The following is a 67,467-nucleotide window of genomic DNA, read 5'->3' as shown; positions in this document are numbered from 1 at the left end:
CCGCCGCCGTCGGTACCCCCACCACCCCCTCCAGCGCCCGTGTCACCCCCTCTGGCCTCGCCGGTCCCCCCGCCCCCCGAAATGCTGCCACCACCGCCGCCACTGCCGCCCGAGATGGTGCCACCGCCTCCCGCCATGGCGGCGCCGCCGCCTCCCGCCTCTGGCCTGTCCTCCCCCAGCACTCCGGCTCCTCCAGACTTCATCCCGCCAGCCCCGCCGGGCGCCCGGGACCCCTCCGGGCCCGGCATGTCCAAGTGGAAATCCGAGACGGTGCTGAACACGAGGCAGGCGGATGCCGAGGGGCCGCTCTCTGCCGCCGAGCCCGGGGCGCCCGCGGCCCCCGGCCCCAAGGAGAGCCTGCAGCCCAAGGCCGAGCCCCACCTCACCTTCCCCAGGTCGTTCAAGGTGCCGCCGCCGGCCCCGGCGCGCTCCTCGTCCATCCCGGTGCAGGAGGGCCGGCAGGAGCCCGTGCCCCGGCAGCCTCACGCCCGGCCGCCCCTGCCACCCTGCTTCACCATCAGACCTGCGGGCAAGGCGCGGCCGGGAGAGGCCGAGCAGAGGAGCTCCGGGCTCAGACAGGGCCTTGGGAAGCCGGCTGTGCCCCCTCCACTGAGCCCCAAGCCGGGCACGGGGCTCAGCCAAGGGGCAAATCCCGCCGGCCGCAGGTCACCTCTGCCGGGCTCCGAGGGGGAGAGGATTCCCCAGCTGAAAACGGCCGGGAGAGACTCCCCTCCAAAATCTGAACCTCTCACTGCGAACGACCTGGATCTCCCCCCTCCGGACTACCCGAGCTGTGAGGATGACTGGAAGGATGCCAACAACCTGAACAAGCTGCGGGACGAGCTCTCGGCCCTGCTGCGCTCCCCACGCCGCGAGGAGAGGCCGCTGGAGAAGCCAGGTGCTCCCCAGCCTGTGGACAGCGGCCCCAGCCGTGCTGGCAGCCGTGAGCCGGGACTCAGCGAGCCCCAGCTCGCCAGGAAGGACGCGGGGTTACCCAAGGGAGGGGAGACTGAGAAGAAAGAGGCGCCCAGCAGTCCCCCCAGCACCAGTGGGGGCTCTCCCAGCACTGCAGTCACCGCCCCGGACAGCAACCCTGACACACAGCCCCACAGTGTGATGACGATCAGGAACGAGCTGGAAGCTGTGCTGTCCCTGAAGAAAGAGGGGAAACCTGCCTCAGGGCTCAGCAGCCAGAAGCAGGGTGTGGAGAATGGTATCAGCACCCCACAGGTGAGGAGGAGCCCCCCTGACCTGATGAAGAGCCCTCCTGACACGAGTGACTCAGTGGTGCCAAAGCCGGTCCCCAGCCCGCTCCCAGCCCCGGTGGCTGCTGTGGAGAAGGATGAGACAGACCACGAGGACCATCCTGCTCCTGCTGCTGGCAAGGTCACAGAGGACGTGAGCCCTGCTCCTGAGTCCCTCAGCAGCAGCGTGAGTCCCCCAGACCCACCCCAGGGACCGGCAGAGGAGCCCCCAGCTCCCAGCCCCCCCTCAGCCCCCGTGTCCCCTGCACAGAGCCCGGCACCACAGCCCAGCTCAGCCATCTTCCAGTACAAAGTGCACCGGGCTGGGGCCAGCTCGGCTGAGCCGCCCTGTGCCCCCGGCTCCGCTGAGCCCCCCGGGAGCTCGGGCAGGAGCCCCCCCAGCACCTCGGGAGCGGGGCAGGTGGAGGTGCTGATCCACCCGGTGACGGGGGAGCGCGTGGAGCCGGGCTCGCCCATGGCCCTGCTGCTGGCGGCCCGGCAGCGTGCCCAGCGGGGCCGCCAGGCCGGGGACGGGGCGGCCGCGCTCAGGGCGAAGCCGGCCCTGAGACCCAGCAGCGCCTCGTCGGACACCACCTCCACCAGCTTCTTCCGCCACGAGTCCAAGCCCTACTCCTTCACCGTGGTGCCTCGGCCGTCTGCGGCCAGTCCAGCGGGGCCGGGCTGGAGCAAGCCCCCCTCCTTCTCCAGCTCCTCGGAGCAGGGCCGGGACGTGCGGGCGGCGGGCGAGGCGCAGCCCCCCGGGCCCCGGCGAGCCGCTGCCTCCAGCCTGCTCCGGGGCCTGCTGGATGCGGGCCAGCCCAGCCAGCCCGGCCCGGCCCGGCCCGGAGCGCCCCGGGAGGAGGAGAACGGGGACACGGCCCTGGACTTTGGCATTATCCCCCCGCCCCCCGAATTCAGCAACGAGGTGGACGAGGGTCCCTTCCCGAGCCGGGAGGAGAACCGCAAGTGCCCCAGCGTCCCTGACAGCGGCCGGGGCGCGGGAGAGCCGCGCTATTTCAGGTGGGCCGGCTACAGCCGCAGCTACGGGGGCAACCAGGAGCCAGCGGCTCCGCCAGCCTTGGAGAAGAGCCGGAGGAACGGCGACTTCACCCCGCAGTACCCAGATTACAGCAGCTCCACGAGCTTCCCCAGCCACGGCCCCAACCCGCGCCCGCTGATCAAGAAGCGCCTGTACATGTCGGAGCCCGACAGCTCCTACCCCCGGGCGGCCGCAGCCCCCCGGGCCTCGGGCACCCTCTCCTCCACCCTCTCCTCCTACGGCCCCGGGGGGTTCAGCTCCACGCCCGGGGAGGGGTCTCGCCGCCCGGGCCCCGGCCACAGGAACGGCCCCTCGAGCGCCCAGGGCAGGCGGGCGTCGGCGGACGCTGCGGGGAAAGCCACGGCCTACGGCGGCCCCGGGGCTGAGGCCAAGTACAAGGGGCAGAACGGGGACTTCTCGCCCGCCAGCGTGCTGACAGCCAGCAGGTACGTGCCCCCCGAGCCCACGTGCCCCCTGAGCCCACCCTCCCTGTCCTCGTGTCCCTTGGAATGGCCCCAGAGCAGCGCTGGGGCTCCGGGGGAGTCGCTGCCCCTTGGCTCATGCTGCTGCCCCATTCTGAGGGCAGTGACCGTCCATGGCTCCTCCCTGGTGCCCGCTGTGACACCGTGCCCATGTCCCTCCCCATCCCACCTCGCTGAGGGGAGACACGAAGCAGTGAAATGCATCCCTGCGGTGCTGCCCCAACACCCAGGTTTGCCTGGGCTTGCTTTGGGTGACCGTGCCTCTGTTCTCCCCGCAGGCCTGCCCACGGCACCCCGCACTACGGGGGACCCTCCAACACCTTCACGGTGCGGCCCGGCACGCGCCAGCCCATCTCCTACGCCTACCAGAGCCACCGGTAGGCCGAGCTCGGGGCCGCCCCGCCGGCGCCGCCTGCGAGGGCCGAGAAGGTGCCTGGGTCGGTCCTTTCCTTCTCTACGGGCACCGGGGACGGTCCCAACCCAGCCTGGACGTGCACTTGCTTGGAGCTGCTGATGGGGAGCGAGCCCGAGAGCGGACTTTTCTCAAAGACTGCCATGGAGAGTAGTTACTGTGCAGGGCAGGCCGCTGCCGTGTTACGTGAGCGAACGTGGTTTCCCTCCTTCCCGTTTTCCCTCCTGGGTTATTTTCAGAATTGCAGCCTGAGAGGCTGTCTAGGAAAGCCAAAGAGCATCCTCAGCTCTCTTTCAAGAGCATCACCACTGGAAAGATTGATTTCAGTTTGTTTTTTAATTGGTTTAGCTTCAGCGTGTTTGGGAGCAGGGAGAAACCAAATGAGAAGTGCACAGTGGAAGTAAAGCAGTGTATAGCTAAATGTCAGGGATTGAAAGAAGAATGTGAGGCCAGTGGGATAGGAGGAGAGTTTAGGATGCCTTGATCCTGACCCTTTCTGTCCTTGAGAGTTTGGAGCAAATCAGTTCTGCCTTAAACCCAGCCCTGAGCAGTCAGTGCCTGTCCTGCCGGGCTGGGCTCTGACCCCTTCTCCAGGAGCAGCTTTGGGAGCAGGGGCCCTGCTTTGCTGCACCTTTTGTCACTGTAAATGTTTCTGTTGGTAATTATTCCTCATGGAAGGAGGCTGTGAGGCTGAAAGGCTGTGAAGCACTTTGGAGATGTAGGACACGGAGCAATCCTTTTCCTTGGGCTGGTGGGTGCCCAGACTTGCTGCTGGTGCTCTCCCCGAGGGCTCTCTTGCCACCTCACACCCGTGCCCTCCAAAGTGTCCTTATGACCTGTTCCACTGATCTGGGCTTCCACGTGCCTGATCTGGGGCTGAGAAGCTCCCTCTCAGTGTGACTCTCCGTGCCAGTGGGGTGTCTGCAGGGACACCTGAGGGGAGCTGCCTCTCTCTGCTTCCCTCAGTGCAGCCCTGCCCCTGCTTCCCTCCGCTGCCTCCGAGCAGCTCCTGGTGCCTGCGCAGGGGTGGGAGCTGTGAGAAGCCTTCAAGAGGGTTCCAGAGTGAGCAGTGGGGTCTCACCACAGCTGACCTGAGTTGTGAATAGCCAACGTCCTGAAACTAGAGACAGAGACTCTTCCTCCTAGGTAAACCTGCTGAAAATCACTGTAAGATAACTGTAAAAACTTGTAGAGAATTTTTTCTTGTCACTGATAAACTGAAAGCACTTTGAGACATGAGTCTGTTTTTATGGAAAGCACTTTCTATTTTCAAAGCTATAAATGCCACTGGTTCCACTCCAGCTTACCCTGCCTGGCACACACCTGGATGTGGCCTGCAAGCAGATCTTGCTTTACAATTCAGCTCAAAATCAGGGATAAATTTTCCTTCACTGTGGAATTCTCAAAAGTTATCTTGATATTCGAGTCATGCCATTGACAATCTGTGTTTTGTGTTATTTCCAGCTTTACCTGATAATTTAACAGCCCTTTCAGATATTGCAGCAGCTTTAAAGTACTCTGAGCTTCACTTTGCTGTGAATAAAATGAAAATGCAAATACAATAATCAGTCTAATAGCTAATGCAAAGGGCATTTTTATGCCAGCAAGTCATAGTGACTTAGAAGATTTCCATTGCTCACCCCAGCCAATATTGAAATAGGCTTTTAATATCTGGGTGTTGGTTTTAAAAAAATATTTATGGAGAAAAGTGACTATGGAGTAACTATAAGGACATTTAAGTGTGCCAAGTGTCGTGTGGAATACCACCTGCCCCAAAACATGGAATTTTCTCCATGCAAGGAGCATCTTGAGCATTCTTATTCATCTGCAGAAGTAAATCCATGCTCCTCCTTGAGGGGCTTCAGGGTCATGTTTTGGTATTGGATGAAGTTTCACCAGTTTAACTTGAAAGCAAACAAAGAAACCTCTTTGATAATGTTGCGATTTAATGGTTTTTTCTTCCTGATACTTTTTTTTCAAAATAATAAGCTATATTTGCAAATGAGCTCTCAGAAACAATTTTAAGGCTGGGTGGGCAATTTCAGCTTTTGATACTGACTTTGCCCAGAAGTGGGGAGGGCAGGGGGAGTATGTGTACAGTGTTCCACCTCAAGAATTCTTCCAAATTGCAATCTCCCCAACACAAGTTTGGTTTTTTTTTATTTTTAGAGAAAAATGTGACACTCCAATGTTGATACCTGCTTTAAATATCACATTTACTACTTCACCCAGACACACAATTCAGTGTAGGTGAAATATGGTCATAGACACCGTGGAGTGTCTCATTTCTAGCAGACATAATTGCTTTAATTTAGTATTAGAAGCGTGATAATAGAAGTCAGCTTTATAAAACAGCCACTCTTCATTCAAGAGCACCATTCAGGGACTGCCCGGGGGCTGAGCTGCCACTGAATCAGGTTGGACTCTGCTCCCAGTTGTAGAACTGGTTAGCATGCAGGTTTTCAGCAGTGGGACTCTTCTATTCTTCACTTTGGACTATCCCTGCTTCTTTTGAATGCATTCAGCAAATTCTGGTATTTCAGGAGCAGCTCACCATTGATTCTGGGGCCGTTGTGACAAAGGCAGCTCTGTCAGAGCTGTTGGCAGCCAAAGCACTTGGGGACAGAGTTAGATCTCTCAGGAGTGAGGGCTCTGCAGGGGTGGGGACGAGCCCCCTTCCTGGGGCAGGTAACCCTGGATAAATAAACTGTCCTTGCATTCCTGGTCCTGCTCCTCCCAGCTCTTTCACTACAGAAATTTAGCAATAGAGTCAGAGGAAACAAAACTAGGGGGTAATAATGGAGCAAAGCACCCTGCCTCAGCCAGTGCTGAGAGCTACCCTGAAGCCAGAGTGTGGAATTATTCTCACTTCACCCTCTCTGATGCAGTGTGGTAATTCAAGTCTGATACAACTGAAATTATCCCCTGCAGCTGCCTCTTCCTCACAAGGTCCTGCTAGGGGAGTGTAACAGAGCTTTAGCTGTAAAGTATTGAACAAAGTCTCTTATTTATGAGTGCCATTGAACACCAACCTTCTTGCATTAAACATTTCTGGATGTTTTATTGCATGTGTGGTCTGACTTTTTTTAGCGTTGCTTGCGTGGTCTGTCTGCTGGAGGATTGGGAAGTGTGCCCATCCCTGAAAGGATGAGGAAAGGTTTGAATTTCAGCTTACCCAGGGCTCGGTCCAGTTTCTCTGAGGGGTGGATCCAAAGCCTGTGGCCATGTCAGTGCTCTCAGGAGCCCAGGCAGGGCAGGAAGGGGCAGCTGAGCCCAGGAGCTCTGTCTGTCACTCACACCCAGCTGGTTGGGCAGGCTGGCAGAGGAGCAGCTTCTATAAATAGTGCTTGGGCTGGAGCTGCTCAGCCGGGATGAAACTCTCCTACCTGCTGCAAGTCCCAACTGGAATGCTGTGCCCAAAACTGCAAGCACAGTGTCAGCAATGCAGGCAGCATAAAAGGCCTGTCTGCAGCGTGGCTGCTCCTCTGCACTCAGAATTTGCATTCTCATCTCCTTCGGCCAACCCTGGCTACAGAAGCAGGCTCTGGGAGGGAGGGGAAGAGGGGAACGTGTGCCTTGAAGCTTTCACTGGAGCCACAGTGGATGTCCCCCTGTGTCCCCAAGCCTGAACGCTGTGGGTGGTGCAGGGACAGCTGAGCCGGCCACAAACCCCACAGCACTGCCTCCATTCCTTCGGGAGCTGCAGAGGCAGCCAGGACTGATGTGGGATTGCTGCTGTTCCTGCGCCTTCACTGCAGCCCAGCAGGGACTCCTGAACTGCTGCTCCTCTGTGCCTGTGAGCGAACAGCCCGAGTGCAAGTGCCAGCCACCCCAAAAGCAGCCACTCCTCCAGGACACAGCAGAGCCGGGCCGTGCCTTGCCCCTGCCAAGGGCACTGCTGCCATCCTGTGGCACCACTAACACCTGCCAGATGCTGAAGCACCGAGGCTTGTTTGCTCTTTAATTGTAAAAAAGAGTTAATACATCACCAACGACCTGCTCTCCCTACAGGCTTCAGCACCCACCACGAGTCTTTTGCCATGGACTGCCGTGTTTTGCTCAGGTGTGGCAGTATGAGGAACCTAATGTGGTTTAATGCCTGACATTTGAACTTTTTATTTTTAGCTGTGCATGATGGAACCCCAAATTCAGAGTTCTGGCACGAACAACTTCCTGGAAAGCAGCAGGAGCCAGAGCCTGCCTTGCACCAGTGCTGAAGAATTGTAGAACCCTGGCATTGAACAGGAATACGGTGAACGTTTATTTAAGAACAGTTTTAATATCAGGGACCGAAATCACAACTTGAACTGTGTGGATGATCTCAGCTGGCTCTTCAGTGCTACAGAAGTGGCCCAGTGAAATTTAAACCCAGTTACAAACAAAAACCATCTTCCAAGACAACTTTTTCAGAACCAGCACAAGACCTGTTCCAGTACAGCATCACAGGTCCCCAAAAGGGGACTTTGTGGTTCAAGGGGTAGTTCTGAGGAAATGTGTCAGTTTTTATCACCATTGACTGTTTCCTGTCATACACTGCTCTAGAACAGGCAGTTGCTGTGAACACCTGTATGGCATGGGACTTTAAAAAGCAGCAAGTGAGGTTTACAAAGAGTAGGAGAGAAGTACAGAGCCTGGAAAAGCTTAGTCTGCCTAAAAATTAATTGTGGGCTTTGCACAACTAAACCTATGTGGATGCAGAGGTAAAAACTGGAAGCAGTGTACATTCAAGTGCTGCTATCATGCTAAAGAACCAGGGGTAACATTCATTTCAATGGTAGTTTTGTTTCATCAGTCAGGACTTGCTTAATTCTGTCTAGGAAATACTAGGCCCAACCAAGCCATACCTAGAGCAGCAGCAATGCATGCAGAGCAGTGACTTTCTCCAGGTGAACAGCTGAGTTAGAAATGTATGTTTTGACAAAAACACCTCTGTGGGTTCTGTGTGGGCTGGCCTGGGGGGAGGGCAGTGTCCTGTCCCCTCAGTGCCAGCACAAGAAGTCACTTGTCACAAGTGCATGGATCTGGGCTATCACTAAGCACAGTCTGGTACAGGAGCAAGCAAATGACAGCTGAAGTCCTCAGTCCAGTTTTTCCCCACATAAACCTTCTGTTGACAGCTCTTATCCTTGAGTGAGTTGCCTTCAGCACAGAGGAGATGAACCATGGTGTCCAAGAGCACAGCACCCACTCCCTCCTGCTGCCAGTGCCCCCTGGCATGCCAGGATTCCAGCACCATCCCAGGCTGTTGAATTCAGGGCTCCAGCTGGGATCCTCACTTTACATCCTGACACCAAACTCTGCACTCTACACCAGTGCACAAGCAGGGCTGGCCAGAGGCTCCCCACTGGTACTGAGGCTGAACCCCCCTCACCAACCACGAGCTGCAGTAAGGACAACCTGGAACCCCTCTAGCCCCTGGATCCCAACGGGTCTTTTCGTTCCACCTGATTCACAAAGCAAAGGGCTTGGCTCAAGGGTGAGGCTCTCACATCTACCCAACAAGAGGCACACTGCTAACCTCCCCCAGAAGCTTCTATGAATTCTATAGCAGTCTGGAGAACTGAGGAAAGAATCAAGACTTTTTGACTTTATTTCTTTTTTCATTACACCTAATTCCCTGTCTCTCCAAGTCTCCTCTGTGCCTGAAGTCAATTTTTTTCTGAGTAAAACCAAAGTCTTTTATTACAGGAGAAGCCACTCCTGAGGAGAGGATAAAGCTTGGTTTGTAGCTAACTTATGCCTAATTCAAAATTACTACAGGAGCCTTCTTAGCCACAAGCTTGGAGGCAGACACCAGACCCCACTCCAGCTCACACACCTGCGACTTCAGCAGAATCAAAGTGATGCCAGCAAGGAACTTGGACCACGAGTTTATAAAACTATTCTTTTACACAGTTGATTCCAGAAGCTTCACCAGCTGGTAGGGGGACAATGTGATGCAAAACCTGATGATCCCATCCAACTGTAGTGAGCAAGGCATCATCTGAAGGAGACCAGGACAAGCCTTTTACAAAGTCTCGATGAGAATGGTTTCTGAACCTGGAAAACACCAACACTCCATTAGCCATCATTAGAGACTGTGTGGGCTTGTGCAATCCCTAACTGCTGGCTCATTAGGATGATGCTCCTCTATTTAGGAACATTTTCACCTCCTGGTTGCCCAGAGCACCTGTGGCTGCCTCGGCCCTGGAAGTGCCCAGGGCCAGGCTGGACAGGGCTTGGAGCACCCTGGGATAGTGGAGCACCCTGGGCAGGAGGTGGAACTGGATGGGCTTTAAGGTCCCTTCCCACCAAACTGTCCTGTGTATTAATAATTAACTTGAGAAGACAAGAAGACAACAGCAGTGAGTATTCTGTCTGTACTTACACCTCTGAGAGGTCTGAGTCAAGAACAGCAACTGAACAGTCTTCACTGATGGAAGCCAGTAAGGGTGAACTAGAGAGAGATAAGAGCATAGTTAGAACAAGTAAATACGAGAATTGTTAGGGATAAACCTGTGAACAGCAGCATTCTTAGTGATCCAGACCCAGGTTCAGCAACTGAACTCACAAAAATATTACAAAAATGTTTTCATCAGCATTTGGCAGGGTGCCAGTACACTGAGTGGGAATACTCAATCAGAGTCTGAAAACAAGTGATCCTTCTTTAATCAGAGGTGACTGTAATTAGAGAAGTCCCCACGGTGTGTGGGTCAGTAATTCTGGAGTTGCAGAATTCTTGTTGTGGACATGTCAGAAGTGAGACAATGCTCAGTTTACTCTATTCTCTGCTACAATCTCCTGCATGAGAAGCAAAACTGGCACTCTCATAGGTTTTCCTCAAGAAGAACTAAGGCTTTTGAGGGCAGGCAGTGCCACGTTGTGTGCCAGAATCATCAGTACCTGTGTGCAGAGAAAGCAAAGCCTGTGATGCCTCGGGTGTGCACGGCAGCGCTGAGGGCAGAGTCGGGATTCTTTGTGTCCACCAGTGCAACTGTTCCACTTTCATCACCTGGGAGAGAGGGGCACTGAGGTTACAGCACAAACCGTCCTGTGAAAACAGCCGCCTTGGTCTGCCCCGTGAGAGTGCAGGTTCTTACCCAAGACAAAGATGTCACTCTTCTGTGGATGCCACATGACTGAGGTAGGGAGGTAATTACAGGCACTGCAAACTGCAAGGGAACAACCTGGGGTGAGAGTGGAAGGAGGCAGCACAAAGACATTCCTCATCCATCTCCTTCAGCCCTGCTCCTGCAGCAGGACAAGTGTTTTAAACTTATTGTACTTCTGTGACAGTGTCAGACCTCCTTAGGTGTTAACAGGCACCTCAATCACTAGATTTAGAGTTAAAAGGCATACAATAATTTATTTCTTGCAACACACTCATGCACAAGCAGTGACTGCACAGAGACATACCAATTCGGGTAGCTGGTTTGGGGCATCTGGTGTCCCAGAGTAAAGTTCTGTTGTCCTAGAAATCCAAAAGGAATGAGAGGAATTTTACAATTTCTTTGTGGCATAAATTCAGATTCACTGCTGACTCACAGGCAGAATGACCCTGTGTTTTCCTCTGGGTTAAAATGTCACCAACTGCAGCCTTCAGACATCCCCAGGACAGACTTAGGAGCTCCCAAAATTTGATACAAACCTGTAGGAATCAGTTTGGCAAACCGATTATAAATTCATCAGACTGGAACACTGCAATAACACAGGGAGGCAGGTTGCAACACAAGAAGTGGTTTCTAAGTGCATTAAACTGTAAATGCCTAAAGTTAAATCTCGCTTAAATGGGGTAGATTTAGAGAATAGAGTGAGCTTTACCTCAGCACAGGACAGGAACACAGTGTCCTTACCAGGGCAGGCAGCCACACATGTCACTGCATCGGAGTGAGCTAGCAAAAGCACAAAAGGATAAAGAGCCTCAAAGATTGTATCCAACCTTCCCACATATTCCCAAGGCCCTGCAGAGGCACAGCAGTTTAACAGTTCTGCTCAGACACGGGATAACTTCTGCTCAGCAGCAGCAACTGCCTCCTACCAAAGTGATGAGCTGCCCAATCCAAGCATGGATCCATGGATCCATGAGCTGCCCAATCCAACCATGGCCACAGTCCTTGGGACAGCCCTGAGCTTGAGGGAGCCAGAGCTCAGGGAGAAAGGGTCAAAGTGGCACGGCAAGGGGGTTATCAAAGGGAGACACGGGTGTGCTGGCACTCACCTCTGTAGGAGTGCAGCACCGTTTGCTCCGGGATGTCCCAGACCTTCACGCTGTGGATGAGAGTGAGCAGTGAGCGCCCAACACAGCCGGGCACAGGGCTGCCAGGATGGGCACACGGCTGCCGGGATGGGTACAGGGCTGCCGGGATGGGCATACGGCTGCTGGGCTGGGCACAGGGATGGGCACAGGGCTGCCAGGATGGGCATACGGCTGCCAGGCTGGGCACAGGGCTGCCGGGACGGGCACAGGGCGGCCGGGACGGGCACAGGGCGGCCGGGACGGGCACAGGGATGGGCACAGGGCTGCCGGGATGGGCACAGGGCTGCCGGGATGGGCACACTCACCAGCAGTCCCTGCCCCCGCTGACAGCCTGGCTGCTGCCGGCCAGCACCGACACCGAGGTCACGATGTCATCGTGCTCGTATTTACAGAACTTGTTCACGATGAGGCTCTCGTTCTCCTCCAGCTCCCACAGCTCCACTGCACCTGAGGGACACAGGGGAACACCCACCTGAGTGACAGGGACACCCACTGAATGACTGACAGGGACACCCAGCTCAGGGACAGGGACACCCAGCCCAGGGACAGGGACACCCACTGAGTGACTGACAGGGACACCCAGCTCAGGTACAGGGACACCCAGCTCAGTGTACAGGGACACCTACTGAGTGACTGACAGGGACACCCAGCTCAGGGACAGGGACACCCACCTTTGAGCAGGGGAGGGGGCCGCACACCTCGGGGGAGGGACGGGGGGGACGCCCAGCTCAGCAGAGGGGACAGGCGCACCCCAGGAAGGATGGATGGGGCATGCCCACGGCTTACCGGAGTCGGAGGCCACCAGGATGCCCCTGTCGGCCAGCCAGCACAGGTCGGCCACCCCCGCCTCGGTCTGCACGCCGGCGGTGCAGAAGCCCTCGCTGGGGGCGCGCCGGGGCTCGGCGAACACCCACAGCGAGCCGGTCCAGCAGCGCCCGTTCAGCCCGGAGGCGCCCAGCAGCAGGGCCCCGTCTGCGGGAGAGACACGAGGGGAGGCGCGGGGAGAGGCGCGGGCAGCGCCCCGGGAGCGGCCCCCGGCGCCGGGCTCACCGGGCCCGCCGCGCCCCCCGCCCCGCTACCTGCGCGGTAGTGCGCGCGCTCCAGGTGCCGCTCCATGCAGGCGGGCGCGTTGGGCGGGATGTTCCACTCGGCGGCGGCCTCGGCCGCGGGATCCCCATCCAGCGGGGCGGCGGGGCCCGCGCTGTCGGGCGGGGCGGGCGGCGGGGCCGCCTGGGGCAGCGGCAGCGGCGGCGGCGGCAGCGGCTCCTCCATGGCGGCGGCGGCGGGGCCGGCCGTGCCCCCACGTGTCTCCCGCCGCCGCCTCCTCTCGCGAGAGCGCCCGCCCCGCGCCCGCCCTCCCCGCGCTCTCGCGAGAGCCGCGCCGCCATCTCAGCGCCCGGCGGCGGCGGTCACCGACCGGGACGAGCTCGGCCCCGCCGCTCCTCACGGCCCCGCCGCTCCTCACGGCCGCTCCCCGCCCTGCCATGCTGTCCCGCCTCGTCCTGCGCGCCGGTGAGCCGGGCAGTGCCGCCGCTCGGGGGGAGCGGGTGGCGGGCGGGGGGTGCCGGCCGAGCCCTGTCCTGACGCTCTCTCTGCCCTCTTGTCCCCTCAGCCCCCGCCGCGCTCAGGGCGCTGCCGCCGCCCGTCGCCGTGGGGTGAGTACCGGGGAGCCCCTGCGACACCGGCCGCGATTGGCGCTTCAACAGCGTCATTCTGGGGGTTTGTCTGGCGTTTTTCTCGTTGATGGGGTGTGGAGCAGGGACGGTGGAAGGAGCTTGTGGAGGTTATCTAGTCCCACCCCCCTCTCAGAGGAGGTGTGTCCAGTCAGTGCCACCTTCTTCGAATCACGGACGGGTTTGGGGCGGAAAGGTCCTTAAAGCTCATCCAGTTCCACCGCCTGCCGTGGACAGGGACACCTTCCACTAGAGCAGGGCCAGCCTGGCCTTGGACGCTGCCATGGATGGGGCACCCTGTGCCTGGGCCTCACCAGTTACTGCTTATTTATTGGAAATGTGCTTGAGCCTTGGAGGACTGTTTCTGTCTGTTTTTTAATTAAGAATTATAATTGAGATGTTCTCCTTGTTCACAGGGTGTTGCACACCACAAGACCACTGCACACAACTCAGCAGAGTTTGGCTCCTGTGCCACCTCTGCCTGAGAAGGGAGGAGAAGTTCGTCATGGTTTGATCCCTGAGGAGTTTTTTCAGTTTCTCTACCCTAAAACAGGAGTGACAGGTTAATATAGACTTTTACCATTTTTAGCTATGCTTATGTGGTTCTGTTCACCAGTTCTGGCTGCTAAAAAGGTAAAATCTTACTGAAAATGAGTATTTTGCATGTGCAGGTTGTGAAGAACAAGCCACTGTAGCACTCCTGGCTCTAAAGTTAGACACCTAATGGTTGAAAAAATTCTGTGAGCTTGATATTATGATTTAGTTGCCTGATGGTCCTTAAAAATTTAAATTCTGCATGTTTCTGAATGAGCAGAAGCAGCAGGTCCCACAGCAGATGCAGGCTGCTTCCATTTGTAGTGAGGTTCCTTGTGGTACCTTTCCCAGGTGGAATTGTGGCTCTGCTTTTGTCCTGGTAAAATGGAACACTTCTTCCTGACCTTGTGAGCCTTTAAAGCTCCCTCTTAGCTACTTGAGGTTTTCGGTGCTCGTTGTGCTTTATACAAGTCGTGCTGCTTCATTTCTCCTGTAGGGCCCTACATGTTGGGCACTGGCCTCCTGCTCTACCTTCTTTCCAAGGAGATCTACGTGGTGAACCACGAGACAGCAGCAGCTGCCTGCATACTGACAGTCATCATTTATGCCATCAAAAAGTTTGGGCCTGATGTGGCAGCTTTTGCTGACAAACTTAACGAGGTAATGAAGAAGCTGTGAGTAAGTAGGGGTTTTGTTCAAGCACAGAGGGCATCAAACTGCCAGAGGGCAGGGCTGGATGGGATCTTGGGCAGGAATTGTTCCCTGTGAGAGGGGCAGGCCCTGGCACAGGGTGCCCAGAGCAGCTGGGGCTGCCCTGGATCCCTGGCAGTGCCCAAGGTTGGACACTGGGGCTGGAGCAGCCTGGAACAGGGGAAGGTGTCCCTGCCATGGCAGGGGTGGGATTGGATGGGGTTTAAGTTCCTTCCAACCCAAACCAGTCTGGGATTCCATGTCTGCTTGTGAGCCCTCGTTGTCCTCTGTTGGCATAACCTCAGCCCTGGCCCCGGGCAGTTGGCACAGACGTTTCTCACAGCTCAGTGCAGCTACTGCAGACCTCTTGTTTTCCTTGCCTCTGACTGAAGCGTGGAGTCCTTTCTTTCTTCCAGGAGAAGATGGCCTCAGCCCTGGCCATGAAGAACGACACCATCCAGACGCTGCAGACGGCCATCGAGGAGGAGAAGAAGGAGCAGTGGAGGGCGGAGGGCCGCAGTTACCTCTTCGATGCCAAGCGGGTGAGCATTGCTGCTGCTGCTGCTGCTGCTGCTGCTGCTGCTGCTGCTGCTGCTGCTGCTGCTGCTGCTGCTGCTGCTGCTGCTGCTGCTCAGCACCAGGGCAGCCTGCCCTGCCCACACCATGCTCTGCTGCCAGCCTTGAGCCTCTTGTCTGCTGCTCTGTTGCAGAACAACATCGCGATGCTGCTGGAAGCCAACTACCGGGAGCGCCTGCTGACGGTGTACAACGAGGTGAAGAAGAGGCTGGACTACCAGGTGGCCCTGCAGAGCCTGAAGCGGCAGAAGGAGCAGGACCACATGATCCAGTGGGTGGAGAAGAAAGTGATTCAGAGCATCACACCTCAGCAGGTGCTTGCTGGGTTTTACCCACCTTACGTTTTAGCCTGCACAAAGATTTGCTGTTCAGGGATCCTGCTCGTGGTGATGGGTAGCCTTGGCCGTTGGTGAGACTTGATCAGCTTTGATGTCCCTTCCACCTCAAACCTTCTGGGATTCCAGGAATCTGGGCTTTAGTGGATGTGAATCTCTGACTTCATGAGCTATAATTGCATCCCTCTTAATCAGAAACTTTCAGGTCTAAAAAGGTTCATCTAAAATGCACTTAAATGTTTATTTTCTTGTTGAAATGTCTCCTGAAGGCTGTTTCCTGTCTCTTGCAGCAGAAGGAAAGCATTGCCAAGTGTATCCTGGACCTGAAGGCGCTGTCCAAGAGGGCCCACGCAGCTGTGTGAGCAGTCTGAGCCCAGACATGTCTCAATACCTCCTCTTGGAAACTGTATGACTCTAAAATATCATTAAACAGACAAAAAACCCCTCTGCTGTCTTTCACTAGCAGCACTACCTGCCTGTCTGTGTTTGAAGTCACTGGATGGTTACAGCAAGCACTACAGCTGGTTTATGGTGGGGGATGAGTTGGAACCACAGTGTGTGAGATCCTGTTGGATTCCCTGTTTGGTCAGGAGCACTTCCAAAGATACAGAACTTCACAGAGAAAAATCCTGCTGCTGAAGCTGATCCCTGTGTTAGAATTCTGAGTGACAGCAGCCCCAGATACCGCTGTCCTTGTACACATGTTCTAAAATCAGGATGATTTGTGCTCCCATTCACTTTGCCCTGGGCTGGGAGGGCTCTGGGTGAATGTTCTTGTTCTCTAAAGGAGCTGGAAACCCCCTTTCAGCAGAAAGCCTCGTGAAGTGTTGAAAGAGTTTGGGTTCTGGGAAAAGAGACGGGGCAGGAAATGTGTCAAAGCTCCTGCAAAGCTCGCCCTCAGCTGGCTGTGTCTGTACCAGCCTAAAACGGGACATGGGCACGTTTGTTCCAGAGGAGGTTTTCGGGGCTTCTGTCACTTTTCATTTTCTTTTTATGGGAAGCTTTTCCCTAAAGGAATTTGTTAAAACTCAGAAATCCCAGCAAAGCACACACACAAATGGACTCCTGTGTGTGCTGTGATTTATGTAGTCCATAAACCCAAGTGGGCAGACTGGGGGTGCCTGCAATCCTATTTCTCTGTGGTGTTAAGAAACATGGTTTTCTGACACTTCCAGTACGTCAGTTCACCAAAATGGTGTTCTTTAGAGGCAGGATCCTTACTTCAGCCAACCTAGGCTGAAGCTGCCTTACTTTTTTTAAACTAACAGTTCCAGAGAATGCAGGTGTCTTTCACGGTTTCCTGTTTTTGGTCAATTTAAATAAAAAAGTGAAGTTGCTTAACTTCCACCATTTTGTAAGGCCACGTTTGATTGACATTTGAGCTTTTGGCTGGTGTGACAGATTGTTCTCGCAAAGCCAGTGGTTCAAGTGGTGTGCTGACACTTGGGGAGTTTTCCAGCAGCACTTCCATGGTGGGAGGTAAGATGGAGCTGTATCATTTCTTGTTTCTTTTATTACTGCACACACAGCAGCCTGTGAGGTTTGGTGTGGGAAACTGGGAGGTTTCATGGTTTGACTCCTCTGGAATGTGGCAACAATGGGATGCAGGAGGAAAAGTGGCAGCAGCAGAGAACAGGCTGTTTGTTTTCATATTGTGATATTTTCACATTGTTCACAATCCACAGTTTGCAAAGCATGTGGTGAGAAATGCCAGTGCAGGGATTTTGTAGTGGAATATTTTTTAGAATCCTTATCTCTAAGATTCCACACACAAATTGGAGAAAGTTACTGTTTCTGTTCTGGTGGGAAAAGTCAAGTTAAACAGAAACATCAAGGGAGGAACTTTTTTGAAGCTGCTTCTGTTTATGAAAATGTTCGTAGGGTTTTAGCTGCTGCAAAAAGAATCCAGTAGGTGCTTTTCAGTTATTAAATATCCTCCATTCTCTGGGGGGAGAAGGCGCCGTGCCCGTCACGGAGCAGTGAACTCAGGAACAAGACACTGGGCAGGGGTTGGTGCTGAGGAGCTGCCAGGTTTGAGTGGCTTTGTGCCCCTTCTACAAGATTTCCAAGAAATGGAGAAAAATGAAATCAATTCTTTTGAGTTAGAAGAGGATGACAAGTCTGTTTTGCCTGTGTGTAGGTGTTTATAAATACAACTCTTTCCCTTTCTTTCAGCTTCTCTTCCTGTCAGTTAATGCTCTGAGAGTATGGGAGGCTTTTCCTCAAAAGCAGCTCCAGGTATTTTATTTTTAAGGCATTTCCTTAGCTGCAGTGTTGCTGACTGAGGTGATGTCCTGCCCAGGGGCTGCTCTGGGGAGGCTCAGCCCTGGGGGTGGTTGGGAAAGAGCTGCATGGCTGCCAGAGGCTGCCTGACACAGTCACATCTGAGCAGCAGAATTCTCCTGGCTGCTGGTTCTGCTTTCAGACAGACTGCACAGACACAGCCCCCCGTGTGCTTCTGGCTGCTTGTAGTACCACTGGAGAATTTGCACAAGCTTGGGATTTTTTTTTTCTATAGCAGTTGCACCAGTACCCACTTGCCCTACAGTCACTGTCCCTACCACTGCCCACACCCCTACAGACGATTTCAGAGCTGCAGAAGTCAGATGCTGGAGTAATAGGTAAATGTTGCACCTTTATTTCCTGATTTCAAACCCAGAGTTCCCTGAGACCGCAACCTCCTTCTGCAAGGGAAGGCTTCTATATCACATGTTTAACATCCTGGGGGGGTTAAATTTGGTTAGAATTGCCTGCTCTGTGCACTGGATGGGTGCTTCCTAGAGATGCTCACTGCAGATGCACATGTTAGGCTCACGGGGCTGGGGATAAATGTTACGCTCCGTGAAGTTTGGTGGATTTGAGCACTGCTGTTGCTTCAATCCCTCTGCTGAAACTGGGGATTCTGACAGGATTTCCTGTGTATCAACAGCCATGAAATACTGTACATGTCACTGGCCTTCATCTCTGGCATCCTCCTGACTGTCCTGGTTTTTGCAATCATCTTCCTCGTCAGGAAAAGTGAGTGACACAGTCGAGGGCATGGCAGCAGACTGATGGTGGCTGCAGAAATTGCTTAGAAAGTGGCTCAAATAATGTCTGCCTTGAATAATTGTGTGTTGGTGAACAGCTCATCCCTGGCAGTAACCCCTCGTGAATCATCCCAGCAGTGTTTTCAGGAAAGAATTAACTTTGCCACTGATGAGTTCTGGGGGTTTTTGTTGGTTATGGGCTTTTCTCATCCTAATCCTGGCTGCACTGAATTCACCCTGGCCACTTCCAACAGGTTACACATCACCTGTCGGTCACCCTTCTGCAGCCTCCCTTGCAAACGCCTGAGACAGGGATCCCTTTCCTTCCTAGGTTCTAAAAGATCCCACCAAAATTTACAAGAGGAAACTTTCTCCCAGATGGCAGCTGAGGAGTCTCTTAGGAACACCCAGGTAAAAGTCCCAACTGTCATTTCTATTGCTTTATGCAGATATTTCACATTTTTGACAGTGTGGTAAATATTAATTTGGGGTGGTGGGGAGAAAAGTCACCTTTGAGACTCAACTGTTGAGACTCAGCAGTTCTTTTGACAACTTCAGGGGTTCTGGGGCTGAACCACTGATAAGGGAGGTTAGGAGAAATCTTTTTAAAGGGGAAGCATTTCTGCAGTTTTCCTCTGTGATATCAATTCTTTGGAAGCCCCTAAAGGAGACTTTACCACTGGCCAGACTGGCCAGTGGGATGAGCCAGCATTTACCAATTTCCCCGTGCAGGGACAGGCTGTTAATGGGGTGTGGTGTTGAGGAGAAGTTGCAAGTGGGAAATCCCTGCTGACTTGCAGTGCTTGTGCACTCTCTAATGGCTGTGGCTTTTCTCACGTTCCCAGAATGAAGTGACCTACAGCACTCTGGTCTTCCAGCGGGGCAGGACGCCACTGCCTGTGTGAGGAGGAAGTTCCAAATGAAATAAAACCGATCCCACTTTCTGGACATCAAAAGCCACGAGGATGTTACACCAAGGGAATGCCCTGGGAATGCCCCCATGCCCTCTGTAACGCAGCTCCTTTTGTAGTTATGGCAGGAAATTGTCTCCTGTTCAAACTGGCTGCCAACGGCTGTGGGCAAATGGAGAGTTTCTGTACAGGATTTCCTTATCTGTAGAAATCTCCCTGCCCTTGTAAAGTTTCCATTTGTGAGAACTACCAGAGAGAAGTGAGAAATGAAAATGTTTCTCTGCATCTATCCATATCCTGTGCCCTCGTGTTTCCCTTTTCTGTCACCAACTCTAACATTTTCTGTATTATTTTGTTTTTGATTGCCAAGAGCTCTGCTTAGTTATTTCCCGTTACTGAAGTGATAATCATGAAACGTTTGGATGCAAATCTCTTCCTGGTTGGCTCCCATAAAAGAAACGCACAATCACAGTGTGACAGCCAAGATCCCGGGGAATGTTCATTCAGTGTTATCACCCACAGTGTTCTAAGTGCAGTGAAAATGGTTCCCTGTGCAAGGGCGGGGGTGATTTTCCGGGGCTGGCAGTGTCAGAGCAGCGCGGGGGCTCCGAGGAGCAGGGCTGGAGGTGCCACCGGATGGCAGCACCAGGCTGGGCTGGGGCTGCCCGGGCGCCCTGCGCTGCTCCAGCCTCCAACCCCGCACAGCCGGCGGGACCGGGCTCCTCCAGCCCCGCACAGCCAGTGGGACCCGGCTCCCCCAGCCCCGCACACCCAGCGGGACCCGGCTCCCCCAGCCCCGCACACCCAGCGGGACCCGGCTCCCCCAAACCCGCACACCCAGCGGGACCCGGCTCCCCCAAACCCGCACACCCAGCAGGGCTCTGGCTCCCCCAAACCCGCACACCCAGCAGGGCTCTGGCTCCCCCAAACCCGCACACCCAGCAGGGCTCTGGCTCCCCCAAACCCGCACACCCAGCAGGGCTCTGGCTCCCCCAAACCCGCACACCCAGCAGGGCTCTGGCTCCCCCAAACCCGCACACCCAGCAGGGCTCTGGCTCCCCCAAACCCGCACACCCAGCAGGGCTCTGGCTCCCCCAAACCCGCACACCCAGCAGGGCTCTGGCTCCCCCAAACCCGCACAGCCGGCGGGACCCGGCTCCCCCAAACCCGCACACCCAGCTGGACCCGGCTCCCCCAAACCCGCACACCCAGCAGGGCTCTGGCTCCCCCAGCCCCGCACACCCAGCAGGGCTCTGGCTCCCCCAAACCCGCACAGCCGGCGGGACCCGGCTCCCCCAAACCCGCACACCCAGCTGGACCCGGCTCCCCCAAACCCGCACACCCAGCGGGGCTCTGGCTCCCCCAAACCCACACACTCGGCAGGACCCGGCTCCCCCAGCCCCGCACACCCAGCTGGACCCGGCTCCTCGGCCCCTCCGGGCTGTGCTGCCCGCTCCTCCCTGCAGCTGCCGGGCCCTGGGCACCGCTGCCAGGTGTCACCAGATGCTCTGAAATTTGGTGTGCTGGGTTTGGCCACAGGGTGCTGCGGTGCCACAGGGCCAGCAGAACAACTTGTGCTCTTTGTTCTGCTGCTCTCTGCTCTCACCTCAGTCCTGGCAGCTCCTTCAAGCTCTATTTCATAGAGAAAATAGGGGGAGCCTCTCCTTCCCTCTCTAGAAGGTGAGCTGTGGGCTGGGCTCCCTCAGGTGCGCTACCTTTCTGTTCTTCCTAGACCAGTTTTATGATTTGAAGATGGAGACAAAACAAACCTGGCCTTTAACAACCTCGTTTCAGTTTGACCCATGTTCCCTAACCATGGGCTGTGCCAGCTGAGGTATAATAATTACTGTGACTTCTGCGCCATCCCAGGCAAGACATTGGCTGAAACTGGGCAGGTTTCTTTGGGTGTGGGAGGACTCAGCAGGCAGAATTCGTGTAAAATCCACCTGCTATTTATTATTACTGATGAAAACGTCGCAACACTGGCTGAAGCACAGGCTGGTCAGTAAAATCCACCTGCTATTTATTATTACTGATGAAAACGTCACAACACTGGCTGAAGCACAGGCTGGTCAGACTCAAGTTTGGTCTGAATGGACAGACAGGAATGGTGAGCGAGCTGGTGAGCTGCTGGATTATGAACAGCAAAGAACACATCCTGTCGTTCAATCAACTCAACCGATCATCATACTAAGAAACCCAAAACCCCCAACCAAAGTTTCCATCTTCCGTGGTTAGAAATTATGTTACAAAAAGACTACGTGTATTCACACGGGGCTTTAGAGCAGCCTCAGACCCGCAGGCTGCTGCAGCTTCCCAAGAGTTCCTTGGCAAAGCCAGGTGCTTTATCCAGGCTCTGGTGCTCACTGGCTGCTTCAGCCTCTGTTCATGACTCTGGGTCTGTTTGCTCTGCAAGAGCTGGCTGGCTCTGGTTTCTTGCACAGGATGTAGGTCCTTAAAATTAAAAGGTATGTGGTTCTGAACTTCTTTATCTTGTAGGCATAGACAATGGGGTTCACGGCAGAATTGGCATGGGATAAGAGGATTGCCAAGTAAATCACATATGGGGGGATGTGAGACTCAGGGTGAAAATAGAAAACACAGTTTATAGTGCTCAGAGGCACCCAGGAGATTGCAAACAGGAAGACAACAAGTGAGAGAGACTTGGCTGCCCTGAGCTCCTGGCCATAGAAAGCCCCAGCCCCTCTCACACCTTGGCTGAGCTTCGTGCGGATGATGTAGAAGATCTTGGCATACAGAGCAAGCATGATGAGCAGGGGCACGAGGGTCCACAGGAAGAAGAAGAAATACACCATGTAATCCATCCTCATCACGGAGATGAACCTGCACCTGAGGAAGCTGGAGCTCCTGGGGCCCACCTTGTTCCAGCCAAACATGGGGACGAGCCCTCCCAGCAGGGACAGGCACCAGCACAGCCCCAGGGCCCTCCAAACTCTCCTCTCTGTGGTGATTATTTTATATCTGTAGGGGAGAAATCCCAGGTTGTGTTAAAGAGAAGCATTTTAAGGTAGTTAAGGATGAACTCACCTGTTCAGGTACTGCGGGAACCCAAATTTTATCTTGAGACAAGCCCCACCTCTTTGTAACAGTTTCCTTGCAGCATCAGTAGGAACTGTGCTTAAGTTCCCATGTTTAAAATTGGATGTTTAACTATTTTATTTCTTGTTTCATTATGATCTTAGTTCCCCTCTTGCCAGGATATTGCTTTGCTGCTGTTGGAAGTCCTATCTTATTTCTTGGCGTCCTTGGGTGTACCTTCCTCTTTTTATTTGGTTTGTGCCATTTGTAGGGCTAAAATTCATTCTTCAGCTTCACAGGTCCTTTCCCATTATAAAACATGATTTTTTGGATGCTCGAGGTCATGCTTTGCTTTGCTAGCTTGTGTGCTTTTCATTTAAATGAAAACAGTGAGTTACTTCAGTTAACTGTTAATAAGTTTTTACTACTTTTGTATTTTCAGAAGATACTAAAAGGAATTTTATTTAAAAGACAAGCCTTAGAAACCTAAAAAAAGCCCTATAACACACTCAGCATCTTGTGCAATTACCAAAATGCTGAATATTTAACACCCTGCCCACAGATGCATCCTGTGACCGCACTCTGATCGGGGATAACCGAGCTGAGCTGGTTATCCCTCAGCTCGTGAATAACTGCTCCATGAGCACCCCCAGCTCTCTGGAAAGCCCGTCCCAGGTGGGCTCTGAGGCACAAGCATCCACTCCGAGTAATTAAAGTAATTACAGGTCGGAAAGGAGCGCGGAGGAGGCGGGGCAGAGGCAGGGCAGAGCGCCCGGGCCGGGGCAGCCTCACCTGGTGGGCAGCTTGACTCGCAGGTACCTGTCGATGGCGATGGCCAGCAGGGACAGGATGGAGGCGTTGGAGAACACCAGGATCAGGCAGCACATGAAGAGGCAGCCGTGGGCGGGCACGGCCAGGCCCAGGCTCACCACTATGGCCAGGGGCATCGCCAGCAGCCCCATGGCAGCGTCGGCCAGCGCCAGCGAGGCGATGAAATAGAGCGTGCTGTTCTGGAAGGCCGCGTTCAGCCTCACCGCCCAGATCACCAGCGCGTTGCCCAGCGTGGCGAGCAGGGCCAGCAGGCACTCGCTGCCGATGTAGATCCCGTCCAGGCTGCTCAGGGCCAGGCTGCTGTTGGGCATCCTGGGCTCTGCAGCTGCAGCAAACCTGAGAGCATCGACGGCCGCGCCGGGATCCTCAGCGGCTGCGCTCGCCTGTTCCGGGGCTCTCTGACATCCACGCTCCGTGATATCTCATGACCTCAGTGCTCGGGCAGCAAATCAGATATCTGCAGATAGCACCCAGGGGCCGTTCCCCTCTCTGCAGACCCCTCCTGAAGCTCACTGCATCCCTTCAGCAGCCTCGAGGCACGGTGCCTTGGGAAGCTGTTTGGCAGGGAGAGCTGTACTTCCACAGTCCTTCTTACCAGCAGCTTATAAAGAAATTGTTTTACAGGTTCCTCTTTCAAGCCCTTTTAGAGGTACAAAAATGGCAACAGGACTTATCAGTGCAGTTATCTGCCCGTCACTGTCACACTCAGGCAGCTCGGCTGCAGGGTGATGAGGGGGCAGCGCTTAAAAACCAGAGGGTGAAGGTGAGGACAGGGAGAGGCCCCTCTGCTGTCACCAACATGGAGAAAACAGATATGACCTGGGGAAAAATTAATTCCCAACCAAATCAGAGCAGGATAACGAGGAAGGAAAGCAAGTTGCGGAGGCAGAGGGCGGGTGCCGGAGCAGAGGCTCCGCCCTGACCCGGCTGGGCCGGGACGCGGAGCTGGAGCCGGAGGATGGAGCAGCCCCCGCGCATGGATCTGTTCCTGCAGCTCGGATTTAGCAGCTCTGCCTCTGCCCATCCCTTTTCCTCCCAAGGCAGGTGCTTTTCCTTCGGGACACTGTGTCCTGCGTCCGAGGGCGATGCCACCGAGCCCAGCTGGGGCCAGATCGGGGGGTTCCACCCAGCACCCCCTGTTCCCACCAGGTTCCTGCCGGCGCAGGCACAAGGTGCTCTGATACTCTTCAGGTGCTTCCTCAGCAGGCAGCATCTGTTTCCTGTCCTAACCATGACAGAGCCAGGCTGCTGTGACTCCTCTGTCCCCGGAGGAGGACGAGCCTGTGCCCTCTGCTGTCCCTGCCCCGCACCAGCAGGGCTTTCCCTCTGCCCTGGGGTGCTGTGGTGCCGCATCCCTTCCTCGGCCCTGCATCCTCACTCCGGGGCCCTCCTCCCGCTGCCCTGCCCAGGCTCAGGAAGCGCAGGGCCGGAGGTTTTTACAGCTGCCAAAGCGATCGAGCATCCCCGCGCAGAGGAGCAGCGCGGTGTGACCCAGCCCGAGGCCGGGCGGGGCTGGGGGCAGCAGGCGGAGGCTTTGGTGCAGGTTGGGGGTCCCAGGTTGGGGTTCCCAGGTTGGGGGTCCCAGGTTGGGGGTCCCAGGTTGGGTTCCCAGGTTAGGGGTCCCAGGTTGGGGGTCCCAGCTGTGTTTTTATTATCGGGCTGAGGCGGCTCCAGGAGCAGCCCGTGCCGGGCGGGTTGGGATCGGAGCCGGGCGAGTCCCAGGGATGTCTCCCCGAGATGGGGTTAAAGCTTTCGGATCCCCGTCCCCCAGCACTCGATGGTTTTGCCATTTAAAGGCTGTGCTCGTTTCTTGGATGGCTCCAGCGAAAGGCTTCCAGCTATCCCCGAGGGATCCTCCTACATCCTGGTGAGATAAGGATCAGGAAGGGAAGGTCTCTGCAATCTCAGCTGCGGCTTTGAGCACAGATTCCCTTTTCACTTTGGGGGTGGAGGGGAGGAGAACAAATTTGCCAGAAAAAATCATGTCTAAGTGACACACAGAAAAAAAAATGTCCCACAACAATGATCTTATCCTGTGAATCAACAACAGCCACGTCTGCCTTTGTTCTGGGGGGGCTGTGGGGCACGGGCAGGGGGCACAGGGCAGCCTCCCCCAGGGGCGGCCCCCGGGAGGCCCTGCCTGGCACGGGGGGCTCGGGGGTCCCCAGTCACACAGTGCCAGCCTGTCCCAGCCACCGCCACCCTCCCTGCCTTGGGACACCTGTGCCCCTCTCTCCTTCCATCCCACGTGTGGAGGAGGTTTTTTTCTGGATTTCAAAATTTAATGTTCACTTGATAGCAAAAAACCCCGAGCAACTCCTAAACCAAGCAGGGGTGAGTTCTGTCCCGGCTCTTCCCTGCCTGGGAAGGAAGTGAAAGCCAGGCAGAGGGAGGATGTGAGTGTGGAGCAGAGTCACAGCTGGTGTGACAGAGTGATCGTGGGCTGCTGAATTGCGAACCAGAATGAGAGGCTGGAGCCTGGTGCGGGGGGCAGCGTCCTGTCACTGTGCCTCAGTTTCCCCATCCGTGGTAAAAGGAGGGTTAATCTGGTCTCCACAGAGCTGGGAAGGGCTGGACAGGAGCAGAGCCCTTTGGGTTTCCCTCTGAAATTCCCCATTTGGGATTTTTTCCCCTGCCCCTCCAACGGGGGCACAGTGATGTTGGAAAACCACTGCTGGTTTTTCTCACAGATGCAAAAACCTGAAGCGAGCCCTCCTCTGGCACACAGAGCTGCGCTGCAAGGCAGGGTTCACTGTCCTCAGAATGCAGGCTGGTTCCAAAGATGATTTCAGCTGCTGTCAAGAGCAAACTGTCAGAGGCGAATCAGATCTGGAAAGCTCTTCCCCTGCACATCCCTTTCCCTGGGTCCGAGCCGTGCCGGGCTCACGTTCTGCCGGGGATTCGGGTCTCACGGCCCCACAGCCGGAGGCAGCTGTGTTCGCCGGTCCTGCCCAGCCCGCCGGGCGCTGCGGGCCCGGCCGGGAGGGGCTGGGGCTGCCGAACCAGTAGGGCCCGGTGCCTCTGCCGGGTGCGATCCCAGCCCGCTCCCGCTGCCGGCCCTGGAGCTCCAGGCGCAAACGGGGCAGGAGGGCAGCGACAGCGGCTCGGACTAGCTCAATTTCGGTGTGTGTTAAAGTTGATTTCCCTGTAACTGGAGGTTTCTAGAGCTCTCTCTGGGTGTGGCTGTGGGGTGGGGGCAGAGCAGCTGGCACAGGAGCCCGTTTGATGCCAGCCCCCCTCCCGCACGGGCAGGGACCCGTGCCAGCCCGGGGCAGCAGCGTGCCCGGCTTGTCCCGTTCTTCCTGCCCCGGCGCTGGCAGGGACGGGGTCCCACGGCTGCCCTGGCTCACTGGGGACTGCCTGGAATCTTCTGTCCCGGAGCTGCCTTCCCAGCCTGGGGCAGAGCCGTGCAGAGCCGCCTCCTGCGTGTGCGGGGAGGGAATCACCTGGGTTTGTGTCTCACAGCCCCTGCCCGGCCCTGGGGCTGCCAGCAGAGCCGGGATCCCACGGCAGCCTCCTCTGAGCACAGCACGGACCTTTCCATCCTCACTCTTCGTTAGACACTGGTTTAAAATTCCATGAAATTGGCGTACAATAAATCCTGGGGAGATGAAAGGGAGCTCGGAGCTGGCAGGAGGCTCTTTAGAGAGGCTCTATTTACACAAATTGTCTGGCTGACAGGAGAGAAACTGTTTTGACATTTTATAAACTCTTTCACTGATAATTTTGCATCTCAGTGCAGCAAAGCTGGGGGAGGCAGGACAGGGTGAAACAACAAAGCCAAGGCCCTGAGCTCCTTTCTCAGCCCTTGTTTTTGAACACCAGCAAATTATTTAACTGCAAAGCACTGCAAAAGCAACCTTTCTCTGAAAAGAAAGGGGGGAAAGTGCCATCATCTCACTGATGAGCATCCTCAGGAGGGGACAACTCACCTGGCACAGGCAGCACCCTCTGCCACTGCCCTGCCTGTCCCGGGGCTTGAGAACTCGGGCTGTAAAAGCCATTTAGCAGCTTCTCCAAATCAGTGTGTCTCCAACAAGGCTTGAGTGGACACTGCCAGAAATCAGCTCTATCACCTACAGTAAATACCTGTGCTTGATACAGGGCCACTGAGTCACTCTGAATTTTGAGTGTTTAGTGGCATCTCAGGCTCCAAATGTCCCAGATTAAATGAATAGGGATTTCCTATTTCCAAGGCATTTCCTAAGATTTTGGGTCATCCTGTGCAGGGCCAGGAGTTGGACTGATGACGCTTGTGGGTCCCTCCCAGCTCAGGATATTCTATGATTCTATGAATATCTTGTTGTAATATATTTATGAATCGTGACTCACTCTCTGAGTGGCATTTGTGGACTAATTCATCACTGTCAGCATGACTGGGGGGGAGAGCTTATATTTCCTCTGGATATGTTTTAAGTGCTTTTTTCCTGCCTTTATTTCCCTAATCAAAGCAAGACCTTATTTATAGTGCTGCTGTTTCTGTCTGGGTAAGCCCAGAGTGGCCCCAATGGCTTAACAGGATTTATTTACCCGGCCTAACCCGGGTAATGAACAGGGGATTTGGCCCTGTGGCTGCTCTAATCCCCGGGCAGGTGGAAGCAGAGGCTTTCCCCCGAGGAGCAGCAATTCCAAATGGACAAGGGAAACCCTTGGTGGCCCCAAACCAGAGAGAAGAGCGGTCCCAGTGCCCACAGGGATCCCACACAGGCTCCCCAGCTCGCTGCCTCTGCCTTGGGCTGGGCAGGGAGGGGCAGTGGGGTCTGAGGCCGTGGAGCAGAGCAGGAGGGAGGCTCAGCTGTCCCCGCGTCACACCGAGGGTGACACAGTGCCGAGGGTGACACAGCGCCGAGGGCAGCCACACGAAGGCGCTGGCCAGGAAGGAAAGCCTTTGGGCCCTGCTTTGATCAAAGATGGACTGGAAACAAACCATTTTCCAGGGAAGTGGTCCTGAGAGGTGCCTGGGGTGTCCCGGGAGCTCGGCTCCACCAGCAGGAAGATGAGCTGGAGGCAGCCGGGCTCTGGGGGCCAGGTTTGCCAGGGAAGCTCTTTAGGAAGGAAGCATTGTTTATACCTTTTTATTTGTAGTGTATGTATATTTGGATCCAACCTTTTCCATGATGAATGGCAGAAATCAAGGCCTCTTTTGTTCTACAATTAACTCGGAGATGTTTTCTGGTTCCTTAATGAAAAAAAGGAATTAATTTTTCCTTACAACAAAACACACACACAGAGCTCTCATTGCTGTAGAAAACTGTTTTATTAATGGCACATATTGCTAGGATTGCTGCCCTGATTTGGGGGGAAATAAAGCGTTCTGAAATACTTGCTGCAAGTTGTGGAGCCCCACCATGACATATCTGGAGTTTGCCCCCAGGGTTTGTCTGAAGGAGCCCCAAGGCCGCGGTGCAAGGGAATTTAAAGGGAGGATGTTCCCAGGTAAATAATAACCCCAGAGCCCTGTTCCTGGGCCGAGGGGCTCAGCTCTGCCCTCGTGCAGCCCCGGGCCGGCACTCCGGGCTGGCGCAGCCGCTGCGGGCTGGGCTGGGCTGGAGCGGCGGCCTGGGAACCGCACGTGGGGAAGGACGCGGAGATAGAGAAAAGCGTCTTTGTTTCCATCCGCTCCGCTCCCGTCACTTCCACTCCCACCCGAAGGCGCGGGGGCCGAAACTGCTGAGCTGGGCTCGGCTGCTCGGGCAGCCGGGCAGTGACAGCTCCGCCGGCCCGAGGCTCCCGTGCGGGGCCGGGCAGGGAGCGGCGGGACGGGCAGCGGGGAGGGCAGGGCAGGGCAGGGCAGGGACCGAGCCCGGGGCAGCCGGGAGGGCAGGGCAGGGCGGGCAGGGCGGGCAGGGAGCGACCCCGGGGCAGCCAGGAGGGCAGGGCAGGGCCGGACTGGGCTGGGCTGGGCTGGGCTGGGCTGGGCTGGGCTGGGCTGGGCTGGGCTGGGCTGGGCAGGGCTGGGCTGGGCAGGGCTGGGCTGGGCTGCCCCGCATCCTGCCCAGGGCCGGAGCACGGAGCAGAGAGCTGCTGAGGTGGGAAGGTGCCCAAAGAGCTCCAGGAGTGCCCAAAGCGCTCCAGGAGTGCCCAAAGAGCTGCTGGGGTGCCCAAGGAGCTGCTGGGCTCTCCAAGGAGCTGCCGGGGTGCCCAAGGAGCTGCTGGGCTCTCCAAGGAGCTGCCGGGGTGTCCAAGGAGCTGCTGGGCTCTCCAAGGAGCTGCTGGGCTCTCCAAGGAGCAGCCGGGCAGGGAGGTGCCCGCAGCAGCACACGGCGGTGACAGGAGCCGTCGGGCGGTGACAGGAGCCGTCGGGAGATGCCGTCAGTCTGGAATGCAGCTCCTCACCACAACACACAGCCCAGGCAGTAAAACAAGCGATTAAATGCTCTGATACCTCTGCGGTTTCTGTAACTCTGGAAAGACAAGTGGAGATTTCTGTCATTAAGGTAACCTTAGGAGCCGGCCCCCATCAGCCCAGGAGCTCAGCTGCCATCCTGCTTTACCAAACGGGGCAGCAGCTCCTGGGATGCTTTTTGTCTGTTTAGGGGAAAAGTGAGATCTGGCAGATAAGTGCCCTCATCGCGGGCAGGTTCGTTCCCTGGGAACGCAGCTCGGAGCCTCACGCCAGCTCTCCCACCCGGCCCTGCCGGGGCTCCCGGTGGGCTCTGCCCGGCGGGCAGGACCCAGCCCCAGGGGCACCCACGGCTGGGCTTGTCCCCCCTGCTCAGGGCCCTGCTGGGCTGCAGCTCTGCTCTGGGCGCTTCAGGCTTTTCCCAGTCCCTGCCGCGAGGGCTGAGGCACCTCCAGCCCGCGAGGCACAGCCCTCCCTGCCCGGGCCGGCTGCAGTCCCATCTGCTGCATTTCTCACTTCAGATGCAACTGCTCCTCTCTGCTCGCTGCCAGGCTGCGCTCGGGCTGGGAGACAGCGATCTGCAAACGCATCTGCTGTTATTTATGCAAACACTCTCTTCTCAAAGGGCAACAGAGGGAAGCGCTGGGAGCCAAAGCACACCCAAACGTCCCGAGGATGTCCCCGGGATTTCTGCAGCCACGCACTGACAGCACGGCTCAGCTCCTGGGGAGCTTCCACCCCCCACAGCCCCTGGTGCCCCAAGCAGACCCCTGAGTGCTGCCCAGGGGTCCCAGGGTCACCTGCCCGGCCCTGGTGGGGCAGTGGCACCGCTGCCCCCTGCCCGGAGGGGACAGGGCAGGGTGGGAGGCACGCAGGACATCCAGCCTTTCCCCGGCTGGGATCCTTTTCCAGTCACAGCCTCTGAGTCACTGCAGGAGTGGAAGTGACTCATGATCCGCTGAGGAGGCGACAGCTGACTGCAGAGCTGGGCTCAGGCTGTGACACTCAGCTGCTGCCCGAAGGGACCCGGGGTGACAGTGCTGGAGGGGAGGCTCAGCGCTGGCTGGGAGCAGACACAGGGGCCTCGGGCTCCCTCCCATTCAGCATTTGCTCTGCCTTATTCAGCCTTCCCCAAGGAAAATACCTGCTCTTCCCGAGAGAGAGGCTCAAAGCCAGGGTTGTTCACTTGTGCTCAGGAAGCAATCAGAAAACAAAGAGTGCTGTCAAAAGTCTAAGTGTTACTGCAATCATAATTAGTGTGCAGCAGCTATTAAAGGGAGCTGAGGAGCTGCCTCTCCTGACACAGCTGCTTTTGGACAAGCTCCTGCTAACCCCTGGGAGCAGGAGGAATGGAGGTGCTGGAGGGTCTCCAAGGCTGGGCCATGATCAAGTCCTCTTAGGACAGCAGAGCAGCGCTAATTGGAAGCACACATCTCTTCTCCAGGTACGGGTGGAGACATTATTGCCTCACGGATGCCTTTATGAACCCTGTCCTGCAGCCCCGTGCCTGCTGTGCTGCTGGCCTGGGGGCATGAGGAGGGTCTGGCCCCCGGGTGAGACTGGCACTGGCCCTGAGTGGAACCAGTCATGAACTGGGACAGGTAATGAAGAACCTCCACGGCTCTTACAGAGCTTCCAGAAGCTGATAGACAAATACCTGGATTGTTACTTTTACCTGCTAATCAAAAATTGCCCCTTGGCTACAGTACAGGCATTGTGTGAGTGTTTAAAGAAAACAAGTGTTGAAACCCCATGAAAGGAGCCATGGGGAGGAGTACTTACTGAGTTAGACGTTCTCTCATTTCAATACATGTATGACATTTAATTTCAAGGCAATGCTTGTCTCGATGTGTGGGTTCCACAAACCCTGTCAAAGGACGTCTCTGACTTCCTCTTGCAGTTACATTTTAACTTTCATTTTATCTTTGGTTTTTTCTTTCCTTTCCCCCAACTTGCCCGTACTCTACTGCCTGGATTTTACCGAATAAAAGTAGAGAAAAGGGAGCTGCAGCTGCCCTAGCAATGGGTGGAAGCAGCTGGCAGAGGAGGAGGGGGAGGTTTGGTACCCAGAGATGGAGGAGGTGAGCGGGTGCCTGGCTCCACAGGGCTGCACAGGAAGGAGTTGGGTAATAGAAAATGTGTGCTTGCAGCTGCCTTTGAGCAGTGAGCCACGTTTGTCAGCTGAAGGAACCACACTTGTTACTGCTCGTGGTGAGCTCTGCTGTCCCAGTTTTTCCTGCTTGGGCCTCTCCTGCTGTGGCTGCCCAGGGCCGCAGTGCGTGGAAAAGCCAGTCCAGGCTTTCCCTTTGGAAACCTGCTGGAGCTTTGGCACAGCCCTGCTCGGGACCTCGGGTCCCTCCCCAGATCCCACAGCTCCCAGCTCATCTGCCTAATTACCTGGGAGCTGCAGGCAGGCGGGCAGTGGGCTTGGAGCAGAGCTGCAGAGGGAGCAGGGATGGGCTGGGAACAGGCTCAGAGCCCTCCTGCCCACGGAGCCTGGGCTGCTGGGCTCTGTCAAGGGATCCTTTCTGCAGGATCCCTGGCAAGGACGGCGTGGGAGGTGAGCTGTGAGCTCCCTGACCCTCAGCCAGGGCAGCTGCTGGCAGCCGTGTGGGTGCTCACTGTTAATTACATCATTAAGTCATTATTCATAATGATACACTGCAATCTCATCTGTAAAGAAAATATTATGCTAGCACTTCAAAGGCTTGTGTCGAGGTCTTTGGAAGGAGCGTTTTCCCCTTGATTCTCCCCTGACTGGATTTTAAAGAATGATTATTGCAAGTTTGGAGAGCACCAGCTCCTTCCTTGTGCAGCTCCAGGTCAGACACTGAGGAGCAGGATGGAGGCAGCACCTTCACTCCTGACAGCCCCAGCAAAGGGATAATGTGCTATTAGCCTGCACGGTGTCAAACCCACTTTCATTTCCTGCCAGCCCTCTGTCAGCCAGGAATCCAAGGTCATTATGCAATCACAAATTGTTTCTGAATTTCATTAAATCAGCAAATGGGCCTTAGCTACATATTTACATCAGCTGAACTTGTGATAATTTATCCAATTGGGCAATTATTGTTTTGGAATGAAAGAAGTCCTGAGGGATTCTGCTTTGTATTAATTTGCCTGCAGAAGACTCAGTGCAACCTCTGCAAAAGCAGGTGAAAAATTGCAATCCTGTTGCAGGTTCTGGGATAAATAAGTGTTTTCCTTTCAGTCTTTTACTGCTGCCACATAGCAGGAAAAGGGGAGTGAAATCTTGGTGTAATTTAATATGAATGGATTTAGACTGCAGAAGTTATTGTGGCAGCTCCTGTTTTGTATAAATGGACGGGCTGTGATAAATTACACCATTTTTCAATAAAACCGCAGCGTGAAGGGTCACTGGATTTCTTGGGCTGTTCCCCGGACATTCCAGGCTGTGTCCTGGATGTGACAGCATGCAGAGAATCGATTCTCTCTGCCTCAGGACCCCGTGCTGTTGGTGTGGAGTGGAGTGGAAAGCCCTGGGCTGGGGCTGTCAGCAGGCTCTGCCCCTCCAGGCAGGTGCCAGCGCTGCCAGCCACCCTGGGGACATCCCTGCAAGAGTGGGATTTGTCAGGGATGGGGAAGGTGTGGGCAGGGGTGTGACAGCCTGCTGACAGACTGGATTTGCTGACCAGCAACCCTCTGCTGGATGGGAGATAAGGAGCAGCAGGCAGGAGTGAGAGCTCAGCTGAGGGGCTGCGTCTGTGTGCCTGGAGGAGGGCAGGACTGGGGCTGGGAGGACGGAGATCCAGATTTACTCCCTGCTGGAGTCACCAGGAAAAGTGCCTCTGATTTCAGCTGAACTTGGACCTGCTTCTCCTCTTCTAATCATTTCATAACCAGGTTCACATTCATCCAGATCTAATTTCATGTACTTGCAAAGTCTGACTCAGCAATAAATGTTATCAGCTTCCACTCAAACCTGCAGAAAATGGGGGAAAAAGTCAACCTTCCCAGAGCTCACATCAAACAGGAGCTCTGTCCTGCTGAGTCAGGCCCTCAGTGTGCCTGCACCCTTATTGTTCTGAAACTTGGAAGATGGTCCACAAGCCATGAAAGAGATAAGTGTGTGATTTCTCGGATACAATAAAACTCTTCAGTCAGTGCTCAGTGGGAAAAGCTGCAAATGTGTTGATATTTGGGGCAAAGGTTGTTAGAGCTTTAATTTCAAAGGAAATTTGGGGTAAAGCCTTGCAGAATGCTCAGACATTTCCGTGTACACTGAGCCTGCCAAAGGCATTGCATCCCTTGCAGCTTCTGCCCACAGGAATACGTTTTTACACAGCTTTTAAAACAGAAGTTACTGATGATATTTTGCCCCTGCCTGTTTTGCAGACACAGCCTCATGTTTTTAAACATTGAGTAGTAACTTCCTAAGTCCGCAGATTTCACGATAACGTTTGTACTCTGAAGAAACAAGTTGCTCAAGCACGAGTGCTGAGCATCCTTGAGGGTGATGCTTTTGCCACCCCGACTGTCCCCCTGCGCCCGAGCCTCTCGCTGCTGGGGCTGCCAAGTCCTGCAGGGACCAAGGGTGGAAATCCTTTGCTGACACTGCCCTGCCTCCAGGGATTCCCATCAAACAGGGATTCACCTGCTCACGGTGGTCCCCAGGGAAGGAGACACCTCTTCAGCCATAAAAACAGGGATTTGCAGATCCCTATCAGCAGCCACAAATTGTACCTGGAAGCAAAATTCTGCGCTGTGTTTATTTCTGCTGCACACACAAAGCTGTGAGAGGGAGAACTGGAGCAGGTGCAGTTACAGAGGGTGAGTGGGGACTCTGAGCTCTGCGTGTCTCCTGGCTGCTGACTTGCTGGGGATTTTGGAAAAGTGATTTAATCTTTGTTTTCTGTACAGCCAGACAAGTAATATGGAGCATTTTTGTTGGAGTTCTAGGGGAAAGGCAGCATGACTGCTAAAATATTGTTGCTGTAGCCCCAGACCTCAGCGAATCTGCTGGTGTCCCTGAAGTTTTGCCAGTGGTGATGGAGGAGTGCGGGGAGGCCCGCGGGTGTGTGCTGCTGCTGGCACTGTCCTCTGCAGCCTCACCAGGAGCATCCCCGGGGACAGCAGCTGCAGCCCTGGTCCTGTCCCTGGTTATGTGAGGAGGTGACAGTGCTCGGAAACAGGAGAGATCCCTCTGCACCTCATGGAGAGCCGAGCATCGCAACCATGGAAGCGACTACAGCTCCTCCTGGGGTATTTATACATTCCTAGTGAGGAAAGAAAGCCCTGAAATTTATTGACTGTTGACATTAGCTTTGCTGGAGTGTGCAGAGCAGAGTTATAGTTGAAGTTGTGGCTGATGAAGTGATCTCCCAGATCAGTGACGGCAGTGGACTCCTGACCTGATCCTCCCTGCGTGTCACTTTCAAAGCTCAGTGACAAAAACACCATCAGGACACTTATGTGCTGTTCCCATTCATGTGCCGTTTCCTCGCGTTTTGTCTGTTTCTTGTCAATTGCATGCGTGCTTCACATCAGTGTCACAGTTCCTTCTTTTCACGCTTTTCTAAACAAATAAACAAAGCGTTTGAAGCGTTGTGTTTCAATGGGAGTTTTTAAGGGGTGAAGGCGGTGTGGCGCTGTTCCTGACCCTGCGCTGTGGTAGTGCTCGGTGACCTCCTGGTGACTCTTGTCTTGTCCCGTGCGAGCGGCGCAGCATCATTTCCCTACGAAACACCCTCAGCCCAGTCTGCCCGCTCGCTGCCCGCCCTTCCCGCGGGGAAATTCCCCCGTGTCCCAGCCCGGGGCCGTCCTTCTCCTCCTGTCCCCGTTCCCTGGGACGAGATCCCAAATCCCCCCGGCTGTCCCCTCCTGTCCGGAGCTGCGCAGAGGCACAAGGTGCCCCGGAGCCTCCTTTTCCCCAGGCTGAGCCCCTTCCCAGCGGCTCGCGGAGCTCCAGCCCCGCACCAGGGCCCCAGCCCGGCCCCGCCGGGCGCCCGTTCCCGCACGGAGCCGCTCCCGCCGGTGCCCCCGCACCTGCCCCGGCCTCCCGGAACTTTTGCGGGGCCCGTCCGTCCCCGCCCGCCGCTGGCTCCTCCCCGGGCGCGGAGGGCGGAGCGGAGCGGCGCCGCCGCCGCGCAGAGCAGCAGCAGCGGCAGCGGCAGCGGCCGAGCCCCAGCGCCAGCCCCGGCCCGCAGCGGCGGCGGAGCGGCGGCGGGAGGCGGCCCGGGGGCGGCGGTGAGCGGGGAAGGCGGCGGGGGCCGGGGCCGGGCCGGGGGAGCGGCGGGGGCAGCGGCGGCCGCGGGTGTCCCGGCGGGGCCTGGCGAGGCCGCGGGCGGGCGGAGCGGGGCAGGGGCCGGGGCCGGGGCCGGGGCCGGGGCCGGGGCCGGCGCGGAGTCCGGCGGGGCCGGGCGGTGGCAGCGGGGCCGCGCCGGGCGCTCCCTGCCCGCGGCCCGGCCGGAGCGCGGGGGAGGCGGCTCGGCCCCGGCCCCGGCCCCGGCCCCGTGCTGCCCGGCCGGTCCCGTCCCAGCCCCGCCGGACATCCATCTTGTGCGGCACCGGGGATCAGCGGAACTGTCGCGGTGCTCCCGCGGTCAGGTGTGCGCGGGGCGTCCCGCGCTCCGCTCCCCGCGGTGGGACGGGCGCAGGGGCTTGTGCGGGGCCCCAGGAGCCCCGGAGGTGAAGGAGGGACTGCGAGGCTGGAGGCACGGACGGTGGGCTGCCGCAGGGCTCGGCAGGACGGGCCGCTCCGCTTCGCCGGCCCGGTGGGCGGCAGGAGGTTGGGGCAGGTGGGACGAGCCAAGGGGGAGCCCCCCGTGAGCCACGTGGAGCAGCGGGCTGGCCCATCCTCACCCTCCCGGCCCATCATCACCCTCCCAGCCCATCCTCATCCTCCCCTCCCAAGGACTGGTTGTCCCAGACCACCTCAGCTCTGAAAAGGGTTCTTGCACTTCCTTCAGTCGCTTTAAAGAGAAACTGTTCTCTGCATGGGGAAACTTTGGTGTTTAGGAACTTCTTGTTAACTGGTGTCTTTGCTGAGGTCCAGAACGGCTGGGTTTGGGGCAGGGATTCCTGCGAAGCCTCCTCAGTGGGAGGGTTGGGGTTTGGACACAGCGAGCCAGTTCCGACTGACACAGAGCTGGAATCGGGTCTTGCTTTGCGCACAGCTTGGAAAGAGCTGCAAGCAGGAAGGGCAAAGCATGAAAACTCTGGGTTTTTTCTGTCAGTAGCTTGACAGGGAAGATAATATTTCTTAAAATAGTTGTTTGACTTGAAAACGCCTGACTGCCTTCGGAGTATTGTATCGGCACTCTGTAATTTCTGTTGCTGCTGTAATTCTCTCTGAGTAGTTGTGTTGCTCCCCGCAAAGAGACACCAGATTATTTGAAGAGTTGAGGAGAGCGTCTGTTCAGCTGACAGTGCCTGTCTGCTGTGAAATGTTTCACTGTTGTCATTTGTGTCATTGCTTTTTTCATGCCGAAATGGTGTGCCAGTAATTCCCCCTGGTGGAGCGGATCCTCGGGTTTTAATGCGGGAATCTGTGAGGCTTTCAGGAAGTAATGGATGAGGCTTGGAGAAACAGAAAATGGTGCGTTAGCAAAGCCCTGTGCCTTTAATGAGAAGTTATCAAAACCAGGCAAGTTAAAGGGAAGTTCCAGATGGAGCACTCTTGCTCTTGTGGTCTCTGCAACTTTCTGAATTCACAGAAGCCATGTATTTCACAAGTATGAAATGCTGTCTGATTATTCTGACATCATTATCACGTTGCTATAGTGACTTCATTGCGCCGGGAATGCCATGTTCGCATCCGGTTGCTATGGAAAAAATCAGTGTCATAAATAAAAACATTTAGTGTTCTGTTCATCCCCATGGCAGGAAAAAAGGCATCGATTTATTGACGTGAGCGAAGACTGGCAACATATTCCAACAGAAGTTCCTAGTGCCAAGTTACAGACTGGGAAATTGTCACTTGCCGCTCTCGGCAGATTGTCCCTTGCCTCCCTGTGTTGTGGCAGGTAGCAGAAGTTGTGAAAGGCTGCTTTTGGAATGGAGGGTGGCAGAGCGCGTGTCGTTCTTCAAGGTGGAGCCGGCAGGAAGTGCTGTGCTCGCACCGCTTCTAAAAATAAGAATCTGTTTTCATGCGCAGTGCTGGCACGGCCTGATCCTGGGGGGGAGCAGAGTCACCCCTCCAGAGCAGCTCCTGCTCAGGGCAGCCTGTGCCTGGGGGTGCCCAGCTCCTGCCCCTGTGCCTGGGGGTGCCCAGCTCCTGCTCCTGTGCCTGGGGATGCCCAGCTCCAGCTCCTGCCCCTGTGCCTAGGGATGCCCAGCTCCTGCTCCTGCCCCTGTGCCTGGGGGTGCCCAGCTCCTGGTCCTGCCCCTGTGCCTGGGGGTGCCCAGCTCCTGCTCCTGTGCCTGGGGGTGCCCAGCTCCTGCTCCTGTGCCTAGGGGTGCCCAGCTCCTGCCCCTGTGCCTGGGGGTGCCCAGCTCCTGCCCCTGTGCCTGGGGGTGCCCAGCTCCTGCTCCTGTGCCTAGGGGTGCCCAGCTCCTGCTCCTGTGCCTAGGGGTGCCCAGCTCCTGCCCCTGTGCCTGGGGGTGCCCAGCACTGCAGGACTGGGGGATCCTCGGTGCCAGCCCAGGCCCAGCACTGTCCCAGCACAGCCAGGCTGGCACCCCAGGGCTCCCGGGATCCTGCCATCACGTGTCCTGGCCCTGGCGTGGCTGTTTTCAGGGTAAGTAGCTTTGCTGGAGGTTTGAGAGGATCTCCTGCCAAACGGGCTGAATTACTCGCACAGCATAAGTCCAGTGACAGGTTAATGCTTTTGTTTGGAGGCTCGTGTTTACACAGAGAATTGGAACAATTTATATTTGAAGCCATAAGTTGCAAATATACAGAGATGGGTTATTAGTGATACATTTCGTGGCTGCTCAGCCAGTCTGAGGACTGTTCGTAAAAAAACTGAAAAGTAATTAAATGGCAGGAGGGAAACATGTGGATGTACTTGAACATTAAAGTTTTAATTGTATATTGAATCATCGTCCTGGGCATAAACAACTCCAAGCATTTGTTTGTACTTTATATTGCAGTGCTTTTGCTTGTACCCTGCACGTGCACAGCTCGCTCAGTGGCACTTTGAACTCGTGCTCAGTGTTTAGAGAACAGATTGCTTCTGTGCAGCTCTGCAGACTTAAAAAAATCGTCCTCAAGAGGAATCCTAATGCTCTGACAACAGGAACCTGTTATCTGTTTTCCTAGAGAAAACAAAGTGTATCTTTTGAACATACACAAGTTCAAACCTTTAGGCTTTATATTTGAAGTGTTTTTTATGTGTAGCTGTTTGAAGCTCAGAATTATCCTTGATCCAGTGTTACTTTCAGCCTTGCCAAAATCAGCTTAGCTGGCTCTGGTGTGGATCCTGTCCAAAACTTTGGGTTTTAGGGTAATATGGGAGACTTCCTTTTTTATCACTTTCTTTTCTTTTCTGATGAGCCACATTAATGTTGAACATCAGCCACCTCTTGTAACTTTGTGTATGTCATTCTGCAGAAGCAGATCCAAGAGAGACAGAACTTTTAAAACTTGATCAAGTCCGAGGGTAGTGTTTGGATTTTTTGGCCTTGATTTTGGGAGTTGTTGGGTTATTTTTTGAAGCTAGTGAGGATGGTGGTTAAAGTATAGCCTCAGTTCATTTTATGTTGAATGCTGAAGTAGTTATTTATTTTCTTTTTTATTTAATAGTTAATTGGAAATAAACAGAATTTTAATGAAAGCATCATCTTAAAAGGGTGCTTCTAAATCCCAGGGTGAAATTTTCTTGTAGGCATTTGTGTTTGCTCTTTAGGAAAGTTGCTGCTGCTGGAAACATGACACCTAATGGCAGAGAGAAGTAAGGGTGTCCCAAAGTCTTCTGCAAGAGCTGTTCATCTTGCTGAGCTCTCTTACTTGGTCCAGCCAGTCTTGCTCGGATGTTAGGACTTGTGTGAGATGTGAACAGTCCCTCTCCATCCTTCCCCTGGGCTCCCTGCAGGTCCTGGAAGGCAGCATCAGGCTCAGGAGGTTTCAGGTAGAGGAAATGGTGGGGTGGAGCTGCAGTGGGTTCCTCAGCCCTGGGAGGTGAGGAAGGCAGGGCAGAGACTGAATCCTTCGCTTTCCCGTTGTGGAGCCTTTACTGTGGAGCGCTCAGAGACTCTTGGAAGCAAGAGCCCAGTGGGAATCCAGGGGATGCAGTTCCGTGTCTCCAGCAGGAGCACTGGAGTGAAAACCATCGGTGCTGGTTGAGTTGGACCTGTTGGACTGTGGCACAGAGGAGGAAGGGTTGGTGTGAAGAGGACACCCGTCGGTTGTGCCAGTGGCACTGCTGATGGAGGAGGGGGCAAGAACCTGCAGGTCCTGCCAGGGCTGACCAGGGCAGTGTCCTTCAGCCTGGTGCTGCAGCAGGGTGCTGGGGTGACTCTGCTGGGCTGGCACAGCTGGCAGGACGTGACCTGTGCCTCCTCCTGGCTGCCAGAATGGTACCAGACAGGTGACATTTGCTCTCAGAGGTACCAGTGTGTAATTTGCAAGGACCAGCCTGCGTTCATGAGAGTTACCTGGAGCTGCCTCTCCTGTGGCAGGTTGAGGGTGTCTTGCTGGTTGTTTGCAGCTGGCTGTGTGCTGGTGCCTGTTGACATCCTCTGTGAGCTGGTTTGACATGTCTGACTGAAACCCTTCAGAGCTAAATGGCTCATTATGAGAAGCTTCCTGTTATTTCCTGTGATAGCATAATTTTGTTAATTGATGCCTGTTTTCTGAGCTCCCCTCTGAAGAAAAGGGGACCCCGTGACAGCAGAGCATCAGTCAGGACACACCTGGGCCTGCTCAGCTCTCGGTAGCAGGTTTTTACACTGAAGCACTTGTGCTGCCCCTCTGGTGCCGTTTCACTCCCAGGTCTGCTATGAAACAAGTTTTGATTTGCAGAGGGACAGGAACTGGTTACCGAGAGATCACTTCTTCCCTTGCAAATACTGCAGTAATGAAGTTGTGTAGAGAAAGGCATTTAACAATATTAAAATGAGGAGGCTGTGGGAAGAAGGGTGGTGCTCAAGGAGGAGGCACCGAGCGTTGCATTCCTGATCAGAAATGCTGTGTTTAAACTCAAATTGCATTCATGTGCTGTGGGAAGATCCTTATGGGTGTGTGTGGGAGAAAATGGGACACCAGAACCCATCCCTCACTGGATCTGCAGTCACTTTGGGTCTGTAAGCTGTGTACTGCAGGCTGTGCTGAGAGCCTTGTGCAGGCAGCACCCCTGGGTGCAGGGGAGCTCAGAACCGCCTGGTTCTGTTTCTCCTGTGGCAGCAGGGCCCAGGGCAGGGCTGGGGCTCTGTCAGCTGCTGGAGCAGGTCGGGTGGCCACATAAAGACGGTGTTTTGATGTTTTGATGTGTGCTCTGCTCCCTGCTGCGAGGGCTCGGGCGGTATTGGGAGTTGGGAAATACCTGCTATACCTGAACAGGCACTTCCTCACTGCAGCTGCCCTGGCTTCACCCGAGCCAAGGGAAAGGCACCCGTGGGATCTTTTTTTGCTTGAGAAGTCCAGATGCTGACAAAAGCAGGCTTGGGATGCTTTGGAAACTGCTGGTTGCTTTCTTTTGGTGAACAGAATCATCAGCCTGAGGGGGACTCTGACCCTGCATTGGGCTTTTATACCAGGGAAGAAACAGGTAGCAGGACCAAGAGGCAGAGAGGGATCTCCAGGGCTGCTCACAGCCCGTGCTGCAGGCGGCTGCCTGGGCTCTTTCACCTCTTTGACTTTAAGTTAAAATGTGGGGAGCCAGGCTGTGACAGTCCTGTTGAGCAGGTGGCCCGAGGCATTGTGGTTTGTTATTTATTGTGAATATTGATAGGATGGAAAATACTTGAATCCATCTGGGGCACTGAAGCAAGAGGCCTGGATGTGCCCACAGCAGTGGCTGTGTTGGGGCTGGAACAAATCTTTATTCATTGCTTCAGTGAGGCAAAATGCACTCAGAAATGTGCTCAGTGTAACAGCAGGGTGAGCATTTCTTTGAGAGGTGATTGTTGCTTTGTCAGAACCCTGCTTTTTGGGAATGCTCTGCACCTGGGAGCGTTTGTCAATGGGCTGTGTTGCATAACTGCTGCTTGCTGGAGCATTGCAGGAAAACAGACACTTGCGCTTCCCTTGTCAATGACTGCACATTCAAGGCAGGCTGGAATGTTTTGGGTTTCTTTTTTAGTGGAAATATTTGTTGGATTCAACGATGTTGTGCTCTGCAGTGTTCTAATACTGCAAAAATGTGAGCTGGTCATGTTTGAGCGGGGTATTGCGTGTGAGCCGAGGGCAGTGCAGTCTGCTCCCGGTGCCTCTGAGCATCGCTGCCTGCAGCTGGGGTCCAAGGCAGGGATCTCTGTGCCATCAGGCATTTCCCACTTTTCTACCTGGAAATAGACCCTGAATCTGGGAAGCAACGAGGACGTGGGAGGAGCGCTTCAGCTGGATGCATTGGATGCAGTGCCTTTTATGTTGTATTTTTATGCCATGTTCTTTTCTCTCATGCAAATAAACTTGAAGTTGTAGGGAGGGGCAGCTGAGAAGAGGAAAACTTTCATTACAGACAGCTGACATGCAGAATAATATCTTTTTATATGCCACTCACCACGTGATAGTTAAAAGTAACTCATAGTTCACTGGGTAAGGCTATTTCTGGTGCAATTCTCCTTTTTTGTGGAACAGTCTCATTCCAGCACATCTTGCTTTACCCTGGGATTTGATGTTTTTGTCAGTCCTGTGCTGAGTAACAGTTACTGGGTATCAGGTCTGAAGAACAGAAAACTTGCTGGATTGATGAAGTAAATATGGGTGAAGATAAAATAAATTTAGCCAATTGTTGCTTTCTGCTTTAGATTATAACACTAATTGTAGCTGAAAATAACATTAAATTAAAGATACAGACCGAAGTGGTTCCAGACAGCCTTTCTCATGAAATATTTATGCATTTAGGGCTTTTAACTCATCAGATCACTTAGGAAGTTGTGGAGGTTACAGTATTCTTCTGGCTTTGCCTTGTTTTGTGGATACACTGCATTGGTGTATTGATCACTAGAATGCAGTCAGAGCTTTTTCAGGAATCCCATTTGAAATGATCAAACAGATGTTGTAATGCTCCAGGGCGCTTTCCTCGGTGGTGTGATTCTGAGAAAGTGGGTCTTGTCCTTTTTTCTGTAATTTCAGTACTTTGCAGCCTGTGTTAAATGAGCTGTTTGCCCAAGCCCTTGTCACAAACACAGTTTGGAGTCCAAATCCATTTAGCAGCGCAGCAAACGTGAGCTGGGGGGTTGGCAGGTGTCAGGAGCTGTGTCTGCAGAGCTGGGCTGCTGTCACCCCCCTGTCCCTTTCACGCCTGGTTCACGTCCCCTGCATCTCCGTGGTGGAAGCTGGAATAGATTTGGGAACTTCTAAAACCATGGGGGCAGCCCTGTGCTGAGGGCATGGCTGGGGCTGAAGCTCTGTTTGTGGATTTCCTCCAGAACACAGATGAGTGCAGGTTTTACCTTGCTGGGAGGTGCCTCAGCACGGCAGGGCACAGGATTGTGGGGATGGCACTTTGCACTGGGATGGAGCGAGCTGTGTGCCGGGTCCTGCCGAGTGCAGAACTGTCCCCAGGCCGTGTGTCTGACAAATCCCCATACTCACGTGGGAGGGAGGGTTATTTTTCCTTTTGCCCTATCATTTCAAAGGCACATCCTAAAAATCCTAAAATTCCTAAAAACAACCTCTCTTGGTTGCTGTTTCACAGTGTTGCTGAGGTGCAGGGAAGGAGTGGCCGGTGCCAGTGCTGCTCAGGGTGGGATGTGTGCTCCAGCCCTGTGCTGCCCCCAGCCCTGGCCTTGCTGCTGGCTAAAGGCAGCTCTGTAATTGTCTCTGTTGGTTGTAATCAAGCCTGACCTATAAATACTGAAATGGCTCGTATAGAACGGATTAAACTATCAGAGCTGTTTCCTTTAATGTCACCTTTTATTCACCATAAAGGAAATTCCAGGATGAATTGTCAAAGGAGTTTTGCCCTTTTAAGCAGGTTCAGGAGGATTAAAAAAGTTCAGAGAAGCCCTGGTGCAGAGGCCAGGTCTGGCAGTGGTTTGGTTGAAACCCCTCTGGCCTCGAAGCTCTTGCTCTGGCACTGAAGTGTTAATAACTGTTTGAGTATTCCTTCAGTTAAAACCTTCACACAGAAGAAAGTTTCATTTTCGCTGTAGAAGAAAATTCAGTTTCCACCCCCACTCTGGCCCAAGGTTCCAGGAAGCAGCATTAAGGGGCTGAGCTAAATACTGGAGGATTAAGCACCACATTAAATAACTTAATTTCTTTACGAAACGTCATGAAACTGTTACTTTCCCTCTATTTGAAGTTAATTCTGTGCATTTACTGCTGTTCAGTTTCCTATCAAGCCTTGAAATCTGCCCTGAAAAGCATTCAGGAGGTGCAGTCCCACTTGGCAGTGCCCGAGCATCCCTTGTGAGCTGTGTTTAAGTCCTCATTACACGGGTACTCATTGCTGTAGGGGGTTTATTTAAACTGATAAACAAATGTGGTATTAATAAGTGGCCATATGGTCAGTGGGGCTTTTCATTCTGGAAATTGTTGTTAAAAGAGGCGTTTAATGAGCGGCAGTTGCGTGGGAATGGGGGGGGCTGGCTGCTCGTGGCAAGTGAAAATCTCTGGGCTGCACATGCAGAGCTGACCTTTAGAACGGGCTGCACGGTCACATCCCGTGTACAAACACACAGATTATTGCAGCTGTGCCAGGGAGATTGGAAGAATCTCAACATTTTCTGGGATTTGTGAGTTAACCCGGTCTCCTGAGCAGCTGGGATGTGCCCCATGTTTAGAGGCTTGGTGTGAGTCTTGGGATTTATCACTGCTGGGTGTAAGTCGTGGAATCACGGGATGGTTTGGGTTGGAAGGACCTTAGAGCCCATCAGGTGCTGTGGGCAGGGGCACCTTCCCCTATCCCAGAGCTCCAGCCTGGCCTTGGGCACTGCCAGGGCTCCAGGGGCAGCCACAGCTTCTCCATGCCAGGGCCTCACTGCCCTTTGAGTAAAGCCTTTCTTCCCAATACCTAATCTTAACCTACCCAAGGTCAGCTTGAAATACATGGGAAGAGCAGTTTGAACCTCTCCAACTTCATGGAGAGGTTTCAAAGAACCCTTGGTGGCCTGGAAGCTTCATCTCTCCATTATACTTTTTGTGCTGGAGACCAAGAAAGCTCAAAGTGGGCTTTATGGCCAGTGTCTCGTCACTACTACTGCAGAAGTGAAATACTTAAAGTGCAAGCTGAACTTTCAGTGGCAATCTATCTGCCCCATGTCACTTATTTACTCTTAATTATATAAACCAGGAAGAATAGTGCGAATGTTGCCAAGCTACTATCAGCACAACAAATTATTCCTTCCAAGTAGAATGGAGCTGCTCTTTTGCTACGATTGAGCCTCCTCAGGTCTGTCTGGAATTTAATCTGTTTTATAAAAGGTCAGGATATTTTTTCCACTAAAGGAAATAGAGAGGAATGAAAAACTCTATAGGGCTTAAAAATCAGCAGCAAGCTGTGGATGTGCTGGGCAGCAAATGGAGGAAGTGCCCTGAGCGCCTGCTGTGTCTAATGGCAGGTTTGCCCTTTAATGCTTACATCTTTGGCTGATGAGGAAGGGGGAAAGGAAGTGGGTTTTTCATTTTTCCTCCAAAAAAAGCTGTGGAGAAGTCCCCTGAACGGTGTAAAGCCCTCAGCTGATCTGCTCCGGGGGGCTGTGAGGGACAGGAGCGATGGGGAGGAGAATGTGCTGCTGGGGAGGAGCTGTGCCCCCAGCCCGTCCCTGCTGTCCCAGCGCTCCAGGTACCGGTGGCTGGGCAGAGGGTTTGCCCTGCTGTGTCCCACCTGCAGCTGGTGACTGGGCAGAGGGTTTGCCCTGCTGTGTCCCACCTGCAGCTGGTGGCTGGGCAGAGGGTTTGCCCTGCTGTGTCCCACCTGCAGCTGGTGACTGGGCAGAGGGTTTGCCCTGCTGTGTCCCACCTGCAGCTGGTGGCTGAGCAGAGGGTTTGCCCTGCTGTGTCCCACCTGCAGCTGGTGGCTGGGCAGAGGGTTTGCCCTGCTGTGTCCCACCTGCAGCTGGTGGCTGGGCAGAGGGTTTGCCCTGCTGTGTCCTGCCTGCAGCTGGTGGCTGGGCAGAGGGTTTGCCCTGCTGTGTCCCACCTGCAGCTGGTGGCTGAGCAGAGGGTTTGCCCTGCTGTGTCCTGCCTGCAGCTGGTGGCTGGGCAGAGGGTTTGCCCTGCTGTGTCCTGCCTGCAGCTGGTGGCTGGGCAGAGGGTTTGCCCTGCTGTGTCCTGCCTGTAGCTGGTGGCTGGGCAGAGGGTTTGCCCTGCTGTGTCCTGCCTGCAGCTGGTGGCTGGGCAGAGGGTTTGCCCTGCTGTGTCCCACCTGCAGCTGGTGGCTGGGCAGAGGGTTTACCTGCTGTGTCCTACCTGCAATTGGTGGCTGGGCAGAGGGTTTGCCCTGCTGTGTCCCACCTGCAGCTGGTGGCTGGGCAGAGGGTTTGCCCTGCTGTGTCCTGCCTGCAGCTGGTGGCTGGGCAGAGGGTTTGCCCTGCTGTGTCCTGCCTGCAGCTGGTGACTGGGCAGAGGGTTTGCCTTGGTGTCCTGCCTGCAGCTGGTGGCTGGGCAGAGGGTTTGCCCTGCTGTGTCCTGCCTGCAGCTGGTGGCTGGGCAGAGGGTTTGCCCTGCTGTGTCCCACCTGCAGTTGGTGGCTGGGCAGAGGGTTTGCCCTGCTGTGTCCTACCTGCAGCTGGTGACTGTGCAGAGGGTTTGCCCTGCTGTGTCCCACCTGCAGCTGGTGACTGGGCAGAGGGTTTGCCCTGCTGTGTCCTGCCTGCAGCTGGTGGCTGGGCAGAGGGTTTGCCTTGGTGTCCTGCCTGCAGTTGGTGGCTGGGCAGAGGGTTTGCCCTGCTGTGTCCTGCCTGCAGCTGGTGGCTGGGCAGAGGGTTTGCCTTGGTGTCCTGCCTGCAGTTGGTGGCTGGGCAGAGGGTTTGCCCTGCTGTGTCCTGCCCGCAGCTCTCGCTGGCGTTCCTTTGCAGAGTGCTGCAGTCTGGCTGGAGGGGAGCTGCCAGCTCCAGCCCCTGACGTCGGGCTTTGTTCTAATTTGGGGATGCAGTGCGTGTTGGTCTTTGAGTTGTGCTGCTGGTTTCCTTTCCCCTGCCTTTGTCTGGCTGGCACATGTCCCTAGCAGCTTTCTGCAAGTGCAGAGCAATAGGACAAAAAATAAATTAGCCGTTTCAGCAGGGCAGGCTTTAGCTGCCCAGAGCCCTTGTTCCTTGCCTGGAGAGCCTCTATGGCAGAGCAATTCCCAGTGAATAATTAGGCAGCCACTTCCAGAGAAGTTAACATTATGTTATTTGAAATTGCAGGTTCAGCGTGAAGCTGATTGCACAAAAGATTACAGGCTGAGGAGGATCAATCCCAGAGTGTTTGTGCACAAAATGACTATTTCCAGTGACAGAATTATTGCTGTTTTCCAAGGAGTTTGTGTCTCTGCCGTGTTTGTGTGGGCTGCAGTTAATTTGCTGAAAGCTCCAGCTCGGCACAGCGCAGAACTCTTGCTGGAGGACTTTACTCCTTGCCCAGGCCTTTATGGCCCTGGCTCAGGAGCCTCCCGGGCTGCAGGAGGCTGTGGGGTGATGCAGAAGGTGGTGATTGGGATGTGGCTCTGAGCTGCACACACCTGGGCTGGGAGTTTTTGGGAATGGATGCAAGATTTGAAGGCTGCTCTCTTGCCTTTTCTGATGGAACTCCTCAGGTAACACCTCTGGCCAGCGTTGTTCTCCTGTGTCTCACATACCTGTTTGATCATTTGGCTTGTTGCCAGCTTTATTTTCTGGGTGTGCTCCCTCCTGTGTCTTTTTGGGGTTATTTTTTACCTGAAAAACGAAAGGAAAATACATTTACTCATGGGTTATGATGATTTGGGCAAGGGACAGCCTGGATGTTCCAGCATCAGGAATGCCCCTCAGTGGGGTCATGACTCATCCTACAGCAGGCTTGTGCGTAGCTAATTACACTTCTGTTGCCTTGATTGGTATTTGATTTGATGCTGAAAGCGGTCAGTGGAAATGATAATGATTTTGGTGTTAAAATTACAAAACTGAGGCTGAGATTCCTGGCACAAATTATAAAATGTTACCTCTTATGTAATGTTAATACCTAAAACACACTTACTTTGGTGTCAGAGACCACAGTGGTTATGAGCACGAAAATAAATGCAGAGTCTGTGAGCGGAAGTTTGTCAAACTGTGCTTTTGAAGTCACATTGAAATCCTGCTTTCTGCTTAGTCTGGTCTTTTAGTCTTTTGTTTTTCTCTTCCCTCTCATTTTTCTGGTGTTGGCGGCCTCAGGAAAGGTGGAGGAGGCTTTCCCTGTGCCCTGAAGCCAGGGACTTGGACTGCCTTGGAGAAGGGGCTCCTTTTGTGAACAAGTGAGTCCACGGCAGTGATTTTTATTAATTAAACAGACCCCTTGCTAACTAGCAGGGTAATCTCTGGCAGTGTTTGCCTTGCTGCTGTTCAGGGGTGGTATCTGCTAACAAGTGTGGGGTCTCCAGCCGAGCCCCCTTTCCTTTGGGGTGCACATCCCTGTTCCCAGGCTGTGGGGTCTCCAGCCAGCCCCCTTTCCTTTGGGGTGCACATCCCTGTTCCCTGCATGGCTCTCCAGCCAAGTTCTCGTTCCTTTGGGGTGCACATCGCTGTTCCCTGCGTGGCTCTGGAGCCGTTGTGTAATTGATGACAGCTTTGGTGAGCATTAGGGAAGTGTTTCATGTGCTTTAGACCTCGTTGGGTAATTTACCACCTCTGAACACGGTGTAGAACAAATGAGGGAGCAGGTGCTGAGTGGGGCTGTCCTTGGGCAGAGCCCAATGTGGCTGGGCTGGCTCAAGGGGAGATCCTTGCCTGGTGTTTCCAGCCCTTGCTGCTGCATCATTCTCTGTTTGTTTGGACTCTTTTTTTTTTACTCTGGAGGGAATCTGTCAGTTTAAGTGTGGTTTTGATCGCTGTAAATCTTCCCCTTGCAGAAGTGCTGGGTTTGGGTTTGTTTTGCCAACATGGCTCTGAGTAATGGAGGGATTTTGGTAGAGTGTTGAGCAATGTTTAGTTGACACTTTTAAAAAAAGAAAATCCACCCCTTTCTATGGCCTAGTTTATAGTAACTGAAAAAAACTGGCACGGAGAACATTTCCAAGTTGAAAATGAAACAGGTTTGTTTATAGTAGCCACGATTCAGTATTGAACTGCCAGGATAAAAATAGCCAGGACGCGTGGCTGCAGCAGCCCAGGAATCTGCCTCTCATCTGGGAGATGGCAAGGGCACAGCCAGCCTGGGGTGCAGGTGCTGCACCCCACAGACATCTGTGCTGCTCTCCAGATGGGCACAGTGCTGCTGCCACCCTTCCCTTGGAAACGTTCAGTGTTCTGCTTTCCTGGTGAGAGTCACAGGAAGGGAGCTGTGAGTGATGAGCAGGCAAGGAGTTACTCTCTTCTGTCTTACAGCCAGGTGAGTGGCCCCTGCTGCCTGCCTCTCTCCCTCAGCCAGGGACATCTCCATCCCAGTGCATCCTCCTGGGGAAGAGCAGAGCCCCTCAGTGCTGGGGGTGTAGGAGCTGCACCTTGAGATGCCACCTCGCACTGTCTCTAGGAACTGGTGCTGTGGTTTCTGTGCTGCTCCTTTCTGTGCCTCACTTCTTTCTGTTCCTTTTCTCTCACCCTCATTTAAACTCAGGCTGTGCTTTTTGGGTGCAGGGGCAGCCTGTGCTGCCGAGCCATCGTCTGTGCAGTGCCTGAGCTGGCACTGGCAGCACTTCACAGAAAATCCAGAGTGGCTGGGGGTGGAAGGGACCTCAGAGCCCCCCCAGTGTCCCCCTGCCATGGCAGGGACACTTCCACTGTCCCCAGGCTGCTCCTGCCCTTGGGCACTGCCACAGCTGCTCTGCCCACCCTGGGCCAGGGCCTGCCACCCTCCCAGCGAGGGATTTTTTCCCAATATCCCATCTAACCCTGCCCTCTAGACTCACTTTCTCTTATACTTGGAAAAATATTTGACAAGGATTATGAGAGCTTCCGTTATCTGTTTCGAGACAGTTTTGATTTCTGTGACTCCCGGGTGACTCCAGAGCTGCTAAAAAGGAGTATTTTCAGAAAACCAGTGTACTAGGTTTTCGTTTGAACTCCCTATAATTCCAGAGGAACAATTGATTCTTGTTTTTGTCCCTTGAAAAGACAGGATGAAGTGCTGAAGCTCTGAAAGGCAGGACTCTCCCTGTCAGAGCATCCAGTGCAGCCAGGGCTGTGATCTCTGAGTGTCAGCACTGCTGCTGCTCAGTGCTCCTGAGCAAAGCACTGGGGACTGGAAATGCTGGAGCTGCTCAGAGCCTTGGACAAGGAGCCAGCAGGTACCTGGGGCAGGGGCTGGTGCTGCTGGAGTCCAGGACTGCCACGGAATCCCAGCATGGTTTGGGTTGGAAGGGACCTTAGAGCTCATCTTGTTCCAGCCCCTGCCACAAACCTGCTGGATTCCCTAAAGTCATTGCACTTTGTGGGGGTTGCAGGACTTGATGCAACCTCAAACGTGGTTAGTTTGAGTTTGTCTTTTGTAAGTGAAGTCTTCCTTGGAGTGTTCTAGGGAGGAGAAGTCCACGGAAACAGGGTGGTTTGGCTTGAGCACCACAGAGATGCTTCACAAACGCTGACACTTGAAAAACCATTAACTCCTTTTTTAATTCTTCTTTTTCTCAGTTCCGTGTGGGGACCCTGGAAGAACCTTCAGTAGAGCTGCTAACACTGATGAGAGATCTTTTATGCCAAGGTAAGAGATTTTTAGTGTTCTCATCATATTTAAATGAAATTTCTGTGAACGTTGTTGGAGTGGGTAATTGATAAGTGAAGTTCTTGCTCTCGCTCTTTCAGTGCTGTGTTTGCTCATTTTGGTTCACGTCCTCTCTCCCCACTGCCCAAATGATAAACTTCTTGATGAGCTGCTGAAACTCTAGAAACAGAAGCAGCTCACTTTTGCGTCAGGTTTCTGTCCTGAGGGGCCTCAGCCCTTGTCCCCACGGCCTCCCCCAGCCCTGCTCCTTCCGTGCTTGGGAAATACCCTCTGAGTTTGCTCCTTGCTGCTGCTCCAGCCCTGGCTGAGGAGGGGGAGGATGGCTGCTGCAGCTTGGGGAGGGCACTGGCTGAGCAAGGGTGCAGCTGATGGGAGCAGCCACGCTTCAGGCTGGGGCTTCAGCTGTGTTTGCACCCACCCGTGGTCCTCCTCAGGGCTCTCTGCCTGCAGTGCTCTGGATACTGACACAGACACCCTGCAGCTTTGTCACCTCTCTGTCTGCTGGGGCTGTGCTGTGGGTGGGGGGATGTCCCTTTCTGTCCCTTCCTGGGCACTGTTGGTGACAGCAGCAGCAGAGAAGCTCCTGCTAAAGATCACAGAGCGCAGGTGGATTCTGGTGGATGGGGTGTCTGATGGTGTAGGAGCAGTTTTTTGGTGATTATAGATGCAGAACCCTCTGATTCATTGCCCTGCAGGTGGTTTGGAGAGGGAGGGAATGGCAGAGGGGGCTGCAGCCCAGGGCAGAGCTCGTGCTCTGTGCCCCTCTTGTCCTGCTGGAGCTCAGGGGCTGTGCCTGGCCAAAGGGAGCCAGGAGACACACTCAGCTTTTGCTTCACTCTTGCACTACAGCATTCTGAGCTAATGAGACCAGTTTCACAACATTTACTGTAATTTTTTCTGCGCTCTTTAGTGATCATACTCTTCTCTTGACTCTAAAGGAACACTTAACAGGCATAGCTCAATTCCATTTGGAAATGGAGCTGTTGCTTCACAGCATGTGACTGCTACAGAGAGCTCTGGATGGAAATGAATGCTGCTGTGTCTGACTGTATTTAGGTGGGCTTCAGCAGTTGCCAAATGAAAAGTTGGCTGGGATGCAGCATAGTAATTTCTTGAGCACTCTATTCATGTTGTATAAACAGATAACATTAACATACTCGTGAAAGAGCTACAAGATAATTAAGGCATGTGGGGTTTACAGTAATAAGGCTCGTGCCTTTCAGGATCTTGGTTTCCTGTTGCACCTGAAAAAAAAATCAGCAAACACTGTAGAGAAGAAATGAGAAGTTGGTCTTGTACTGCTCCCAGCTTAAACTTTCCCACAAGTATTTTCTACTATAAATAAGAAGTGAAATAGTTCACAGCTAAATTTAACCCTTAGCTCGATTGCTTTCTGGGTTTTCTTTAGTGGAACTGACTGTGGGACTGTAGGGAAATGAAGACAAACTGGATCAATAAGTTGCATTCATGCTTATAAAAAAATGCATCAGCTTTTAATTTCTAGGGATTATCAAGGGGAAAAGAATTGTTAATTGGAATTCCCCTCTCCTTCCCATTCAAAATCATGACTTTAGAAAGAAAGGAAGTGAATGTCACTTCTCAGGGAAATGGTCAAGCAGAAGAGCTCGCAGTTCCCAGAACTCAGCCAGAACTGCTGTCAGTGTCCTGGAGTGCACAGCCATGCCTGCTCTGCCTTTGGGCAGCTTCTGGAAAACCCCTTTCAGTTTGACTTGATTTCACAATTTGCAGTTAGGCAACTGCAGCTCACATGGGCTTCAAGAGTTGGGGAAAAACCTCCTGCAGGTGCTTAAAATGAGGGGCTGCAGTGACTGCCTGGGCCTTGCTCCTGTCCAGGGCTTGGGGGAGGGAAGGGCAGCTTGGCTGTGTGACCGCAGAGCCGCAGCTCAGGCAAGTCCTTTATTTCTGTTATTCTGCCTTAAAATGAGTTTAAAGTTGTGCTAAACTGATCACAGAGATCTGTGTCCCTCTGCAGCTGCCCGTGGGATTTTTGGGTTTTTGTTTAAGCCGTACCTGGGTGGCATTCAGCCCGTGGGACAGGGTGAGGGGGGATGTTTGGGGAGGCCCCCAGCTCCCTGCTGGTCCCAGTTCAGCTCAGACTGGTGATGGCTGAGCAGCAGCACAGGGGGCTCCTCTTGACACTGTTTTACATCTTCCCCTCGGGAGTCCCAGTGGCAGAAGAGCCCCTGCCCCAGTTCAGGGATTACATAAACTCCAGACACAGACTGTCCACATTGCACTGCTGAAGACACAAAATACACCCGCTGTTCTTCACAGGTCCATTTCTCCACCAGACTCCTTGGAGGAGGGTTTTCTGTTCCAGGGCTGTGTCTGGGAGCCCATAAATCCCGTGGCAGGGCTGGTCTGCAGTGCCTGAGCGTGGAGCTGCCCGGGCTCCCAGCCTTACTTGGGAAGGAAGCGCTGCGGAAGGGGCTCGGCGCTGAGCTCATTGTTTGCTGCAGGGACAGCCCAGCCTGGCTGCTCTGTAAACACTCTGGCAAGTGTTTATCACTGCCTTTGTCAGCTGCCTTATTTGTCAGGGAATCTCGAGGAGCAGGAGAAGTTTGCTGCTGCTGCGTAGTGACTTGAGGGAGTTGCAAGATTTCCATAAAAAGGCAGAGTCTGTGCTGGGCGAGCAGAGAGCTCTGCCTTGGCAGCCGTGTGCTGGGCCTGACCTTTTCCAGAGAGAAAACACTGACCTAAATCCCTCCCTGCTGGGGGTGGGGGGGAGAGGAAAACCTCTTGACTTGCTTCTTTCTGATCTAATTTTCTTCTCCCTGCTCTGGTCTGTGCCATGAAATGCTGAGCAAGCAGAGGACGGGCAGTGGCAGCTCGTGGTGCCCGGCACAGCCTCTGTGTTTGTCCCTTGGTGTGTCCATCCTCTTCCTCTCTGAGCACTGCAGGACCCAGCTGTGGCCATTTCCCCTGCCCTGGGGCTCTCAGAGGGGCCTTCTCAGCTTGAGTGCTCAGGAGAGTGAGACCCAAGCTGGCAGTGGAGGCGTTCTCACTCTCAGAGGCTGGCTGCAGGGCTGCTGCTGCTCTCAGGGCACCTCCCAGCTCTAACTCTGCCTTTTCTCTGCCCTGCAGGTGCTCGCTCTCTGAACAGCCCACACCATGCGTGAGTACAAGCTGGTGGTCCTCGGTTCAGGAGGTGTGGGCAAGTCTGCTCTGGTGAGTCTGGGGGCAGCCCTGAGCCCCCCTGCCCTGCCAGGCACTCCTGGCTCACTGCACACCAGGTCCCTGCTGCTTTGGGCACTTTGGGGGACTGCTGGTGTGTGCCAGCACTGCCGCTGTGCCGGTGCTGAGGAGCTGTGTCGTGGTCCAGGAGGGGTGATTAATTGCCGCTAATTAGCGTGTCGTGTCTGCCTCCCGCATGGGTGCTGTGCTGGACACAGCTGAGTGTCTGGAGTACTGCAAGCAGCAGTGGCACAGCGGGAGAATCAATCCCAGAGCTGGGTTCAGCCCTGCACACCTCCAGGGCCGGGGGTTTTCCATCCTGAGCGAGCAGCTGGCTCAGAAGCAGCCTGAGGAGCATCCCCAGCCCCTGCAGAGAGGGAGGAGCAGGCTGAAGGCACTTTGCTCTGCTGGAGTGCTGTCTTGTTCCTAAGGAGAGCTTTACACAGCAGAGTTGATAGTAAAGCGCTGTGAGAGAGACTTGTGTCACCATTTATCACTCACCAGTCGAGCAGCTCTCTCCAACAGAGGCAAAGAACTGGTCAAGTGTGAGTTATCTACAACAAGGAGCTGCAATGTTCCTTGTCACAGGCACGATGATGGCTGAGCAGCTTTCATGTCCTGCCTCATTGTTTATTCTGCTGCTCCAGCCAGGTGATAATCCTGGGAAACCACCTGCAGCATCCCAGTGAACAGGAGGAGAGATTATTTAGTTGTGGATCAGAATGGGTGCACTCTTCCAGCAATCCCATCCTAATCACTACAAGGTGTTTACAAGGTGTAATTTTTTTACAGGCTCTGTTCTTCCACAGCAGTGTAAGCAATCTGTATTACTTTTTCCACCAGCACTTCCCTGATTATCTTCAATTTCTTGTGTAACACTGGAAGACTCACTAGGTGAAATGGGGCACTTAGTAGTGTGCTGCAAATAAAAATTACTCAGCATCTGACATACTTGAATTTCCTTCTCTGTGATGTGAGTCAGCATCGTCCCTGACCTTTTGAACAGCTAAAATGCAAATACTCAAACAGTCTGCTAAACAAAAGTTAAATTCTTTTTGACAGGCTGGGTGCTAAGTCAGCATATTGGGTGATTCATCTGCAGCAATGATGTTTCTAGCAGCACACAGTAATTGCCAATTAGCAGCCGGGGTGGATAACATTTAGCTTTCACAGAGTCTGTGTACTCATTTACAAGGAGAGGTTACAAGGTGGGATATAAAATAATCTGGGGGTCACTTTAAATTTCATTCTTCCAGCTGCACAAACTGACCTGTGCAACAAAGAGCCTGGTGTTCGTGTCCAGCTCTGTGTGCCCTGGGTGCAGATGGCAGAATGGGGCTGTTCCCTGCAGATCCTCCTTGTGGAACTCTTCTGTGCCAGCCCACTGCTGGTGCTGCCTCTGGTAACAGTGATGGGGTAGCAGAAAACCTTCACAGTTACAAAGCCACGGTGTTTAGCAGCTTTTGTTTCCTGTACAGCACTTTTATCCCATTTCTGAGGCTAAAACTCTGCTGGAGTGGCAGTGGGTGACACGATTTACAGGGCTGCCCAGTGGTGCAAAGAGAGCTGGAATCTAAAGCTGGGCTGCACCACCCAAACAGAGGGAAACTTCTGAAAGTCTTGGATCTCCACAGAACCCAAAAACACCCCCAGGTTTGCAGCTTCCCCCTTGGCCTTTCCATTCACCTGAAACAGCTGGAGGTGAGGTCCCCAGTGTCCCATGTGAGTCAGTGTCGTGCTCAGGGCTGCTCCAGATGTGGCAGTGCTCCCGGGCAGCCCTGGCACAGAGCTGCCCTCCCTGGCTCTCGGGGCAGCAGCTGTGCCAGCCTGGCCGTGCTGGGGTCCCCAGGAGCCCTCCAGAGCTGTGAGCTGCAGCTCTGCCTGCTGGGGCACTGCTGATGTGGCACTGTGACCCACCTCGGCAGGGTCTGCTGCTGCTCACACTGGGACACTGCTCAGTGGGACCAGAACGCGCTGCAGGAGCAGAGACTCGGCTCATGAGAGTGTAAAATGCGTTATTTTGAAATGAGGTAGTTGTGCCTTATCCCACTTGCCTCACAAATTTGCAGAATTTGTGTATAAAACTTGAGAAAGGTCCAGTTGGCAAAAGATACTTGGTGTGTTTGTTGATTTCCAAGAGACAAAATTCAGTGCTGGGATCTCAGCTCTCAGTTTCACAAACAAACGCCACCTTGTTTTACAAATGCAAACCACTCTGCAGCCACTGCTGTGCTGTTTTATTGTGGGTGAAAAGGAAAAAGGAGCATTGCCCCCCAGAGGAGGAGGGAATCTCTGTCCTGGCAGGAGGCAGGGCAGAGCTGGGCTACCAGGGATGGTGCCAGGGTGTGACAGCCAGGCAGGTGTGGGGCAGGTGGGCTGTGAGTGCAGGGAGCCTTCCCTGGGCATGGAGAGAGGGCCCTGGGGCTGCGCTGCTGCTCTGCAGCTGCACTGCTGCTCTGCAGGGCCCCAGGGCTGCAGCCCAGCACTGATTTGCACTGAAATGTGGATTTTTCACAGTGCACAGGCTGCCTGTGCTGAAGTCTCAGGGCCCCCACGTTTGGTGGATTTTATCCTTCTGCAGGCACCGGCAGTGGAGTGAAGGCATTTTTGAGGGTGTCCTCTTTTCTGAGACAAGCAAGCAAGCAGTTAATGGGCAAAAAAGTTTTAAAGCAAGCTTGAATAACGTGATTTTAACAGAAAACCCACACATTTTATTTTCAAAATTGAAGTTTTATGTCTTTTTCTCTGCTCCTCACCATTGGCTTTCAAAAGCAGATTTGCTGTTGTTACTTTTTGCTGAAGTGCTCCTTGGTGGATGGTTCTGGTTGTGTTCAGCTCACTCAGGCTTTTTCCCTTCCCTTCCTCCCCAGACTGTACAGTTCGTTCAGGGAATTTTTGTTGAAAAATATGACCCAACAATAGAAGACTCCTACAGAAAGGTAAAGCACATCGTTTTTATTCCTTCCAAGTCTCCCAGGGAATTCCTGGGGCTGCTTTGGGCGCAGGGCTGGGGCTGCTGAGCAGAAGTCCTTGCAGGGTCCCTGAGCTGTTACATAATCCAGGCACAGAGCTGCTTTCTTCCCTGGATGGATGTCAAGTGAGCCATTGTTTCACGGATTAGCAGAAGTGTCAGCACATTAAAGGCACCAAAACATACACTAAAAACTTGTGACATTTGTGCCTGTGATAATTAAATTAAATTGTGGCGTGAGTTCTGCTGTTAAATTTACTTGACTTTCCTGGAATTAGCCTCGTTAGATCCAAGACATTTCTCAGAGAGTGGAAGATTTGCAAAGCCTCACTCTGAGGATCCTGAAATATTTTGCATTTTATTCTCTTCCTTATTCCCTTCTCTCCGGGCAGCAAAGAAAAATTCAAGTTTGAAGGTGCTTTGATTTGTAAGAGTGGATTAAGCCGAGATATTTACAATCTCACTTAAGTTGAGATGTTTACAGCGAGCTGCTCATTTAAGCCTTGCTAATGAAGGGAGTCGTGGAGCATGTGAGCTGACCCAGATGCCTGGCTTGGGGCACGGTTAATCCTGTAAGAGCAGTGCTGCCCAGCCCTGCGGAGCGCAGGTGCCGCTCTGCTGAGAGCCCTTTGTGCAGGGCTGCCCCAGAGCTGACCCTGCCCTTGCCTGTCCCTCTGCAGACCGTTCAGTCTGAGCTTTTGTTCCCCTTTTTCCCCAGCAAGTGGAAGTAGACTGTCAGCAGTGCATGCTGGAGATCCTCGACACGGCAGGGACAGTAAGTGCCGCTCCTTTCTCTCATTGCTCTGCAGTTCCTTCCCTAAGAGCAGCAGTGCTGCCCCAGCAGAGGCAGTGAACCAGCTGCAGTCATTTAAAGGCAGGATTTTGGGAGCTGGCCTCAGCAGCGAGGTGAGTGCCAGTGCAGCTGAGCTCTGTCCCAGTGCTGGCTGACAGGGGCTGCCGCCTCCTGTGCCATCCCGTGCCAGCACGCTGCCCTGGGAGGGTTTGGAGCCTGAGTCTGCCAGTGGGCACCAGGACACGGCTGCAGGCGGTGCCAGGCAAGGGGCTGGGGCCTGGCACCTCCCTGGCACTGCCCCGCTGTCCCTCCAGTGCCACCTGCAGCTGGCACAGCCCTGGTGGGGCTGCCAGCACGGCCCAGGCACCTGCTGCTCCCTGGGAGCTGGCTTGGCTGAGAAAGCCCTGGAAATCCTCAGCAGCAGGAGCAGCAGTTGGTGCTGGTGGGTCTGGTGAAAGTCCTGGCCCTGCTGGGGCAGAGGAGCTCTGAGCTGGCACTGCCCAGCCTGCTCGGGCATTTCAGTCAATAAAACCATGCAGAGATGCTTTCATTGCTGCTCTTCATCTTTTCCCCATTTTTCCAAGAATCCCTTTATTAAGGAAAAAAAAAAAAAAACAACAAACCCAAACCAAAGGGAAAGGGAGTGTTAATGCTTTTATTCAATTTCCATGCTTCAGTGGGTTTCTGTGAGGGGTGAATATGTAAATCCATCTGCGTGGCACTGCATTCTTGTCCCCAGTACAATAGGAGTGTTCCTCTGGAACTGTTCATTAGCTGCATTCTCCAGCTAATTACTGTAAAAAACATGTGCTTGCAGGAGCAGTTCACAGCCATGAGGGATCTGTACATGAAGAACGGGCAGGGGTTTGCACTAGTATATTCTATCACAGCACAGTCCACGTTCAACGACCTCCAGGACCTGCGGGAACAGATCCTCCGGGTGAAGGACACCGAGGATGTGAGTACACACCTCTGCCTTGTTTCTGCAGGTGCCTGAGGAGCCCTGCTCCCAAACCAGCACAGCCCTGGGTTCACAGACAAAGCTTCTGTCAGAGGATCTCCTTGGGGAGTGTTGAGTGAGTTTTCAGAGCCTTGCAGTTTTCAGTGGTGTTGTTTGAGGCACAGCACCTGCTAAGGGACATCACAAAATCAGATTTTCCCGAGTCCTGGAAACCACAGCCTTTTGAAATGCTTGATTGAAAGCACCATTACTTCACTTTTTCTCCTTCAAACTCCCTTCCAGGATTTGCATTTTCTTCTTTCTCTGTGCTTTAGCTGTGCTTTATTTCCCTCAGAGTTAGGGGAAGTCCTGGTGAGGATGTTCCCAGTAGCTCTGCAGCTGCCTGGCACTGGCAGGGCTGGTTCCAGATGTGGGAAGGGGAAGTTCAAAGCTGTGGCACAATCTGTCCCCCAAGGAGGTCACAGAGTGGCATGAACGACACCTCAGGGGCCTGACAGAGCCTTGGATCGTTGTTTTGGTTTTATTTGTGCAAAACTGCTTTTCCTTGGGGCAGGGATTACTGTGGGGTAAATCCCTGCTGGCAGGACCCTGAGCTGGGCTTGGCTGTGCTCACAGAGGGAATTTGTGCCCTAAGCTGGGCAGGTTCATCCCTCAGCAGACACTGCTGCTTTCCTTTGGCCTTCAGGAGCTGAGTGCATGGTTAAAATGCATTTATTTGCTTTGTGTGTTACCTGCTGAAGCCAAGCTTGGGGCCCTTTTGAAGGTTTGAGCTGCACTTTGCTGAGTTAGGAAACGTTCTCCCTTCTGTCTTTGGCACCAGAGCATGTCTAAGGTCCCAGTGCATCAATCATTACATTATCTGTATCTGGAAGAGTTTAAATTCCAATCTGCTGCACCTAACAGTAAATGAGCAAAGGTGGTTGCTCACCAAACTCCATTTTTGGATAACCATTAATACCTTCTGCAATAATCTTACACAGTTTCATGTCTTTCAAACCTGTACTGCTTACTCATCTCAGTATCGCTTTTTGCCCTATTATTTCATATCTTCATACCCTTTGGTTTTTTGCTGCACATGTTCATGACACATTTTCATGTTTCAGTATGAGAAATTTTCTCTTAACTGTCTAGAAAACTCTAAAGAACTGGATATTTACAATCTGAGCTGATAGAGCCTGTAGATCTGATTTCAAATGAGCTTTTTTTGCATTTGCTTCATCTGCACTGTGACTGCAGGTTCCTGATGTAATAAGGAAAATTTATGTCTCAAAAGTAAAAATATGATCATTCTCTAATGGGTATGGCTGGGAGTTTTAAAGAGAAAAATTAATCTTGAGTGTAGTTGTGTCAGAAGAGACCACAAATATTAACACTGAAAAACACCCAGTGTGTTGTTAATCACCAAATGAATGGGTAGTGGTTTATTCTCCAGCTGGACAGGGCTCGGGTTCTGCTCCCAGAGTGAAATGGTGGAGGAAATGGAGCAGGTGCACTCCCTTATCAGCAGCTCCTGGGGGTTTTTCTGCTTGCCCTGGGTGTAGGAAGCAGGAAATGGTGCTGGGCTGTGGCACTCCCTGGCACTGCCCTGCTCCCTGCCATGCCAGCCAGAGCTGCAGCTGCCCAGCAGGTGACAGAGCCCCGGTGTGCCAGCCTGGGACAGCTCCTGGCACCTGCAGGGACACCTGGGCTGCTGGGAGACATTCTGGGGCTTTGGTTCCCTTGTTGAAGGTGTTGGAGAACCCGGAGTGGTGTGGGTTGGAAGGGTCCCCAGAGCTCATCCATGGGCAGGGACAGCTTCAGTACCCCAGGGAGCTCCAATCCTGTCCAGGCTGGCCTGGGACACCTCCTTCTGTACCTGTTGGGGACACCTTGGAGGGCCACAGCTGTGCCAGGCACTGGAGAGGGGCAGAGCCACTTCATCATTGTCTCCTGGTTTTTATTGGGTTCATTGTTCATTCTGCATTTCCCCCTCTCCATTTCCCCCTCTCCATTTCCCCCTCTCCATTTCCCCCTCTCCATTTCCCCCTCTCCATTTCCCCCTCTCCATTTCCCCCTCTCCATTTCCCCCTCTCCATTTCCCCCTCTCCATTTCCCCCCCTCCATTTCCCCCCCTCCATTTCCCCCTCTCCATTTCCCCCTCTCCATTTCCCCCTCTCCATTTCCCCCTCTCCATTTCCCCCCCTGCATTTCCCCCCCTGCATTTCCCCCCCTGCATTTCCCCCCCTGCATTTCCCCCTCTCCATTTCCCCCTCTCCATTTCCCCCTCTCCATTTCCCCCTCTCCATTTCCCCCTCTCCATTCCCCCCCTGCATTTCCCGCTCTCAGCCCGAGCCCCAGCAGCCCAGAGCTCCCTGCACAGGGGTCTGTCTCCCTTGCTGATGGGTCTCTCCTCCTGTTGCTCTCTCCAGGTTCCCATGATTCTGGTTGGCAATAAATGTGACCTGGAGGAAGAACGAGTCGTGGGCAAAGAGCAGGGGCAGAACTTAGCACGACAGTGGTGTAACTGTGCCTTTCTAGAATCGTCTGCAAAGTCGAAAATCAACGTAAACGAGGTGAGCAGCTCCCGTTCCTGTGTTCCCAGCAGGAATGAGGCATGAGGCATTCATTCCCTGTGTGTCTGAGCTGGGCAGCTCCAGGCTGGGCTGGCAGCCATGCAGCAGTGCCAGCCATGCAGTGTGCCAGGCTCTCTGGCTGCCCCAGGATGTGCTCCCTGTTCTCTGAGAGCCAGGCTGACCTCTCAGGCTGGTTTTCACAGCCTCTCCCAGGGGCCATGAGCAGCAGAGGGCCCTGAGCTGGATGACTTTTAGCTTGGATAAACTTTATCTGGAGAGAATGTTTGTCACGATAACTGCTGCCATTCCCAGCGTGGGCGATGCCCCGTTGTGCCCCTTGTCCTGTGTGGGGCTGGCTTAGAAGCATTTGCATTTCTGGCTGCAGATGCCTCATCACGGCCCCCTGCAAGCCCCCAGCTTGCTGAGCCGTGCCTAAACCCAGAGCTGAGCATTCCCCAGTTTCAGTGAGACCCCTCTGCTCCGGGTGCTCCTCCTGCTGCCCGGGGCCAGGGGTGGCTGGGGCAGCTCTGCTCCACATCAGCACCAGGCTTTGTTCTGTGCTGGGAGTTATCTGCCCGTGCCAGAGCCAAGTGTGCAGGCACAAAAGCTGAGGTGACCCCGTGCAGCAGAGCTGGGCTGGCTCCAGCTGATAAGTGGGACCGTTCAGGGCTGTGGGATCAGCAGGAGCAGCAGGATCCTGGCTGGGAAGGATGGCATGGGCTGCAGGACCGTTCAGGGCTGTGGATCAGCAGGATCCTGCTGGGAGGGAGGGCATGGGCTGCAGGACTGTTCAGGGCTGTGGATCAGCAGGAGCAGCAGGATCCTGCTGGGAGGGAGGGCATGGGCTGCAGGACCGTTCAGGGCTGTGGGATCAGCAGGAGCAGCGGGATCCTGCTGGGAGGGAGGGCATGGGCTGCAGGACTGTTTAGGGCTGTGGGATCAGCAGGAGCAGCAGGATCCTGGCTGGGAGGGAGGGCATGGGCTGCAGGACTGTTTAGGGCTGTGGGATCAGCAGGAGCAGCAGGATCCTGGCTGGGAGGGAGGGCATGGGCTGCAGGACTGTTTAGGGCTGTGGGATCAGCAGGATCCTGGCTGGGAGGGAGGGCATGGGCTGCAGCTCTGGGGCTGAGCACGCTGCTGCCAGCAGGGATTTGTGTCCCAGCTGCAGTGGGACTGGGCTGGGCTGGAGCAGCAGAGCTCAGGCAGCAGCAGGTGCCCAGGGAGTGCCAGAGCCCGAGCTGGGAGCGTTCCCACACTTTGGGGGGCACGCTGACCCTCCTCAGCCCCACCCTGTGGCAGGGGGTCCTGGGCTGGGGGCACAGCCTGCGTGCCAGCCCTCAGTGGGAATCCTGCAGCCTCCAGGGAGGGCAGAGCAGGGAGAAGAACGTGCTTATCTGGAGGATGAGTTTCTGCTCTCCTTGGGATCCTCATGTTCTGGTTTCCTGCCAGCTGATATTTCCTAGTTGTGAAAAGCACAAAAGCTGAGGAAATCAAAGGGAGAAACTGTGAATGAAGCAGCTCAGTGCACTGGGAGTCTGTCCTGCTGGCTCCTGGGCTGGGGAGGCATTTGCATTCCTTTGGGGTTTATTCTTGTTTCCTCACTACTTTTGGAGTTTCTAAATTTGTCAAAATCTAGGTACAGAGTGATGAATTCCTACATGCATTTGCTGCATGGGAATCAAACCTTTCAGATAATAAGCATTTAATCCAGATGACCTTCTGGTGACCTCTGAGATGCTCTTCCTCCACACTGACTCTTTTTAGGGATGGTGGCATTCCTGAAACCTTGTTGCAGATGGCTGTACTCACAGTCAGTACTAGCACCTAATAATCTAATTTATGAGAAAGGAAAATCTCAAATTTCAGTTGTTACAGTGTGTTACAAACTGTTTCTTTGTCTTGTGAATTTCTTTGGAATCAACAAGAATTTGTGAGCTGTCAGCCACTCCAGGAAGGGGAAAAAATAAACAAGGACAAGGGTGGAGCCCTCTGAAGGTTGAAATATTTCTCCTCAATGCTGTGACCCAGCTCCAAGCATTTTTGCAAAGCTCATTTTGCTATAAATGGGTTGAGTCTTGCTGGGAAAACAGCTCCCAGCAGCAGCAGCAGCAGCAGGAGCAGCAGCACTCCCCAGGCTCTGCAGCTGCAGGAGGGCCCTGGCTGGTCCCTGCTGGGAACGGGGGCTCAGGGCCAGCCAGGGACGGGGCTGGGGCAGACAGGGACCGTGAGGATCCTGTGCCTGTCTTAAAAACCCTTGTTAATCCCGATTCTCTCCCACTTCTCCACAGCAAGGAACCTGCTGCCATTGCACTGCCCTGCTCTTCTCAAGGCTTTGGTGCTGATAAACTGAGTTTCCAGCTCCCCCGTGTTCTGCACGCTGATGGGCGCTTTGGGTTTCTTCCTCCATAAGCAGCTGCTTGAGAAACATTTAATAAATTTGAGCAGTTTAATTGAATTTACATAACTGCAGCCACCAGGAAAGCGTTGTCAGCTCCCAGCCTGCCTCAGTTCTGACAGCTTGTGTTTTATCACTTGGGTTTTTCAGCTCATGTTTTTCATTTGCAGATCTTTTATGACCTGGTCAGACAGATAAATAGAAAAACACCAGTGGAAAAGAAGAAGCCTAAAAAGAAATCATGTCTGCTGCTTTAGACTCCCATCATGCAGCAGCTCTGAGCCAGGTAAGTGTTGGTTATCCTCTGATAAATGTTGGTTATCCTCTGATAAATGTTACTGCTGCCACTGCTGGCCCCGTGCTGGGACCTTTGGGGACAATTACAAATTGCTTTTGTAGGGACATGGGGTTCAGTGGCACACAAATAAAAGGCTGCCCACCAAAAAGAAAACAACCCAAACCAAACAAGCATAAAAAGCCCCAAAACAAGCCCAAGCAAAAAGCACACCAAGACTGGACACAGCTATAAATAATCTTCCTGTGTGTCTTGGCAGGGAGCTCTGTGTGCTCACAGCTGTTCTGTCATGCTCCTGGAGGGAAGCTGCAGCTCTGCAGCTCCAGGTTTGGGACAGAAATGTCCCCATTTGGGGCAGAGGGGAGGGGGACCGGGTGCTGGCCCAGCTCTGCCTCCTGCCTTTGTCAGCTCAGGGGGTTCCTGGAGCCAGCAGAGCTGGGCTGGGCTCTGGGCTCTGGGCTCTGTGCTGGGCTGTGCTGTGCTCTGTGCTGTGCTCTGTTCTCTGTGCTGTGGTGAGCTGTCCCCTGCTCTGTCCCCTGCTCTGTGCTGTGCTCTGTGCTGAGCTGTCCTGTGCTCTGTGCTGTGCTCTGTTCTCTGTCCTGTTCTCTGTGCTGAGCTGTTCTCTGTTCTGTGCTCTGTTCTGTGTGCTCCGTGCTGCTCAGGCTCAGCCCTGCCCTGCAGCCATGCCCTGGCCCTGGGCACGGCTGGTATCGGGCAGGGGCAGCAGGCTGTGCTCTGTGCTCTGTCCTGTGCTCTGTCCTGTGCTCTGTTCTCTGTCCTGTGCTCTGTGCTGTGCTCTGTGCTCTGTGCTGTGCTCTGTTCTCTGTCCTGTGCTCTGTTCTCTGTCCTGTGCTCTGTGCTGTGCTCTGTGCTCTGTGCTGTGCTCTGTTCTCTGTCCTGTGCTCTGTTCTCTGTCCTGTGCTCTGTGCTGTGCTCTGTGCTCTGTCCTGTTCTCTGTGCTGTGCTCTGTGCTCTGTCCTGTTCTCTGTGCTGTGCTCTGTTCTCTGTTCTGTGCTCTGTTCTGTGCTCTGTGCTGCTCAGGCTCAGCCCTGCCCTGCAGCCATGCCCTGGCCCTGGGCACTGCTGGTATCGGGCAGGGGCAGCAGGCTGTGCTCTGTGCTCTGTGCTGTGCTCTGTGCTCTGTCCTGTTCTCTGTGCTCTGTGCTCTGTGCTGTGCTCTGTGCTCTGTGCTGTGCTCTGTGCTCTGTGCTGTGCTCTGTTCTCTGTGCTGTGCTCTGTTCTGTGTGCTCTGTGCTGTGCTCTGTGCTCTGTCCTGTTCTCTGTTCTGTGCTCTGTTCTCTGTTCTGGGCTCTGTTCTGTGTGCTCCGTGCTGCTCAGGCTCAGCCCTGCCCTGCAGCCATGCCCTGGCCCTGGGCACGGCTGGTATCAGGCAGGGGCAGCAGGCTGGTGCTTGGCTGGCACTGCTGTGGCCCTGATAAAACACAGAGTTACACTGCCACAATCTGCTGCTTTCTGTGCCTAGGCACAGCCCTGAGCTCTGGCAAAAAGGAGCTCCTCTGCTGCCTCAGAGGTCACTGCTGGCGCCAGCAGAGCGAGAAATGTCCCCCCATCATCTTTGTTTCTATTTTCTTTTACTTTCTCCAGATTGCAGGAATGAAGAACTGTTGCCTAAGTGGAAAGTGCCAGCATTCCCAACTTCAGAACCTTATGGAAATGAGTAACATATCAGAAGAAGCTTCTCCTGTTTTTTATATCCTACGGGAAGAATTTAGATGTTAAAAATGGTTTGCACACGGTCCCTGGAAAAAGCAGTTGCTCTGTGTATATCTCTTGGAAATTAAAGCCAATATTCCTCCTCCTTTGCAATAGCAATTAACAGATGTGAAAATAAATATAATTGACTCTAGCATATGATTATCCCAAGGAGCATGGATGCATTTCAAATGTTAGAGATTGCTACTATAATTAAAATTCATATTGACCATTTTATCATAATTTCTCCCCATCAAGCACTAAAAATGTTCCACCGTTATATTTTATATCTATAACTATAGATATATATTATCCAAAATTTCCCTTTGAACTCACTGCAACAAATAACTTTTTGAGTCATTGACTTCATTTTATATTTAAAAGTTACGGAGTATCATTATTTTCATTCTTCCATTGTATTCTAATTAAAAATGTTTGTGCATAATGCTTTGGAAAAATGGGTCTTTTATAGGAAAAAAACTGGGATAACTGATTTCTATGGCTTTAAAAGCAAAAATATATAATATACTAAACCAACTCTAATATTGCTTCTCGTGTTTTACTGTCACAGATTAAATTACAGCTTTTATGAATGATTAAATTTTAGTACATTTTCATTTTTGTTTCTGTGTTTTTGTTACCGTTTCCAGCCTTTGGGTTTGCTCCCTGTTCTGGCAGTTCCTCTCCCATCCTGGTGGATCAGGGGTTTTGTTGAGGTGCCCCCAGTACCCCGTGCTGTATTTAATGTCCCCTCCCAGAGGACAGCAGGCAGCTCTTGTGTTTCCTCTTGGCCTTTTACAGGTTGTACTGCTGCAGGTATTTCCTCTGATTTTCCTCTGATATTTCCTCTGATATTTCCTCTGTACAGTGGCTCTGCTGTGCACAGGTTTGGGTCCATCCCAAGCTCTGCCTGCCCTGCAGGATGATCCTCAGTTCCAAGCCCGGCTTTGGCTGGAGGTCCCTGCCCAGCTGAAGGGGTTTTCTGTTCCTTGGGGATTGTTCCTTGTGTTTTTAATCCCTGTGTTTATGAAGTTTCGAGGAGCAGGATGCAGACATGCCCCTGGGTGCTCCATCCTGTGTGTGTGCGGGTCAGAGCCCCGAGGGACCCCAGCCCCTCCTGGGGACCCCAGGGCTGAGAGCAGAAATGTGTCAGCACCTGCAGGGAGCTCAGCACAGCCCTGTCCTGCTGCTTCAGGTGGAGATGAGAGCAGAGGAGTTCCTGCACCCCTGTGGAGTTCACTGGAAACCAGGGGCAGCCGTTTCTGTAAACAGCATTTTCTAAAGCTGCTCCTGGTGCAGCTGTGAGTTACAGAGAGCCCAAACAGGACTGGATGCAAACATCTGGATGGTGTGACAACATCTGCCTCCTGACAAGCACCAGGACAAGCACAGTTACTTCAGCTGCTTCTCTTCAAGCCCCCTCTGCAGCTCCTTTTTCAGGAGGAGCAGAAGCACCGTGTTGGCAGGTTGGTTACCTTTCTGAAATGTAAAAATATTTCAGCAATAAAGTCATTTCAGTGAACGTGGTGATCGCTGGCTGGGTGCAGAGTGAGCGGTGACTGGGGGCACAGGGGCTGGGTGAGGATGAGGATGAGGATGAGGATGAGGGTGAGGATGAGGATGAGGATGAGGATGAGGGGCGGGCAGCGCTCCCGAGCCGAGGCTGCCGCTAGATGGGAGTGTGGGAGAGGCTCAGGGCTGGGGAAGGCTGCACTGCCATCGCTCTAATTCGGGATATTTGCGCCTTCCCGCCCCTCTCCTCTCCCCTCTGCCTCCCACAAGGCTCTCGTTTTCTCACTGGATTCAAAAAAAAAAAAAAAAAAAGTTCTTCTTTAATGGATTTTAGCACAATAGCTGCAGTTCTGCCCCGGAGAGCCAGGTCAGACAGAAATGTCCTGGAGCACTTGGTGGTTAATGTCTCACCGGGTTAAAAACGACTTGACTGCAGAATGTCCTAAAGAAAGGGGAAAAGAAAAACCTCCCAGAAGTCCCAGGCTTTTGAGCAGAGCCCAGCCGAGCACAGTGACATTTTGCTGAGAGCAAAGGGGCACATTTGAGATGTCCCTGGAGCCATCCAGCTCCTCTGTGAGCTGTGCACCATTCCCCCAAAGACAGTCCTGGCATCTCTGCCGTGTGCTGCTCTCACTCCCAGCCTCTGCTGGTCATTTCCATGTTTTCTAGAGGTTTTTTGAAGTCATGTTTCCCCTCCCTCCCGTGTGGGTCGGGTGGAATGCTCCCACACGTCCTGCCCCACTGGGAAGGTTTAATTGCAGGTTCTGATGCTGACCCAACAAGTGACAGGGAGACCTTCCCAGGCTGCTCAAATCCAGCTTT

At 53.9% G+C, this 67,467-nt stretch overlaps 5 protein-coding genes across 5 annotated transcripts in view; 3 read left to right on the top strand and 2 right to left on the bottom strand.

Moving 5' to 3' along the window:
• The window catches only part of LOC311162360 (uncharacterized protein C6orf132), a gene marked incomplete at both ends in the record, with an annotated part of 10,292 nt that extends 7,146 nt beyond the window's left edge, over positions 1-3,146 (top strand). The window contains 2 exons of the mRNA XM_084220663.1: positions 1-2,729; positions 3,044-3,146. The exon at positions 1-2,729 is cut by the window's left edge and continues 101 nt beyond it. Coding sequence (XP_084076789.1) covers positions 1-2,729; positions 3,044-3,146 — 2,832 coding nt within the window. The remainder of the gene's footprint in view (positions 2,730-3,043) is intronic.
• A 4,379-nt stretch (positions 3,147-7,525) lies between these two features.
• WDR77 (WD repeat domain 77) lies at positions 7,526-12,706 on the bottom strand. The gene is made up of 10 exons (XM_084220623.1): positions 12,493-12,706; positions 12,200-12,385; positions 11,719-11,860; positions 11,375-11,424; positions 10,978-11,048; positions 10,573-10,627; positions 10,257-10,328; positions 10,060-10,168; positions 9,545-9,613; positions 7,526-9,216 (listed from the first exon to the last, which is right to left on the bottom strand). Exons 1-10 carry the CDS (start codon positions 12,683-12,685, stop codon positions 9,057-9,059), a joined length of 1,107 nt encoding a protein of 368 aa, XP_084076749.1. The 5' UTR covers positions 12,686-12,706; the 3' UTR covers positions 7,526-9,056.
• A 70-nt stretch (positions 12,707-12,776) lies between these two features.
• On the top strand, positions 12,777-15,664 carry ATP5PB (ATP synthase peripheral stalk-membrane subunit b). Its single transcript, XM_084220746.1, has 7 exons — positions 12,777-12,925; positions 13,026-13,068; positions 13,503-13,648; positions 14,117-14,280; positions 14,727-14,852; positions 15,021-15,200; positions 15,512-15,664. The coding sequence occupies exons 1-7, from the start codon at positions 12,898-12,900 to the stop codon at positions 15,581-15,583; spliced, it is 759 nt and encodes a 252-aa protein (XP_084076872.1). The 5' UTR covers positions 12,777-12,897; the 3' UTR covers positions 15,584-15,664.
• A 5,872-nt stretch (positions 15,665-21,536) lies between these two features.
• ADORA3 (adenosine A3 receptor) lies at positions 21,537-23,530 on the bottom strand (the record flags this gene model as incomplete). Its single annotated transcript, XM_084220843.1, has 2 exons — positions 22,993-23,530; positions 21,537-22,143 (listed from the first exon to the last, which is right to left on the bottom strand). The coding sequence occupies exons 1-2, from the start codon at positions 23,340-23,342 to the stop codon at positions 21,537-21,539; spliced, it is 957 nt and encodes a 318-aa protein (XP_084076969.1). The 5' UTR covers positions 23,343-23,530.
• Positions 23,531-35,440: 11,910 nt separating this feature from the next.
• Positions 35,441-65,750, top strand: RAP1A (RAP1A, member of RAS oncogene family). Its single transcript, XM_084220568.1, has 9 exons — positions 35,441-35,581; positions 50,168-50,237; positions 53,364-53,447; positions 56,324-56,392; positions 57,143-57,199; positions 58,035-58,175; positions 60,587-60,730; positions 63,296-63,411; positions 65,026-65,750. The coding sequence occupies exons 3-8, from the start codon at positions 53,391-53,393 to the stop codon at positions 63,380-63,382; spliced, it is 555 nt and encodes a 184-aa protein (XP_084076694.1). The 5' UTR covers positions 35,441-35,581; positions 50,168-50,237; positions 53,364-53,390; the 3' UTR covers positions 63,383-63,411; positions 65,026-65,750.
• The last annotated feature ends 1,717 nt before the right edge of the window (positions 65,751-67,467 follow it).

The sequence above is a fragment of the Fringilla coelebs genome, assembly GCF_963513975.1.
Source record: "Fringilla coelebs genome assembly, chromosome: 23".
Classification (NCBI taxonomy): domain Eukaryota; kingdom Metazoa; phylum Chordata; class Aves; order Passeriformes; family Fringillidae; genus Fringilla; species Fringilla coelebs.
The sequence above is the reverse complement of the archived record's forward strand: the minus strand, read 5'-3'. Positions and strand labels throughout refer to the sequence as shown.

Bases quoted from the DNA above. Each gene is read 5' to 3' on its own strand.
- ATP5PB (XM_084220746.1), top strand. From the start codon at position 12,898: ATGCTGTCCCGCCTCGTCCTGCGCGCCG. The intron at 13,069-13,502 runs GTGAGTACCGGG...CCTTGTTCACAG, and splicing joins CCGCCGCCCGTCGCCGTGGG to GGTGTTGCACACCACAAGAC. The intron at 13,649-14,116 runs GTTAATATAGAC...TTTCTCCTGTAG, and splicing joins CCCTAAAACAGGAGTGACAG to GGCCCTACATGTTGGGCACT.
- RAP1A (XM_084220568.1), top strand. From the start codon at position 53,391: ATGCGTGAGTACAAGCTGGTGGTCCTCGGTTCAGGAGGTGTGGGCAAG. The intron at 56,393-57,142 runs GTAAAGCACATC...CTTTTTCCCCAG, and splicing joins TAGAAGACTCCTACAGAAAG to CAAGTGGAAGTAGACTGTCA. The intron at 60,731-63,295 runs GTGAGCAGCTCC...TTTCATTTGCAG, and splicing joins CGAAAATCAACGTAAACGAG to ATCTTTTATGACCTGGTCAG.
- WDR77 (XM_084220623.1), bottom strand. From the start codon at position 12,685: ATGGAGGAGCCGCTGCCGCCGCCGCCGCTGCCGCTGCCCCAGGCGGCC. The intron at 10,329-10,572 runs GTATGTCTCTGT...GTTCCCTTGCAG, and splicing joins CAAACCAGCTACCCGAATTG to TTTGCAGTGCCTGTAATTAC. The intron at 10,169-10,256 runs GTAAGAACCTGC...CCTCTCTCCCAG, and splicing joins GAGTGACATCTTTGTCTTGG to GTGATGAAAGTGGAACAGTT.